Raw genomic sequence first — 70,000 nt, forward strand, 5'->3', positions numbered from 1 at the left:
CCGACTTATTTGAAATTTTAAGAGAGGGTAAAGGATGATCATGTGTAGAAATAGGGTAAATCATTTTTATATTTCCGGCCCGGGGTGGTGGGGGGTTACAACCGCCTTGCTCGATTTTTTTAGAATTGGACTTACGTTTTCAGATTTGCTTGAACTCGCAGACGGTTGAACCGAAGGTAAAATATGATCATTTGGTAGAAAAAGGTACTCCCTTTTGTTACATCCGGTCGTGGACAGGTACCTCCTCCTAGCCCAGCTTTTTGTTAATTCGACTTACGTTCTTCGATTTGCTTAAAATTTTCAGTGAAAGTTGGGGGTGACTATGGAACAAAGATCCGCAACTTCATTTTCTGAAATTGGATCAGGGAAGGGACCCTTTGCCGGAGGGGTACCTCCCCCTTGCCAATCCTTTTTCAAGTTTCGGATTTGCTTGAAGTCGGAAACGGTCAAACAGATTTACTTGAACTTTTCAAGAATGTAAAGGGTGACCATGTGGTGAAAATAGGGTACCTCATTTGTTGGTATCTGGTCGGGGAGGGGTACCTCCCCCTTGCCCTATTTTTTTGAAAATTGGACATAAGTTCTCCGATTAACTTAAAAATTTTCAGGATGGTAGTGGTGGCCCCTAGAAAAGGAACCGCTAATTTATTTTTCTAAATTTTGTCGTGGAGGGGTCTCTCCCCTTTACTCTACTTTTTTTTAAATACAGTACAGTAAAATACAGTGTACAGTACTACTCTTCTCGGGTTTTATTGAAATTTATGCAGTAGTCGTGCAAAATGTTTTTAGGAAACTGTTCTACCTGCTTTTTAAAAACGAAATAGTGCGGACACGCGTATCTTTTGATATTAAAAAAACTATTAAATTGTGGCTTTGTTATTTTACCTTTCATAACTATTACCGATAAAGTAGTCAGTGTGAAATCAGTGTGTAGCAATAATTACCTTCGATTATTACCATTTGCATTCACAACTCTGTAACTCTGTAACTCCTGTAATAAATTTTTAAATCATGCCAATGAAGAAACTTTCTATAAATCGCAGAAACTAAAACAAAGAAGGAATAAAGAGTCGCAAGAAGAGCGTGAGTTGCGTTTAGAAGAAAATAGAAATAGAGCAACAACTTCTAGACAAGCAGAGACAAACCAACAGCATGAAATTCGAATCCTGTCACAAAGATTTCGATCAAGCACATTAGTTGATACCTGATTTTGTGATATTTGGCCGGAAGAGAGGAGGTTATGAACGAAGAGGCAACCTTCCTTCCCCCACACTTGAAGGAAAGTTTCAAGAATTTTCAGGGAAGGTTAGGGGTGCTATTCACTACGGTGTTTGTCGATATTGTATCGGGGAAAGTGACGTCCCTTTAAAACAATAGAGGAAAATTTAAACATCTCCGATCTATTTGAAATTTACAGGGACGTGGCAGGAGGTGATTAAATTTATACATGATTTTTAAATTTGTATATGATTTTTCGATATCTGGTTGGGGAAGGGGAAAATTGAAATAAACTTTGTGGTGTTAGTATAAGGCCGCTAATATCCATGCCAAAATTGGTCCATATCGGTCTATAGTTATATATAGCCGATCCCCAATCACACAAAAATTGGTCCATATCGGTTCAATTCATGGTTGCTACTCGAGCCAAAAATAATCTACCAAAATTTTATTTTTATGGAAAACATTGTCAAAATGTTATTTCTATAGAACATTTTGTCAAAATTTTATTTGTATAGAAAATTTTGTAAAAATTTTATTTCTATAGAAAATTTTGTCAAAATTTTATTTCTATAGAAAATTTTGTAAAAATTTTATTTCTATAGAAAATTTTGTAAAAATTTTATTTCTATAAAAAATTTTGTCAAAATTTTATTTCTATAGAAAATGTTGTCAAAATTTTATTTTTTCAAAATTTTATTTCTATAGAAACTTTAATCTTAATTATATACGTATTAAATCGGCCTTTTTTAGTTTAATATATACTACGTATGGACTACATTGTAATTTAGAAGACGGTGTTAAGAAGTTTTAAGATACCTTGCCATCGGCAAGTGTTACCGCAGCCCAAGTAATTCGATTGTGGATGACAGTCTTCAGTAGAAGTTTCTACGCAATCCATGGTGGAGGGTACATAAGCTTCGGCCTGGCCGAACTTACGGCCGTATATACTTGTTTTATTTATGCAACATAAAATAGCGTGTGTCTAATGTGTTATTTACACAAAAAAAAAAATAATAACAAATTATAAAAATCAGGTAAAATTGGTGGGAAATAAAATAATGAACGGACAAAGACATAGGACGAGATTAAAATGCAAAGTCGTTATTTCGGACATTCAATATTTTATATATTCAAAGACCGATTTCATATGTTGAATGAAAAATGCCATTCTCATATGGTTTCATCAATTGTTTAACTATTTATGATAACTTTGGGTTTGTATTTAATTTAACACTTACCTTATCTCTTTTTAACACCTCCAACCGTTCCTCTAATTGGAGCCTTTTCTTAGGCCTTAACAGAATATAAATTCTTCCCACATTACAGGAACGCAGCAATTTTTCTATTAAAGCTTTGCCGACAATACCTGAAAGCCAACACGGAAGTGATAGTATCAAATATAGAATTATTTTATCACAATTTATATTTCAAATGTTTATTATACCCTTCACCACTACTGTGGTATAATAAGTTTGCGAATTTGAATGTAACGCCAAGAAGGAAAAGTCTGAGACCCATCGTTTAGTATACCGATCGCCTTAGAATTAAATGCTGAGTCGATTTAGCGATGTCCGTCTGTCTGTCTGTTTGTCTGTCTGTCCGTCTGTCTGTATATGTAATTTTGTGTGCAAAGTACAGCTCGCAGTTTAAGTCCGATCTTCCTCAAATTTGGCACAGAGCTTTATATTGGTTCAAAGGCAATCGCTATTGATTTTCGGTTCAGATTTAGATATAGCTGCCATATATATTTATCACCGATGTGGCCATAATTGACGTATTTATTAAAGTATTTTCTCAAAATTTCGGGCAGCCAAATATTTTGGGGCTTTCATAAGATATGTAAAATACCAGGCAAATCGGTTCAGATTTAGATATAGCTCCCATATATATCTTTCGTCCGATTTGAACTTATATGGCCAAAAAAACCAGAGTTTTGTCCTGATTTGCTTCAAATTTTGCACAAGAAGTTCTTTTAACAGTATTGTTAATTGTGCTAAATTTGGTTGAAATCGGTTCAGATTTAGATATAGCTCCCATATATATCTGTCGCCCGATATGGACTTATATGGCCCCAGAAGTCAGAGTTTTACACAAATTTGCTTCAAATTTTGCACCAGGAGAACAATAAGTACTATAGTCAGGTGTGCAAAATTTGATTGAAATCGACTCAGATTTAGATATAGCTCCCATATATATCTTTCGTCCGATATAGACTTATATGGCCCCAGAAACTAGAGTTGTAGCCCAATTTGGTTGAAATTTTGCACTAGGAGTACAATTAGTAGTGCTGTCAAGCTAAATTTTATTGAAATCGGTTGAGATTTTTATATATATATATAATATATATATATATATATATATATATATATATATATATATATATATATATATATATATATATATATATATATATATATAATATATATATATATATATATATATATATATATATATATATATATATATATATATATATATATATATATATATATATATATATATATATATATATATATATATATATATATATATATAATATATATATATATATATATATATATATATATATATATATATATATAAAATTCAAATTATGTTTGTTTATTTGTTTGTTTGTTTGTTTGTTTGTTTATTTGTATGTTCCGGGTTGGCGCGAAAACGGCTGAACCGATTTACTTGAAACTTTCAGAGATCGTGGGGGGCACTCATGTGCTGAAAATAGGGTACCTCATTTTTTGACATATGGTTGCGGAGAGGAACCTCCCCTTTGTCCGACTTTTTGAAAATTAGACCAAAGTTGACCGATTTGCATGAAGTTTTCAGGGATAGTAGGGGGTGATCCCTAGACAAAGATTCGCAATTTTTTTTTCGAAATTTGATCGGGAGGGGGACCTCCCCCTTAAGCGACTTTTTGAAAATAGAGCTTGCTTGAAATCGGAAACGGCTGAACCGACTTATTTGAAATTTTAAGAGAGGGTAAAGGATGATCATGTGGTAGAAATAGGGTAAATCATTTTTATATTTCCGGCCCGGGGTGGTGGGGGGTTACAACCGCCTTGCTCGATTTTTTTAGAATTGGACTTACGTTTTCAGATTTGCTTGAACTCGCAGACGGTTGAACCGAAGGTAAAATATGATCATTTGGTAGAAAAAGGTACTCCCTTTTGTTACATCCGGTCGTGGACAGGTACCTCCTCCTAGCCCAGCTTTTTGTTAATTCGACTTACGTTCTTCGATTTGCTTAAAATTTTCAGTGAAAGTTGGGGGTGACTATGGAACAAAGATCCGCAACTTCATTTTCTGAAATTGGATCAGGGAAGGGACCCTTTGCCGGAGGGGTACCTCCCCCTTGCCAATCCTTTTTCAAGTTTCGGATTTGCTTGAAGTCGGAAACGGTCAAACAGATTTACTTGAACTTTTCAAGAATGTAAAGGGTGACCATGTGGTGAAAATAGGGTACCTCATTTGTTGGTATCTGGTCGGGGAGGGGTACCTCCCCCTTGCCCTATTTTTTTGAAAATTGGACATAAGTTCTCCGATTAACTTAAAAATTTTCAGGATGGTAGTGGTGGCCCCTAGAAAAGGAACCGCTAATTTATTTTTCTAAATTTTGTCGTGGAGGGGTCTCTCCCCTTTACTCTACTTTTTTTTAAATACAGTACAGTAAAATACAGTGTACAGTACTACTCTTCTCGGGTTTTATTGAAATTTATGCAGTAGTCGTGCAAAATGTTTTTAGGAAACTGTTCTACCTGCTTTTTAAAAACGAAATAGTGCGGACACGCGTATCTTTTGATATTAAAAAAACTATTAAATTGTGGCTTTGTTATTTTACCTTTCATAACTATTACCGATAAAGTAGTCAGTGTGAAATCAGTGTGTAGCAATAATTACCTTCGATTATTACCATTTGCATTCACAACTCTGTAACTCTGTAACTCCTGTAATAAATTTTTAAATCATGCCAATGAAGAAACTTTCTATAAAATCGCAGAAACTAAAACAAAGAAGGAATAAAGAGTCGCAAGAAGAGCGTGAGTTGCGTTTAGAAGAAAATAGAAATAGAGCAACAACTTCTAGACAAGCAGAGACAAACCAACAGCATGAAATTCGAATCCTGTCACAAAGATTTCGATCAAGCACATTAGTTGATACCTGATTTTGTGATATTTGGCCGGAAGAGAGGAGGTTATGAACGAAGAGGCAACCTTCCTTCCCCCACACTTGAAGGAAAGTTTCAAGAATTTTCAGGGAAGGTTAGGGGTGCTATTCACTACGGTGTTTGTCGATATTGTATCGGGGAAAGTGACGTCCCTTTAAAACAATAGAGGAAAATTTAAACATCTCCGATCTATTTGAAATTTACAGGGACGTGGCAGGAGGTGATTAAATTTATACATGATTTTTAAATTTGTATATGATTTTTCGATATCTGGTTGGGGAAGGGGAAAATTGAAATAAACTTTGTCGATTTACTTCGATAGAATTTATATGGACCATTGAGTAGTTGCGAAATTAATATAGGGTACGTGATAGTCCGATATCTGGTCGGAGTGGAGCGAAGGTGGCGAGAGGGTTCCCTTTTGTCCGTTTTTTTTTTTTCTTAAGTTGAAAGTATAGGGCTGTCCGTAAATGGAAACTCGGTACATAATTTTATGATTTTTGCACAGACTTCTGCCAGACTTCTTTTTAGTAAAGAACTTAAATTTACATGAAATTGGCAGCCAACGTAGAGGGTGCATCATTTTCCAACATTTTAGCAAATGTTAATGTGGTAAAATTTTTTACTACTTTTGCTTTTTCCGATTTATTTTGGATGGGAAACAGTAATTCTTTGTATGTTAATATAATATAGTGCTTAATTTTCAGATATATTGAGGAGAAGGATACCTTTCCTTGACAAACCACACTTAAAATTCACAAGAAATATAGAAGATTGTCCAACTACTTGAATACAGAACATTATTAAAAAAATTTGGAGGAAAGGGTACACCCTCTCCCGCCGTATTTGTACCTATAAACGAAAAATCAAGTAGTCCGATTTGTTTAAAAGAATTGAAATCTTTTAGAATTTGTTTTCAGCACGAAGGATATAGTTGACTAAGTTAATGCAAAATGTTCCTCCAAATACGCTTCGGAAGGCGCAGCGAAGCGGGCCGGGTTACGCTAGTATATATATATATATATATATATATATATATATATATATATATATATATATATATATATATATATATATATATATATATATTTGAAAATTTGGTTGACATCGGTTCAGATTTCTATATAGCTTCCATATATATGATTTTCCGATTTGGGCAAAAATGACCAAAATACCCACATTTTCCTTATAAAATCGGCACTGCTAAGGCGAAAACTTATAAAAGTGACTAAAATTTTCCTTTTTTTTAATAAATATTTATCGACAGATAAACCATAAATACACTTTTGCGAAGTTGCTTCAAAATTGGTTCAGATTAAAATGTTTCCCATATTTTTATACCCTCCACCATAGGATGGGGGTATATTAACTTTGTCATTCCGTTTGTAACACATCGAAATATTGCTCTAAGACCCCATAAAGTATATATATTCTGGGTCGTGGTGAAATTCTGAGTCGATCTGAGCATGTCCGTCCGTCCGTCCGTCCGTCTGTTGAAATCACGCTAACTTCCGAACGAAACAAGCTATCGACTTGCAACTTGGCACAAGTAGTTGTTATTGATGTAGGTCAGATGGTATTGCAAATGGGCCATATCGGTCCACGTTTACGTATAGCCTCCATATAAACGGACCCCCAAATTTGGCTTGCGATTGCTCTAAGAGAAGCAAATTTCATCCGATCCGGCTGAAATTTGGTACATGGTGTTAGTATATGGTATCTAACTACCATGCAAACATTGGTCCATATCGGTCTACTTTTACGTATAGCCCCCATATAAACGAACCCCCAAATTTGGCTTGCGATTGCTCTAAGAGAAGCAAATTTCATCCGATCCGGCTGAAATTTGGTACATGTTGTAAGTATATAGTCTCTAATTACATATAGCTCCCATATAAACCGATCCTCCGATTTGGCTTACGAAGCCTCTAAGAGAAGCAAATTTCATCCGATCCGGATGAAAATTGTTACATTGTGTTAGTATTTTGGTCTCTAACAACCATGCAAAAATTGGTCCATATCGGTCCATAATTACTTATAGCCCCCATATAAACTGATCCTCCGATTTGGCTTACGAAGCCTCTAAGAAAAGCAAATTTCATCCGATCCGGATGAAATTTGGTACATGGTGTTCCTATATGGTTTCTAACAACCATGCAAAAATTGGTCCATATCGGTCCATAATTACATATAGCCCCCATATAAACCAATCCCCCGATTTGGCTTGCGGAGCCTCTAACAGAACCAAATTTCATCCGATCCGGCTGAAATTTGGTACATGGTGTTGGCATATGTTCTCTAATGACCATGCAAAAATTGGTCCACATCGGCCCATAATTATATAGAGCCCCCATATAAACCGATCCCCAGATTTGACCTCCGGAGCCTCTTAGAGGAGCAAAAGTCATCCGAACCGATTGAAATATGAGTATATGGTCTCTAACAAACATGCAAGAATTGGTCCATATCGGTCCATAATTATATATAGCCCCCATATAAATCGATCCCTAGATTTGTCCTGCGGAGCCTCTTGGAGGAGCTAAATTCATCCGATCCGGTTGAAATTTGGAACATAGTGTTAGAATGTGGTCTCTAACAAACACGCAAGAATTGGTCCATATCGGTCCATAATTATATATAGCCCCATATAAACCGTTTCCCAGATTTGATCTCCGGAGCCTCTTGGAAGAGCAAAATTCATCCGATCCGGTTGAAATTTGCAACGTGGTGTTAGTATAAGGCCGCTTATAACCATGCCATAATTGGTCCATATCGGTCTATAGTTATATATAGCCGATCCCCAATCACACGAAAATTGGTCTATATCGGTTCATAATCATGGTTGCCACTCGAGCCAAAAATAATCTACCAAAATTTTATTTTTATAGAAAACATTGTCAAAATGTTATTTCTATAGAAAATTTTGTCAAAATGTTATTTCTATAGAAAATTTTGTCAAAATTTTATTTCTATAGAAAATTTTCTCAACATTTTATTTCTATAGAAAATTTTTCCAAATTTTATTTCTATAGAGTTTTTTTCCAAATTTTGCTTCTATAGAAAATGTTGTCATAATTTTATTTTGTCAAAATTTTTTTTCTATAGAAACTTTAAACTTAATTATGTACGTATTTAATCGGCCTTTTTAGGAAGTTTTAAGATACCTTGCCATCGGTAAGTGTTACCGCAACCCAAGTAATTCGATTGTGGATGACAGTCTTCAGTAGAAGTTTCTACGCAGTCCATGGTGGAGGGTACATAATATAGTCGGCCCCGCCCGACTTAAGACTGTCCTTACTTGTTTTTTAATATTTTAATTATCTCATTGGCGTTCTTAAATTTGTATTTATATAGAATTGTCAAAATTGTATTTATATAGAAAATTTTCTCAACATTTTATTTCTATACAAAATTTAGTAAAAATTTTATTTATATAGAAAATTTTGTCAAAATATTATTTCCACAGAAAGTTTTGTCCAAATTTTATTTCTATAGCAAATTTTGTCAAAATGTTATTTCTATAGAAAATTTTGTCAAAATTTCATTTATATAGAAATTTTCCTCAAAATATTGTCAAAATTTTATTTCTATAGAAAATTGTGTCAACATTTTATTTATATACACAGAAAAAAATATCACCAAAATATTTCCAATTAAAAAGTTAATTGAAGTTGAAAATTTTTTCAATTAATAAATTAATTGATACAATTAACTTTTTAATCATAATAGAAACATTAAGTTATTTAAGTCAATGATTGAAAATTTTAAAATTTTTAATTAACAAATTAATTGATTCAGTTAAAAAAAGTGCTGATTTTTTTTTTTTAATTTTTAATTAAAAATTTATTTCAAACAATCATTTGTTAATCCAAATAAAAACTCTAAGCCAATTCAGAAAGTAGTTAAAAATAGTTACCTTCTTTTAATTAATAAATTAATTGAGTTTTGCAATCAACATCAATTAAATTTTTAATTGAATCAATTAAAAAACAAATTGAAAGTATGCTGAAAAAATCAATTAATTTTTTAATGAAGAATTTTTTCTATGCCCAATTAAAACTGTGATTGATACTATCATTTTCGTGATTGAAGACATTTCAATTAAAAAATTAATTGGATCAATTTTTTTGGTGATTGAATCAGAAAAAAAATTTTTGTGTGTAGAAAATTTTTTCAAAATGTTATTTCTATAAAAATTTTCTGAACACTTTATTTCTAATTTTGTCAAAATTTTATTTCTATAGAAAATTTTGTCAACATTTTATTTCTCTAGAAAATTTTATCAAAATTTTATTTCTATCGAAATTTTTGTTAAAATTTTATTCCTTTACAAAATTTTGTTCCTTTAGAAAATTTTGTAAAATTACTTTTTCTATAGAAAATTTTGTTGAAAATTTATTTATATAGAAATTTTTCTCAACCCTTTTTTATAGAAAATTTTGTCAATTTTTTTCTATAGAACATTTTGTCAAAATTTTATTTCTATAGAAAATTTTGTCAAAGTTTTATTTATATAGAAAATTTTGTCAAGATTTTATTTCTATAGAAAATTTTGCTAAAAATTTTATTTCTTTAGAAAATTTGAACAAAATTTTATTTCTATAGAAAATTTTTTCAAAATTTTATTTCTAGGAACATTTTTTCAAAATTGTATTTCTATTAAAAATTTTCTGAAAATTTTATTTCTCTAGAAAATTTTCTGAAAATTTTATTTCTATAGAAAATTTTTTCAAAATTTTTTTTCTATAGAAAATTTTTTCAAAATTTTATTTCTATAGAAAATTTTTTCAAAATTTTATTTCTATAGAAAATTTTGTCAAAATTTTACTTCTATAGAAAATTTTCTCAAAATTTTATTTCTATGGAACATTTTGTCAAAATTTTATTTATGTAGAAAATTTTGTCAAAATTTTATTTCTATTGAAAATTTTGTCAAAATTTTATTTCTATTGAAAATTTTGTCAAAATTTTATGTCTGTAGAAAATTATGTCAAAATGTTATTTATATAGAAATTCTCAAACCTTTTTTCTATAGAAAATTTTTTCAAAACTTTATTTCTATAACAAATTTTCTGAAAATTTTATTTCTATAGAAAATTTTGTCAAAATTTTACTTCTATAGAAAATTTTCTCAAAATTTTATTTCTATGGAACATTTTGTCAAAATTTTATTTATGTAGAAAATTTTGTCAAAATTTTATTTCTATTGAAAATTTTGTCAAAATTTTATTTATATAGAAATTCTCAAACCTTTTTTCTATAGAAAATTTTTTCAAAACTTTATTTCTATAACAAATTTTCTGAAAATTTTATTTCTATAGAAAATTTTGTCAAAATTTTAGTCTATAGAAAAATTATTTTATTTTATTATTTTATTTCTATAGAAAATTATTTTATTATTTTATTTCTATGGAAAAATTTTTCAAAATTTTATTTCTCTATAAAATTTTATCAAAATTTTATTTCTATCGAAATTTTTGTTGAAAGTTATTCCTTTAGAAAATTTTGTCACAATTTTATTCTTTTAGAAAATTATTTTTTCTATAGAAAATTTTGTCGAAATTTTTTTTATATTGAAAATTCTCTCAACCCTTTTTTTATAGAAAATTTTGTCAAAGTTTTATTTCTATAGAAAATCTTGTGAATAATTTATGTCTGTAGAAAGTTTTGTCAAAATTTTATTTCTATAGAAAATTTGGTCAAAATGTTATTTCTTTAGAGAATTTAGACAAAATTTTATTTCTATAGAAAATTTTTTCAAAGTTTTATTTCTATGGAACATTTTTTGAAAATTTTATTTCTATAACAAATTTTCTGAAAATTTTATTTCTATAGAAAATTTTCTCAAAATTTTATTTCTATAGAAAATTTTCTCAAAATTTTATTTCTTTAGAAAATTTTCTCAAAATTTTATTTCTATAGCAAAATTTGTCAAAATTTTATTCTATAGAAAATTTTGTCAATCTACAGTTAAAAATCTACCAATTTGGATTTTAAGAAGCTATTGCCTTCATTGACCTCCGACAATCTGTGAAAATGTTCACGTTTTGTAACCTCGAGCCATTTAACACATTTCTTTGTGGCACACACTCCTGCATGCAGGATTGTGCTGCACTTCCAAACCTGTTCTCCTAAACATGTTCTTTATTTGAACTACACAGGAAATTATTTTAATTCAATTTTTTATAACTCGCTTTTTCCATTTTTAATGGGTAATTTAAAATTTTATTGTTTCAAATAAGTTAAGAACAGAGTAAGAATTACTAAAATGGTACAAATTATTTAAATTATGTCAAAAAATGCTAAATCCATTCTGCAAAAATTGCAAGTTTTTTAAACTATTTGAAGTTAAACGGTTCAGATAATCGTACGTATGCATTAAAACTCATAAAAAATTATTATTTTGGAAAAAATCACCAAGTAGCTTAATTCACATCCAAAACACTGAATTTGGATCACACCTTAAGGATTGATGAATATTCAGTCCCACGGCTATGTCAAATTCACCAATTTTGCACCACTGCCGGATACATAAAGAACAAAGGTAGTGAAACTACCTTTTGGTAGACGTTTTTTTTTTTGCTGGGTGAGTAATGCTTGATTTAATTTTTCTCTCAATTTGATTTTCCTCTACATGTAGACTTTCATAAAATTAAGATACTCAAATCATTTTTATTTAATATTAAATATTCCTCATGCAATATTACCGGATCCTCCAGTTATAAAAATTTCACGATCTTTGAAGAATTCTGCAATCATTTTGAAGGTATTAAGTATCACTTTCAAGTAGGCCTTTTGCACAATACCTTTTTTGCGTACAATCTAAATTATCCAACTAAGAGAAGCTTATAATTTGCAAAGCTATTTATATGTTAATATAATTGTCAAATTCTGTTTAAATGTATAATTTACATTTTACAATATAATTTACATGGGAAACAACAAAAATGTTGGCGAATGAGAATAGGTCTAAAGAACACGGAAACATAAAAATGTTTTTTTGTTTTATATTCCAATACATAATGCGACCAGTATAGATAAATGAAAATAGAAAAAATATATACGACCGAAAGTTCGGTAAGGCAAAATCTTATGTACCCTTCATCATGAATTCCATATAAAATTCTACTAAAGAAAAATTAACAAAAACGACGAGTTTCCTCCGTCTGCTAGGGTTAGCTCGCGGGGGAAAGGGTCCGTCACATAAATTTATATTTATATACCCTTTCCCCCACGAGCTAACCCCAGCAGACAGAGGAAATTCGTCCTTACATAACTGAAAACAGCTTTCCTCAAACTTAGTAAAATGTCTTATGAAATAACAAATCTGTCTTTCTTTATTATAGGAAGCTTAACATATACATATATGAATAGGACATATCATAGAAAAATATTTTAATTTACTATTAAAAAAAGAGTTCAATTCTTTCAAAAATTAAGAAATTATACTTAGAAAATTTTCCTTTATCATGTTGTCTATCTGCAACTATGTGTTTTTTATACCCTGCACCACACTGTGGAACAGGGTATTATAAGTTAGTGCATATGTTTGCAACACCCAGAAGAAGACGAGATATACACATGGTGTCTTTGGCAAAAATGCTCAGGGTGGGCTCCTGAGTCGATATAGCCATGTCCGTCTGTCCGTGAACACATTTTTGTAATCAAAGTCTAGGTCTCAGTTTTAGTCCAATCGACTTCAAATTTGGCACAAGTATGTGTTTTGGCTCAGAATAGATCCCTATTGATTTTGGAAGAAATCAGTTCCGATTTAGATATAGCTCCCATATATATATTTCGCCCGTTATGGTTTTAAATGGCCCCAGAAGCCAGAGTTTTACCCTAATTTGCTTAAAATTTTGCTCAAGAAGAACAATTAGCACTATAGTGAAGTGTGCCAAATTTTATTGAAATCGGTTCAGATTTAGATATAGCTCCCATATATATCTTTCACCCGATATGGACTAATACGGTCCCAGAAACCAGAGTTTTACCCCAATTTGGTTGAAATTTTGCACAGGAAGTAGAATTAGCATTGTAGCTATACGTGCCAAATTTGTTTGAAATCGGTCCAGATTTAGATATAGCTCACATATATATCGTTCACCCGATTTACACTCATATGACCACAGTGGCCCCATTACTCCGACTTAATTGAAATTTTGCACAGGGAGTAGAATTAGCATTGTAGCTATACGTGCCAAATTTGGTTGAAATCCGTTCAGCTTTAGATATAGCTCCCATATATAGCATTCGCCCGATTTACACTCATATGACCACAGAGGCCAATTTGTAACTCCGATTTAGTTGAAATTTTGCACAGGGACTAGAATTAGCATTGTTGCTATGTGTGCCAAATTCGGTTGAAATCGGTTCAGATTTAGATATAGCTCCCATATATATTTTTTTCTGATTTCGACAAAAATGGTCAAAATACCATCATTTTCCTTGTGACCACTGCTTAGTCGAAAAGTTGTAAAAATGACTCTAATTTTCCTAAACTTCTAATACATATATATCGAGCGATAAATTAGATGTAAATGTAAACTTAAATTTTGAGTCTATAGATTTTGTAGAAGTCTATCAATTTCTGTCCAGATCGAGTGATATTTAAATGTATGTATTTGGGACAAACCTTCATATATAGCCCCCAACATATTTGACGGATGTAATATGGTATCGAAAATTTAGATCTACAAAGCGGTGCAGGGTATAATATAGTCGGCCCCGCCCGACTTTAGACTCTCCTTACCTGTTTTGCTGGGAAAAGTGTGGAACTACTTTTAGTTGCTTTATTATAAATTAATTGTTGACATGTCCGTCTGTCCGTCTGTCTGTTGTAATCAGGCTTCGACCTCCCGATTTGGGGTCTTGGGCTTATAGAAATCGTAGTTTTTATACAATTTGCCTGAAATTAGAAATCTAGAGGTATTTTAGCACCATCAAAAAGTGTACCGCAAATGGTGCCTATCGGTCCATTTTTTGGTATAGCCCCCATATGGACCGATTTCCGGAATTTGCTTCTTGGGCGTCTAGAAAGTGTATTTTCTATCCGATTTGCCTGAAATTGCAAATCTAGAGGTATTTTAACACCACCAATTGGTGTGTCGAAAATGGGGTGTATAGGTCCATGTTTTGGTATAGCTCCCATATAGACCGATCTCCCGATTTTACTTCTTGCGCTTCTAGAATCCGTAGTTTTTATCCAATTTGCCTGAAATCTAGAGGTATTCTAGGACCACAAAGAGGTGTGCCGAATATATTGTGTATCGGTGCAGTTTTTGATATAGGCCCCTTATAAACCGGCCCTCCGATTTGGAGTCTAGATTCTAGAACTACAATTAGATGTGCTGAATACTGTGTGTTTCCTTCCATGTTTTGGTATAGCCCCCATTAAACCGAACTCGCGGTATAACTCCTAGCGTTTCTAGAAATTTTAGTTTTTATACGATTTGCCACAAATTGAAAATATACTGGAATTTTAGACCCATAACAAAGTGTATATGATTTAGTTTTATCGGTCCATTTGGTAAGGCCTCTATATAAACCGATTTCACTTATTGAAACTGAATGCAAAATTTCCAGATTTTACTTCTCGTAGTCATATAAGTAATTGGCATGAAAATCTACAGATTTTAGATTTCAAATCAAGGCGTTATTTCATCATTTTCTTGCACACTTACAAGAGATGTTTATGATTCCTCTAAAACTCAAACAAAACAATTAGGGAAAGTCTAAAGTCGGGCGGGGCCGACTATATTATACCCTGCACCACTTTGTAGATCTAAATTTTCGATACCATATCACATCCGTCAAATGTGTTGGGGGCTATATATAAAGGTTTGTTCCAAATACATACATTTAAATATCACTCGATCTGGACAGAATTTGATAGACTTTTACAAAATCTATAGACTCAAAATTTAAGTCGGCTAATGCACTAGGGCGGAACACAATGTTAGTAAAAAATATGGGAAACATTTAAATCTGAAGCAATTTTAAGGAAACTTCGCAAAAAATTATTTATGATTTATCGCTCGATATATATGTATTATAAGTTTAGGAAAATTAAAGTCAGTTTTACAACTTTTCGACTAAGCAATGGCGATTTTACAAGGAAAATGTTGGTATTTTGACCATTTTTGTCGAAATCAGAAAAACATATATATGGGAGCTATATCTAAATCTGAACCGATTTCAATCAAATTTGGCACACATGACTATACTACCAGTTGTAATCCTTGTGCAAAATTTCAACCAAATTGGGCCAAAACTCTGGCTTCTGGGGCCATATAAGTCCATATCGGGCGAAAAATATATATGGAAGATATATCTAAATCTGAACCGATTTCAATCAAATTTTGCACGCATAACTATACTACCAATTGTACTCCATGTGCAAAATTTCAAGCTAATCGGGATAAAACTCTGGCTTCTGGGTCTATATAAGTCCATATCGGGCGAAAGATATATATGGGAGCTATATCTAAATCTGAATTGATTTCAACCAAATTTGGCGCGCATAGCTACAATGCTAAATGTACTCCCTGTGCAAAATTTCAACCAAATTGGGCCAAAACTCTGGCTTTTAGGACCATATTAGTCCATATCGGGCGAAAGATATATATGGGAGCTATATCTAAATCTGAACCGATTTCAATCAAATTTTTCACACTTGACTATACTGCTAATTGTACTCCTAGTGCAAAATTTCAACCAAATTCGGCCAAAAATCTGGCTTCTGGGGCCATATAACCCAATATCGGTCGAAAGATATATATGGGAGCTATATCTAAATCTCAACCGATTTCTTTCAAATTTTGCGCACTTGACTATATGACTAAGTGTTATGTTTGTACAGAATTTCAAGCAAATCGGTATAAAACTCTGGCTGCTGGGTTCATATTAGTGCATATCGGACAAAAGATATATATGGGAGCTATATCTAAATCTGAACCGACTTCTTCCAAAATCAATAGGGTTCTATTTTGACCCAAATTAGGAATATGTGCCAAATTTGAAGGCGATTGGACTTAAATTGCGACCTAGACTTTGATCACAAAAATGTGTTCACAGACAGACGGACGGACGGACAGACGGACATGGTTATATCGACTCAGGTACCCACCCTGAGCATTATTGACAAAGACACCATGTGTCTATCTCGTCTCCTTCTGGGTGTTACAAACATATGCACTAACTTACAATACCCTGTTCCACAGCGTGGCGCAGGGTATAAAAAATGGTTCTTATAAATTCAGAATCTGATCTTGTCTTCATAGGTCAAATTTTAACATTTATCTGTGGGAAGCGTACTGGTTGAACTGATCTGCTTGGGAAAATATCTGTCATCAAACCCCCCTGAAATTTTTAAAGGAAACTATTATAAAAATATTTTTGAGTGTTGTTGACCTATTTTATGTTTATTCTGATTATTAATTTTGTTCGGCTTGAGGTCATAGAAACAATCCATTATTGATTTGTTTTAATATTTATTTCCAATATTTCTGTTAGTGCCACTAACCATCTTCTGGGATTTTTATTCATGGTGTTGGGTATTTAAGATTCAGTCCGGCCGAACTTACTACTGTATATATTTGTTTAAATTAAATTGATTAAACTAAACCAAAAACACAGCTTTATTTCATAAATATCAGGCTTCAAACATTGCCATCGGCAACTGCTACCACAAGCCAAGTAATTCGATTGTGCACGAAAGTCTTTAGCGGAACATTGTGCGATTGTATATACTTGTTTTATTTTTGTATAAAAATGTAAGTAGGGTTTTAAATTCTGGTGGGGCTGACATTTTTGTAGGCGTGGGGGGGTGTATCTAAGCCCCTCCCCAGAGGCCTTCCTATGCTTATGCCTATTTCTGTATACAAACAAAAAATCAAGTAGTCCAATTTTTTTTGAAATGTGTATGCACAGAAAAAAATATCACCAAAATATTTCCAATTAAAATGTTAATTGAAGTTGAAAATTTTTTCAATTAATAAATTAATTGATACAATTAACTTTTTAATCATGATAAAAACATTAAGTTAATTAAGTCAGTGATTGAAAATTTTAAAATTTTTAATTAAAAAATTAATTGATACAATTATTTTTTTAATCAAATTCTGAAGACTAATTCAGTTAAAAAAAAGTACTGATTTTTTTTAAATTTTTAATTAAAAATGTATTTCAAACAATCATTTGTTAATCCAAATAAAAACTCTATGCCAATTCAGAGAGTAATTAAAAATATTTACCTTTTTTAATTAATAAATTAATTGAGTTTTGCAATCAACATCAATTAAATTTTTAATTGAATCAATTAAAAAATAATTGAAATTTGCTGAAAAAATCAATTAATTTTTTAATCAAGAAATTTTCTATGCCCAATTAAAACTATGATTGATACTATCATTTTCGTGATTGAAGACATTTCAATTAAAAAATTAATTGGATCAATTAATTTGGTGATTGAATCAGAAAAAAAATTGTTTGTGTGTGTGGAAACCATGGAGTGATTAATCAGTACTTTAGTTTTTGTGCCAGACTTCCCCTGACCCTACTCTTTAAAAGAGTTCAAATCTTTTCGGATTTGTTTTCAGATCGAAGGATGTGGTTGACTAAGTTAACGAAAATAAAGGGTGATACGGTCAAAATTTGGTCAAGGGAAAACGCGTGTAAATCGGTGAAATCGTTTATTTAAAAAATCAAATTAAATTTCTTTTTCAAGTTCAATTAGTATGAAATTCAGGAAAAATATTCAGTTAGGCTTTTGCTATTCCAAATCCGAATTTCCGGGCCTCACGCTTGACACCTGCCATCAGATTTTGTACAGCCACCTTGTCCACCTTCTTCGCCGCAGAAAGCCAGTTTGCCTTTAACTGCTGCTCGTCCTTAGCAGTTTTTTTTTGGTCTTCTTTAGTTTCCGCTTGACAATAGCCCAGTATTTCTCAATTGGGCGGAGCTCTGGCTCTGCCGCCTGCACGTTGTTGGCGGCGTACCACTCCATGGCCTTTTTACCGTAATGGCAAGATGCCAAATCCGGCCAAAACAGTACGGAACAACCGTGTTTCTTCAGGAAAGGCAGCAGACGTTTATTCAAACACTCTTTCACGTAAATTTCTTGGTTGATAGTCCCGGAAGCTATGAAAATGCTGCTTTTCAAGCCACAGGTACAGATGGCTTGCCAAACCAGATATTTCTTTGCGAACTTTGACAGTTTTATGTGCTTGAAAATATCTGCTACCTTTCCCCTTCCTTTTGCCGTATAAAACTCCTGTCCCGGAAGCTGCTTGTAGTCGGCTTTGACGTAGGTTTCGTCGTCCATTACCACGCAGTCAAACTTCGTCAGCATCGTCGTGTACAGCCTCCGGGATCGCGCTTTGGCCGTCGTATTTTGTTTATCATCGCGATTTGGAGTCACTACCTTCTTGTAAGTCGATAGTCCGGCTCGTTTTTTGGCTCGATGCACGGTTGTAGACGATACACCCAGCTTATTTGCGGCATCTCGTAGAGAGAGGTTAGGGTTTCGCTTGAAACTACTCTTTGTCGTCTCAGCGGCTTCCGGATTTCGATTTCTCCCCGATCCAGACTTCCTGGCTGTCGACAAACGTTCCCCAAACACTTTAATTACATTTGTAACGGTTGATTTGGCAACTTTTAGCGATTTTGCCAGCTTTGCTTGCGAGTAACTTGGATTTTCGCGATGCGCGAGCAAAATTTTGATACGCTGCTCTTCTTGCTTGGGCGGCATTTTGACAACTGAAGAGTGAATTCCAAAATCAAAATAGGAGCAACATTCTACACACACACACCTTCAAAATGAGAGGTGTTCAGGTTTTTTAAATACATATGTATATTGAATTATATTGGATTTTGACCGTATCACCCTTTATGCTTCGTGAGGCGCAGCGAAATGGGTCGGGTTATGCTAGTGAACAGATAAATAAATTTTTGTGAAATAACATTTTAGTTTTCCGTTTTGTTTTTATTATTTCTTATATTCTAGAATGAATAACTTTTTTATATAAAATAATTCCATAAAAGATTTTCTAATAACTTCGTACAATTTTATTAATAGATTTTAATTTTCATATATGCTATCAAGCGTAAAACAATATTGTCTCATTGTGTTAGAATTGAAATTAGAACACTATCATACATTTTGTAGGCCATAAAGAAGAGGAACAGATGATATGACAGCTTTTTTCTACAAAGCACAAAAAGGATGTTAGTATTTTTGTTTTTCTAAAAATTTCAAAGAAACTTACATTTTAAGAAGGATTTTAGCAAGGGGAAGTGTTGATGGATCTTCATCCATTAGAACATCGCGGGCTTTGATTGCAAAATCGCAGGTGAAGCGAATATTATGATTATAGTATTGCATATCTTTCCACACACTGATGTCAAAGTCGGTGCTGAAATAATTTTGAACATTCAAATATTTCGAAAGGTTTAAATACTCATTATTTTAAAAATGGTTTGTTTAACATTTTTTATTAAATGAAAAATATATATTTTTTTTAATGAGAATCTATAGAATTTTTCTCTCATGTTCACTTCTTACCCTTTCAGTTCATTCCACATCTCATTAACATATGATACGCCATGGCTTTTGTAGCTGTGAAACATGTAGGGTTTCATAACATCCAACGTAATGAAAACCTTACGTTGAATTTTCAAAAAAACGGGATCGGAACCCTTTAATTTTACTATAAGATCAGCAAACAATGCTGGTATCATCTGATAAATGAAAAACTATAAAAGTAAAAAAAAAATATATGAATTAGTATATGTCTAAACTAGACTAATTTAACTATAACCCATTTTTGAGTGAACTATGTATTGAAATTAATCATTCTGAATTTTGAATTGTAACGGAAAAATATTACGGTTTAAGAATCACTTGAAATGTATGAAATTGTACGAATTGCACTAAAGATAATAATATCGATATATGTCAAAAGATAATTTCAGTTCACCTAGTGCTAAAAAATTAACTAAAAAGAAAATCGATAGGTTTCCTGGCTGGCAGGAAAGACTTCTTATTTTCCGGCAGCCACGGATGGAATTACTTGGTGAGATCATCCTCGAATAAAGGCTTAACTTAAAATCTAACCAACTTGACTTTACGTCCCATTTCTCTTTATTTGAATTATTGTTGGATTGGGCTGATTTCTCATTGATCTAGGGACAATTCAAAACCCAAATAACAATATTATCTCGCCTATCAACTTCATCCATCGAACCTTCTGCTAGTGTGAAATTTTGGGATTTTGTCTTCTCTGCTTATCCAATATCCACATACAGTCCACAACAAATATACAACCTCTGGAGTCGTATATCCATTTAGCGCTATTGGTGTCACTTTTTATACCCTCCACCATAGGATGGGGGTATATTAACTTTGTCATTCCGTTTGTAACACATCGAAATATTGCTCTAAGACCCCATAAAGTATATATATTATGGGTCGTGGTGAAATTCTGAGTCGATCTGAGCATGTCCGTCCGTCCGTCTGTTGAAATCACGCTAACTTCCGAACGAAACATGCTATCGACTTGAAACTTGGCACAAATAGTTGTTATTGATGTAGGTCGGATGGTATTGCAAATGGGTCATATCGGTCCACTTTTACGTATAGCCCCCATATAAACGGACCCCCAAATTTGGCTTGCGATCGCTCTAAGAGAAGCAAATTTCATCCGATCCGGCTGAAATTTGGTACATGGTGTTAGTATATGGTCTCTAACAACCATTCAAAAATTGGTCCATATCGGTCCTCTTTTACGTATAGCCCCCATATAAACGGACCCCCAAATTTGGCTTGCGATCGCTCTAAGAGAAGCAAATTTCATCCGATCCGGCTGAAATTTGGTACATGGTGTTAGTATATAGTCTCTAACAACCATTCAAAAATTGGTCCATATCGGTCCACTTTTACGTATAGCCCCCATATAAACGGACCCCCAAATTTGGCTTGCGATTGCTCTAAGAGAAGCAAATTTCATCCGATCCGGATGAAATTTGGTACATGGTGTTGGTATATGGTATTTAACAACCATGCAAAAGTTGGTCCACATCGGTTCATAATTATATATAGCCCCATATAAACCGATCCCCGATTTGGCTTGCGGAGCCTCTAAGAGAAGCAAATTTCATCCGATCCGGCTGAAATTTAGTACATGGTGTTGGTATATGGTCTCTAACAACTATGCAAAAATTAGTCTATATCGGTCAATAATTATATACAGCCCCCATATAAACCCATCCCCCGATTTGGCTTGCGGAGCCTCTAAGAGAGCAAATTTCATCCGATCCGGCTAAAATTTGGTACATGGTGTTGGTATATGGTCTTTAACAACCATGCAAAAGTTGGTCCACATCGGTTCATAATTATATATAGCCCCATATAAACCGATCCCCCGATTTGGCTTGCGGAGCCTCTAAGAGAAGCAAGTTTCATCCGATCCGGCTGAAATTTGGTACATGGTGTTGGTATATGGTCTCTAACAACTATGCAAAAATTAGTCCATATCGGTCAATATTTATATATAGCCCCCATATAAACCGATCCCCCGATTTGGCTTGCGATCGCTCTAAGAGAAGCAAATTTCATCCGATCCGGCTGACATTTGGTACATGGTGTTAATATATGGCCTCAAACACCAATGCGAAAATTGGTCGAAATCGGTCCATAATTATATATAGCCCCCATATAAACCGATCCCCAGATTTGACCTCCGGAGCATCTTGGAAGAGCAAAATTTATCCGATTCGGTTGAAATTTGGTACGTGATGTTAGTATATGGTATCCAACAACCATGCAGGAATTGGTTCATATCGGTCCATAATTATATATAGCCCCCATATAAACCGATACCCAGATTTGGCCTTCGGAGCATCCTGGAAGAGCAAAATTTATCCGATTCGGTTGAAATTTGGTACGCGAAGTTAGTATATGGTATCCAACAACCATGCAGGAATTGGTTCATATCAGTCCATAATTATATATAGCCCCCATATAAACCGATACCCAGATTTGACCCCGGGTGCCTTTCGCAGAAACAAAATTCATCCGATCTGGTTGAAATTTGGTACGTGGTGGTAGTATATGATATTTAAGTGGTCCATATCAGTCCATAATCATATTTAATTGAATTTTTAATTGAATCAATTAAAAAATTAATTGAAAATTGCTAATAAAATCAATTAATTTTTTAATCAAGCATTTGTTTTAATTTCCAATTAAAACTGTGATTGATACTATCATTTTCGTGATTTTCATTTCAATGAAAAAATTAATTCGATCAATTAATTTCGTGATTGAATCAGAAGAAAATTTTTTTGTGTGTAGAAAATTTTCTGAAAATTTTATTTCTATAGAAAATTTTATTTCTACTGAAAATTTTCTAAAAATTTTATGTCTGTAGAAATTTTTCTGAAAATTTTATTTTATTCGATCAATTAATTTCGTGATTGAATCAGAAGAAAATTTTTTTTGTGTGTAGAAAATTTTCTGAAAATTTTATTTCTATAGAAAATTTTATTTCTACTGAAAATTTTCTAAAAATTTTATGTCTGTAGAAATTTTTCTGAAAATTGTATTCCTAATGAAAATTTTATTTCTATAAAATATTTTCTAAAAATTTTATTTCTGTAGAATATTTTCTGAAAATTTTATTTCTATAGAAAATGTTGACAAAATTTAATGTCTATAGAAAATATTAGCAAAATTGTATTTATATAGATAATTTTATCAAAATTTTATTTCTATAGAAAATTTTGCCAAAATATTATTTCTTAAAAAAAATTTGCCAAAATATTATTTCTTAAAAAAATTGTTTCAAAATTTTAGTTTTAGAAAATATTGTCAAAATTTTATTTATATAGATCATTTTATCAAAATTTTATTTCTATAGAAAACTTTGTCAAGATTTTATTTCTATAGAAAATATTGTCAAAATTTTATATCTATAGAATTTTTTTTTTAATTTTATTGCTATGAAAAATTTTGTTAAAATTTTATTTCTATTTCATTTCTCTGTGAGTCATGCAATTTTGATAAACAAGCTGATAAGTCCCCAGTCTAACATTTTGGATTTAAATAGCCCGCTAACTCTTTAATTCGCTGACATCTTGGTGAAATATTGCAGACAGTATATGTGGACGGGAATTACTCCCATTTTTTAGGTCTAAATAGAGGGGTACCTCAGGCGTCTGTCGTGGGACCCTTATTCTTCTGTTTATACATAAATGACGTAGTAAATGTTGTCCGGAATTATGATATCCATATCTACGCCAATGATATACAACTGATATTTTCTTATGTCTCACGATTGTGTGTGGACAGTGATGCCAATTTGATGCATTTAGCAGCAAATTTTTTGATTTCGATTTCAACCAAATTTGGCATGGGTAGTTACTATATTAATTTCTCTCCCTGTGCACGTAAATCGGACTACAACTTTGACCTCTGTGGTCATATGACAAGCCTGCTTCAAATGACACAACGGAAGAATTCATTGAAACATTTTTTCATGAGATACTATCCCAAAATCGGAACGTTCAAATCCGAAAGTATGTTTCTTTCAAATCTCGAATCTTATTGTCACCTTAAAAAAAATGATGAAAATATGTTCAACCGTTCAATTTTCTTACCATTAATCGAAACATCATTTCATTCTCAGTGAAATGTACACCTGGCAATAGGAGACTTTTAATCAACGGTGTTTCTTCCCATACTCTATGGTTCATTACCAGCTGCAAGCTTTCTCTTAATGTTATTGGATAATGTGTACAAGAGGAGCAGATATATACAGGACATTCACTAGATGGTCGTGTCGCGTTCGTATGCGTTTTATATGATCTCACAGTGTAGTATAATAAACTTTTAGTGTTGACATCTAAGGGACAAATATCCAATCTAACTTCTTGAGAACAATACAAGGATTTTAGAATTCCAGCACCCACCAAAGTGAACAAACCTAAAGCACCGGTTAATGCGGTTGGAAAACCTGGTTCAGGATCCTCAAGAGCTTGTACAACTGAAAATAGAAATATTCATAAATGACCTCGACGGCAATAATATTTAATTTTTTTTGGAGTTCTTTACCTATTGAAGGCTTAAATATCGATACAGGCAATTTATGACGATATTCATTGACCATAGACTCGGTAAGATTTTTGGTAAAACAATAAGTGTTGATAAAACCAACAACTAATCTGTAAACGAAAAACAGACAAGAGGAATAAATTAATGAATGAAAAATATCAATAAGCTAGACAAAATACAAAATTACAAAATATAGACAAAATTACGTTCCAAAATCGTGAACGGATGGTAACAAAATGAAACGGAAACGTTCACGAAAGATCAAAACGTAACCATTGCGTTTTCAGGTCATGAACGCTGGTTATTGTTTTGATATTCAGCCAAAAATCGATAATGGGCCACGAATCGGTCTTCGACGTGAAGTGGCCGATTAACCGAAGCCGAAGCTTTTTGAATAATTTATTTTATATAGAATTGCCCCAGTGTTGAGTTTGTCTCAGACAAAGCACAGTGTACAAATCAAATGTAACAAGTATATACGGCCTTAAGTTCAGCCAGGCCGAATCTTATGTACCACAATGGATTGCGTAGAAACTTCTACTAAAGACTGTCATCCACTATCGAATTAATTGGGTTATGGCAAGATATTTTAAAACTCCTTAACATCGTCTTCTAAGTTGGAAGTTACTCCAGTCTGGGTATACAGAAAAAATTTTCACAAAATTTTTTCGATATTAAAGTCTTAATTGAGTTTTAAAAAATATTCAATCAAAAATTTAATTGATTCAACAAATTTTTTAATTAAAACAAAAATTAATTTCTTTACGATTACCAGTTTGGGTTCCGAAGAGGATGCGGTACGGAAGAAGCCGTACTAAATGTTCAGAATTTTATATGTAAAAGTTTGGATGAGGGAAATTGTGGGGTAGGTGGCGTATTTTATGACCTTAGTAAGGCATTTGATCTTATTGATCATGATATATTGTTAGCTAAACTGGAGTGTTATGGTGTTCGAGGTAGGGAACTTCTATTGTTAAAAAGTTATTTGGAAAATAGGACGCAGTTTGTGCAAATTGGTAATGAAAAGAGTGATACTACATTATTGAGGTATGGTGTTCCCCAGGGCAGTGTATTAGGTCCACTACTGTTTCTCTTATACATAAACGATTTAGGAAATTTGGAGTTAACCGGTAGATTGTTTATATATGCCGACGATATTTGTCTTTTATATCCCTATAAATTTGAAGGTGCGGTTAAGCCCTATACCGAACGTGACTCGTCATTGATCTTGGAATATGCTCGTATTAATAAATTATTTGCAAAACCCGCTTAAGACTAAGTTGATACGCTTTAAACCACGCACGCGATTTCTCAACGAGTTTAGCATATATGTCGATGGGAAGGAAATAATGGAAGTAGATTCCTTAAGGTATTTAGGACTACATTTGCAGAGTAATCTTGGTTGGGATCAGCATATTAGATATGTGAAATCTAGAATAGCACCTGCAGTTGGTGTTTTATACAAATTTAGAAAAAAGTTTGATCAAAGGACAAAACTTCTTTTATACCAGGCGTTGATTCAAAGTCACTGCAATTATTTGAGCATAGTATATGCATGTTGCAAAAGTTCAGATCTTAAAGGGCTTCAAATATTGCAGAATAAAGCGCTGAAAGCGGTAGGTAACTTACCAATGAGATATCCGACATTGAAACTATATCGGGATATTTTCCCAAATATGCTTCCCATATATGGAAGTTATTGTCTTCAATTGTATCTTTATGTGTATAAAAGCTTACACTCCATTGGTCACCATACTATTACATTTGTTAGGAACCATAATCCATTCAATACTCGTGGTGCTAATGAGCTCAGAATTCCGTTCTGTAGAACAGAAACGACAAAGCAACGAATTGAATACGCGGGCTCAATAAATTTTAACAATTTGTCCAATGAGATAAAATCATTAACATGTTTCTCTCTTTTTTTAATAGCATTGTATTTATTCTTATAATGTTGTATTAAATTTATTATTTTTTTCTCTTGTTTCGTTATTATATTTTGTTGCCAACGAGCCTCTAAATAGCCGATAGGCGCTGAGGCCAAATTAAAATATGAATACACGAATTTTATAACGTTTTACGTTCAAATAAATAAATAAAAAAAAAAAATAAAAAAAAATTATAAACATTTATAGAATCAATTAATTTTTTAATTGGATCAATTCATTTTCTAATTAACTTTCAATTAATTTTCTAATTGATACTACTACATTTCTACGATTGAAGGCATTTCAAGTAAAAAATTAATTAGATCTATTAATTTCGTGATTGAATCAGAAAAAAAAAATTGTAGGCAAATTTAGGCAGATTTAAAACCTGTATAATTAAGTTTCAATCAGAAGCGAAATATGGGTAGCCACCGTTGTGCAATAGTTAACATGCCCGCCTTGCATTCACAAGGTCGGGGGTTCGATTCCTGTTTCGACCGAACACCAAAAAGTTTTTCAGCGGTGGATTATCTCACCTCAGTAATGCTGGTGATATTTCTGAGCTTCTCTAAGTGATTTCACTGCAATGTGGAACGCCGTTCGGACTCGGCTATAAAAAGGAGGTCCCTTGTCATTGAGCTTAACATGGAACCATGCAGCACTTAGTGATAAGAGAGAAGTTCACCAATCTGGTATCACAATGGACTGAATAGTCAAAATGAGCCTGACACATCGGGCTGCCACCTAACCTAACCCCGCAAAAAAAGCGTCGCCACAAAAGTAATGAAAATGTTCTTTTTGAATTCGGAAATGGTGCAAAATTGACGCAGAAGCGATGAATTTAACATGGGCTTGTCATAGGACGGAAGTCCTCCATTTCAACAGCCGTTGCACTGAATTTGCAACACTTCTCTGGTGTGATCCGAATTAAATGTTTTGGGTGTAAATTAAAAAATTCTGTGATATTTTGGCTATGTTAATAAATAATTTTTATAATTTTTTATAATTATGGATTCTAACACTTATCGGAAACGTTTGACCACAAATATTTTCAAAAATTCACCATTTTTATACCCTCCACCATAGGATGGGGGAATATTAAATTTGTCATTCCGTTTGTAACACATCGAAATATTATTCTAAGACCCCATAAAGTATATATTATGGGTCGTGGTGAAATTCTGAGTCGATCTGAGCTTGTCCGTCCGTCTGTTGAAATCACGCTAACTTCCGAACGAAACAAGCTATCGATTTGAAACTTGTCACAAGTAGTTTTTATTGATGTAGGTCGGATGGTATTGCAAATGGACCATATCGGTCCACTTTTACGTATAGCCCCCATATAAACGGACCCCCAAATTTGGCTTGCAGACCCTCTAAGAGAAACAAATTTCATCCGATACGGCTGAAATTTGGTACATGGTGTTAGTATATAAAGGGTGATACGGTCAAAATTTAGTCAATATAAACTTGACGTATTTCTTTCAATTTTGCATTTAAAAAACCTGAACACCCCTCATTTTGAAGGTGTGTGTGTGTAGAATGTTGCTCCTATTTTGATTTTGGAATTCATTCTTCAGTTGTCAAAATGCCGTCCAAGTAAGAAGAGCAGCGTATCAAAATTTTGCTCGCGCATCGTGAAAATCCGAGCTACACAGAAAAAAACTGTCTCGTAAATTTAAGAAGATTTTTACAATAATTTATTACAAGAATTTTCCAGAATTTTAGTTCATTTTTCGTATCTTTAACGAAAATTAACTACTCGAAAGGAAATTTTACAAATTTTAAGTAGCAATCGTTTAGTTCATAGCCTAGAAAATACGATGGAAATTTCCTTAAAAATTTTCTTAACTGGTAGTTAAAAATTCTTTCGTCATACTTTAAAACTACTTATGAAATGTAAAATACTTTCTAAATAATAAGTGTAATTTACTATAAAGAGTTTTTGTATGAGAAAATATTTTTTTTACGAAAATTGAACTTGAAAGCGGATAGCAATTTCTTACTGGCAATTCCTATAGTTAATAATAGTTGGTACAACATTTCTCAATGAAATATTTTTAGTTCACATGTAATTAAATTTATAGACATTTTCGTCAAAAATGGGTAGATATCATTTCATGAAGTTTTTGCTAATTTTAAGTTAAACGTTTCATCGTTCTTATACTGATATGCATTTAAGAGTATTGTTTTTAGATTAAATTGTGGACAGATGCAATGAACTAATGCATAGTACAGAGATCTTTCTCGTCAAAGTGGAATATGTTTAATGTAAAGATGATGTTACTTGACATTTTTTTGAGAGTGAGAGCATGCAATGCAATAATGAGCGAGTGATGGGGATGTTGTGTATATCTGAGCGTGGGGTTGTTTTTATTTTTGTTCTTTCAGTGGTTTGTGTGTGTGTGCGTTTATTATTCGCGAATGGTTTATTTGTCTGGATGAGGTGTTGTTTTCAATGAAGGCACATGTGTTTTTGTTGTTGTAGAAATGTTTTGGTTTTGCTTGGTTTTGTTTGGCATGCTTCAGTTGTATAGTTGGCGTTGGCGTGGGCTGTTGCATTTTAGCAAGTATGTAACAAGGGAATATAAAGGTATGGAATATTTTGATTTTTTGAGACATATACTGGTGTTTGTTTATTAAAACTTTTAACTGAAAGTTATTAATATTTTAGCGATGAGGTGTACAATGGCGAAGTGATGATCGGTAGCGTAGAAAAAAGTTATTAAGAATGTTCAATATTTAGGAAAAAATTATGAAATGGAAAGTATATTGAAATTGTTTTATCTAATTTAATTTTTGTTATTCAATGTAAAAAATAAATATTCGATTTCAGAGTAACTCCAGATGAATTTGGAAAATTGTTTGTTACACCTCAGCATATAGTTTAATCAAAAATAGGTAAGTGTTCTTTTTTCAATGTGGTTTTCTTTTAAAAAATAATATTCTTTATGTATATTATTATTTTGTAATTATTATTATTATTTTTTTTAACCAGTTTCATGTTTTTCTTTGTTGTAAAAAATATTTAATTTAAGAGCAACCCCAGATGGATTCCGGCAAATTTTTATATTTCTCCACAGCGTATAGTTTAATAGAGAAGTGGTAAGTTTTCTTTTAAAAATTGGCTTTCTTTTCACTAGAATATTTACGTTTTTATGACCTTTTTATTATCAAAATTACAGGTTTTTAGTATTACTTTAATCAAATATTTGTGGAAACCAATTTAATATTTTTAATGTTAAAAACATTATTTAATTTCAGAATAACAATTTGGAAACATTTTTATGAATTGGTAAGCTTTCTTTAACATTCTTTTAACCAGAATATTTACTTTTTTATACATATTATTTCTTTAATTAGATTTTTTGGAAACCAATTTAATGTTTTTATTTAATGTAAAAAATAAATATTTAATTTCAGAGTAACCCCAAATGAATTTCGATAATTTACAATTTAATAGAGAATTGGTAAGTTTTATACTAAAACTTTGGCTTTCTTTTAACAAGAATATTTATTGTATTATGTCCTTCACATCAATAACAACACAATTTTATGAGTTAATATATTACTTAATTCATTATTTCTCTAATTGTTTCAGGTACAAACTTTATGAGGTACGTTTATCTAAGAAAAGTTGAATTCCTTACACCATTTAATAAAATGCCCCCAAATAGGGTAAGTTAAAAGCTAATTTAAAGAGCTAAAAAATTATATTTTATTACATGTTCATTTTTAACAATTTTCATTATTCCTTCAATTTTTTTCAGCAAGATATGTGAGAAATATACTTACGATGAATAAAAAACTAAGGAAAAGTCAAAATGTCCAAAAAGCGAGTTAAAATAAACTACTTTCTTGTTCCACGTGGTCATAATTTTTATTCACAAAAACATTGTATTAAGACCTTTCATCATAAGTTTTTATAATAAAGTACTTTTGCTTAAAGAAAGTTTAATTTTATTGTATGAAAATTTTCATAATAGTAAAACGGTTTGTTGTTCCTTTAATTATTTAATTTCTCTGTACTGTGGAATGATTGATTTAAAAATAGTTTAGTCGTCGACATTTTAAGGAGACTGTTAACCACTTTTTATTATCGGGTTTCCCACAAAATAAGCAGGTAAACCAAAATAATACTGACTTTTTAACTTGGTAGGGGTATATAAATCTTATGGTATTGTAAAAATGAACTAAAATACAATGTTATGGACTAACTAAAATTTAAGAGAATTATAAACTAGACAAGTTGAAAAAAAATCTTAAGGGCTAAATCATGGTCAATATTACTACAGTTTAGTTCATTTTGCAATGGAAAAGGGTTCACTGTTTTTTCAGTGTACTCGCACGCAAAGCTGGCAAAATCGCTAAAAGTTGCCAATCAACCGTTACAAATGTAATTAAAGTGTTTAAACGTTTGTCGACAGCCAGGAAGTCTGGATCGGGGGGAAATAGAAAACCGATAGCCACTGAGACGACAAAGAGAGTTGCCGGTAGTTTCAAGCGAAACCCTAACCTCTCTCTCCAAGATGCCGCAAATAAGCTGGGTGTATCGTCTACAACCTTGCATCGAGCCAAACAACGAGCCGGACTATCGACTTACAAGAAGGTAGTGACTCCAAATCGCGATGATAAACAAAATACGACGGCCAAAGCGCGATCCCGGAGGCTGTACACGACGATGCTGACGAAGTTTGACTGCGTGGTAATGGACGACGAAACCTACGTCAAAGCCGACTACAAGCAGCTTCCGGGACAGGAGTTTTATACGGCAAAAGGAAGGGGAAAGGTAGCAGATATTTTCAAGCACATAAAACTGTCAAGGTTAGGTTAGGTTAGGTTAAAGTGGCAGCCCGATTGAGATTCAGGCTCACTTAGACTATTCAGTCCATTATGATACCACATTAACTAAAAGTACCTATTACATATGGGCACTTCTAGTTTTAACCGTTGAACCTTCTCGAATATTTTTTTTTTTTTTGTTGAACCAACCAGATTGTTCCAAAAACATTAGCAGACTGCTTAAGTTAACGTTTTCCAGGTCCGCCAGTAATCTGAAGCTATATGCCCCTAAAATTTGCTTACGCCTTACACAAAATGCAGGACACTCACACAAGAGGTGTTTTATAGATTCCTTTTCCTCCGCATCATGGCAGCAACCAATAGTTTTTGCAAAATCGCCTATCAGGCAGCGACCCGTTATAGCAGATATCAGGAGTGATATCTGACGTCTCGAGAACACTAGCATATCTAGTGTGCGGTTTAAGTTTATATTTGCTTGGTGTCGTTACAACCCTTACAATTCTCCCATCAAACATTTGCCATCATGACAGCATTCTCACGCAGTAAGAGCTTGCAGGTAGCCAGAGGCATACCAACAGATTCTAGTTCCCCTGGAATATGTAAGGTAGTTCCTAGCCTTGCTAGCTCATCTGCTTCGCAGTTCCCCGGTATGTTCCTATGGCCAGGCACCCATATTAGGTGAATATTGTGCTGCTCAGCCATCTCATTGAGAGATTTGCGGTAGTCGATGGCCGTTTTCGAGTTGAGGAACACAGAGTCCAAGGATTTTATTGCAGGTTGACTGAGTATATATTAATGCCAATATTGCTTGGAGCATTACTTCTCAGCCAATTCACCACTTCTCTTATTGCTAATATTGCAGCTGACTGTTTGGCCGAAATGTCTAAAGGCAATAGATGCAGTATGACATTAAGGGAATTTGATGGCAGGTGTCAAGCGTTAGGCCCGGCAATTCGGATTTGGAAAAGCGAAAGCCTAACTGAATATTTTTCCTGAATTTTATACTAATTGAACTTGAAAAAGAAATTTAATTTGATTTTTTAAATAAACGATTTCACCGATTTACACGCGTTTTCCCTTGACCAAATTTTGACCATATCACCGTTTAATAACAACTACTTGTGCCAAGTCGATAGCTTGTTTCGTTCGGAAGTTAGCGTGATTTCCACAGACGGACGACAGCCGGATATACGGGATGATCGACTCAGAATTTCATCATGACCCTGAATATATACTTTATAAATGAAATAAATAAATCTCACCAGCGCGCGGTGAAGTTGTTTTTATCAAATATTTTTCTAAAATATTTTTTTAAGTTCTCTAAAGAACTTCCTTGTATGTGAAAAAGTCAGGTGACCCATGCTCAAATCACTGTAGAAATGAAATATTTAATTTTATTTTCATTGTTTTGTGTATATTTTTTTTTTAAATTTAATTTAAATTTTGACTTTCGGAAATGGAAAAACTTTGTGGTGGTTGTGGAGGGTCCCGGTATGCCGTTTAAAAGAAATGTTTGTCGAACAACTTCCAATTTTTTCTTTTTTTTGTTGGGTGTTTGATTGTAATTCAACACGTCAATTTGTGATTCCAAATAAAAATTCTAAATTAAAATGTTTTTGTTAAAGTTCGTTAAAATAAACATTTTCGGCGAAAAGTCGTTTTATGAAAATTTTATTTCTTCAGAGCATGCTGCAATGCAGATCTTGCCGAAATTACTTGTACATCATCTTCCTAAATAGTATACTCACTTGCTTGTTAAAATGTCCATTGTTTCATAGGATATATCCTTGCGTTTAATGAGATTTAGACAAAACTTCCAATCCATAGGTGGATCATAGACTTTGGTATCAACAAATTCCAAATACGGATTACTGAAGAACGTCGAGATGTAAACGAATGAATCCAATTTTTTGAGAGTTTCTGCAAATTGTATAGCCTCATAAGTACCACCAAGATTAAGTTGTATGGCATTTAGAATGGGCTCATTAAAACGTACGGTAGCCGCACTATGATATACAACTGATACATTTTCCATTAGTTTTACATCTGCGGGGCTTATGCCTAGCATTGGCATCGCTATATCACCTGCTATGGGAACAACTTTATTATCGAATTCATTCGGTTTTTGAGTCTTCAAACGACGAAATATCTATGGGAAATATTAATTCAATTAAATGTGATACATTATCTCGTTTTCCTGCTTAGCGTATATATTACTTTGTCGTTTTTCATTTGTTGTAAACGTATGTCAACGGATGCATTACGTTTAGTTCTCAATAGAACATAGATTTTGCCAACATTACAGGATCGTAGAAGTTTATCAATTAATGCTTTTCCAATAATTCCTGAAATTAAAAATTTTTTAGTTATTTTTAATAAAGTAAAGAAATAAATCTTTTCAATGCTTTGTCATCTCAACATGAATGCCTGTGAACATTACGGTTTAATTTTTCGTGGACGTTTCCGTTTCGTTTTGTTACCATCCGTTCACGATTTTGGAACGTATTTGTTTTCTATTGGTGTAGGAAAAATAAAATACACATAAGAAAAAATAGTAATTCTACTTTCTGTGTAAAATTTGGAAATAGTCAGAGTCCAATTTCGGAAAGATATGGAGTAAAACATATGTGTTTTTTTCAACACGCAGATTTGAACTCAGTAAAAAAAATTACAGACTCAGATTTGTAACTTCCTTTTTTATTAAAATTTCTTTATTTTAAAGAAATTTATCCTTACTATTGTGTAAATTTTGTGTTTTTCATATCGATGCCCTCATTCCAGAGTACGCTAAGTCGAGTTAGCATGTTTTGATGGAGTTCGCTGTTTTTTATTCTGATTGATGTCAATTGCATCCTGTCAAAAATTTCGCTCCACAAATTTTTATGTGACACTTTTAAAGTGACTTCAGGACACTTTTTTGTGTACCTTACCATATGCTTTGGGTCATTATCCTGCTGGAAGTCCCATTTATGTGGGCAAATTTTTTTCGGCATACGGTAGCATTGTGTTTTCTATAGAAACTCCACACCATAATATTTTACGAGATAGACTCCCATATCACCGTGTTTGACCGTCTTCAAAGTATATTTGGGATTGAATTCTTGATGGATAGTCCTTGGATAGCAAACAAGTTGACTTTTGTTTCATCGGACCACAAAATTGTACGCCATTTTTGCTTAGGCCAATCGACTTGATTTTTAGCTAACTTTAAATCTTGTCTAATATTCTGTTTGGATAACAATGACACTTTTTTTGCACCCCAGCCACGGTTCTCACTCGATACAAAAATACTCTACCAAAATTTGAAGAAAATTTTACTAAAAAAACTACCAAACAAAAAAATATAATTTTGCCAAAATTTTATTTCTATAGAAAGTCTTATGAAAATTTTAGTGCTACAGAAAGTTTTGTAAACATTTCATTGCTACAGAAAACTTTGTGAAAATTTTATTTCTATCGAGTATTTTGTAAAAATTTTATTCCTTTAGAATAATTTGTCAAAATTTTATTTTTATAGACAATTTTGTCAAAATTTTATTTGTATAGAAAAATTTGTCATAAATTTATTTCTGTAGAAAATTTTGTAAAAATTTTATTTTTTAGAGATTTTTTTCAAGATTTTATTGCTACAGAAAATTTTGTGAACATTTTATTTCTATCGAGTATTTTGTAAAAATTTTATTTCTTTAGAAAAATTTGTCAAAATTTTATTTTTATAGACAATTTTGTCAAAATTTTATTTTTATAGAAAATTTTGTAAAATTTTTTTCCTATAGAATATTTTGCCAAAACTTTATTTCTTTAGAGAATTTTGTCAAAATTTTATTTCTTTAGAAAATTTATGAAAATTTTATTGCCTTACACAGAAAAAAAAGTGTCTTGTAAATTTAAGGACCATTTTGACGTCCACATAGTTCAACAAATTTACTGTAATATAGTTCATTTTTCGTAACCACAACGAAAATTAACTTAGCTAAAGCAAAACTTATAAAAATTCAGTAAATGTTTTTTAGTTCACTAACTACGAAATGGGAAGGATTTTTCCTTAAATAAATTTCCAACACAGTAGTTAATGCATCGTTGATTCTATTATAAAAATACATGGGCAATATAAAAATCTTACTACGAAATGTGGACAATTTACTAAGAAAAAATTTAGTATGGAAAAAAATTTTTGTAGTAAAAATTAACTTAACGACATTACCGATTCGTACGATGACTACCTACAGATTATTTCCCTTTTTATTATATGTTGGAGTGGTTTTACTCACATTGAACATTTTAGTTAAAATAGAATAAAAATTAGTTAATATAATCCTTGACAGGTGTATATAATTTTTATAGATTCCTCATAGATTTGGTATATATTTTGCCTTAACTTATAGATAGAATTCCAACTAATCAATAAACGTGCTACTGGAAAATGTGAGTGCATCATGTGAGGGAGTTTTTAGAGACAATTTGTGTATATCTCGTATGATTGTTTGTGTTTGTTATTGCGTCATTTATGCTGTTGTTGGTTGTTTTGATTCTAGAGACCTTCCTTGTGTGTTGTTGGTATCTTTTGTGGTGAGAGTTGTTTTTTTGCAATAGCGAGATCAGAAAGGGATCGTGTGTGTGTGTGGAGTTGTTTTTCTTTACGGCAGGTATGTATCCCTTATGACTATTTGTGTCTTTGAGTTTTATTGTTGCATTCAGTTATGTTGATGCATTTATGAAGTGCACACGTGGATTTAATTTTGCAAAATTGTACGTGCGGTATTGGTGTTTATTAATGAAAATACATTTATTTCGAAACATTTTAGAAACTGAGAAGTGAATGATGTGATGTTAGAGGAATCAAAAACGCTTTTTATTGATAAAAAACAAATAACAGATTAAGGGACTGTATATTTCTGTTAATATGTTAGTTTAAAATTAGTGCAGATTTTAAATTGATTTACATAAAAAATATACAACATGAGTGGTAATAGGATGATTTATATTTATTCTACATCTGGATCACAGGTTGAGAATCAACCATTTTTTTGAATCTATATTTTTTATGTTACAGCAATTCCTACAGGTGAGTACTAAGTTCGAGTTTAGCCGCTAAAATTAAAAATAAATCACTAAGTATAAAATTATACGTCTTCGATACAAATTTAAATATAACTTGATGGAGAATAGCCCAAATCAAGTTTTTTATAAAGATTATTTTTTATAATGGATTATTAAAGAAAACTTATCATGGAAATTGCAATTTTAGCCGCTAAACTCGAACTTAATATCCACCTTAAATACTAAATGCTATACTGACAAGTGGAAATTATGTCTAATTTTATAATATTTTTTATTTCAAATATATTCTGAGAATAATTTCAATAACGTCCCATTTGTCCATGGATATGATTCCAAAAATGTACCTACTGGATGGATTTTTCAATGTGGTAAGTTTTTCTATAAACGGTATTTTTCCGTTTTTAATAAAACCAAAATTTCAATTTATTAAAAATTATTTTTTTCACTTGCAGGTAGACAGGTCTCGTAATGGTAATTTTTTGAATATTCTTACTGTTTAATACTAATTAAGCTGATATCCTTATTGGCTCTAGGAAATACTCTTGAAAACCGTAAGTTAAAGATCAATATGAACGATAGAATTAATTAATTAATAATATTTTTCTTATATTTTGTATAACTTTGCAATTTCAGATGCTTATAAGCCAAATCCGCCCAACAAAAGTTAGCCAAAATCGATGAAATTGGACAATTCAATTGAATATAGCAACTTATGCCACATATATCTTTCATATGGATAGAAAACATGGAAATTTAAATTAATTAGTTTAGTCCTAATAACATAGAATATTACTCTTTTGAAGAAGCAATTACTAACTACCGACAAGTAACTGCATCCAACGTACTAATAAAAATATTTCCTTTATCATATATCATAACCCATAATTTTGTGTAATATAATAATAATTTTTTGAAATAAAAAACTGGTGGTTATAGAAAATTGACTTGTTTTGTACGAAAAATTTCTTAGATTTATACAGGCTTGTTGTACCTTTGATTCCTCAATTTCTCTACTTTTTTGAAAATTATACTGACAAACAGTTTATTTCAAACCAATTTCTTAATACAGGTTTCCCAAAAAATTTTCCATTTTTCCGGATAGCAGGAATATTTTGAATGAGTTTAAGTATATTCTTCCCACAGCATAGTAATAATGAACTAAAATACGATGTAATACATGAACTAATTTATAAGAAAATCATGAACTTATATAGATGAAAAAAATCTTTGGCGCCAAATCATGGTCATTCTTACTACGGGTTAGTTCATTTTTCATAAAAAATAGTAAAATTTTTTTTCGGTGTAGAAAATTTTGTGAAAATTTTATTTCTTTGGAAGTATTGGTCAAAATTTTATTTTTATAGAAAATTTTATAAAAATTGTATGTCTATAGAAAATTTTGTCAATGTTTTATTTCTATAGACTATTTTGCCAAAATTTAATTGCTATAGTAAATTTTGTCAAAAATTTTATTTCTCTAGAAAATTTTGTTAAATTTTTTCCTATAGAAAATTTTGCCAAAATTTTATCTCTTAAGAGAATTTTGTCAAAATTTTATTTCTATAAAAAATTTATAAAAATTTTATTGCCTTAGAAAATTTTGTGAACATTTCATTTCTCTAGAAATATTGGCCAAAATTTTATTTCTATAGAAATCTTTTTCAAAATTCTACTGCTTTAGTCACTTTTGCCAAATTTTATTTCTACAGAAAATTGTGTCAAAATTTTATTTCTATAGAAAATGTTGTAATTTTTTTTTTCATTAAAAAATTTTTCAAAATTTTAGTTCTTTAGCAAATTTTGTCAAAATTTTATTTCCATAGAAAATTTTGTCAATTAGCCAAAATTTTATTTCTTTAGAAAATTTTGTCAACATGTTATATCTATGGAAAATTTATGACCATTTTGTTGCTATAGAACAATTTTTAAAAATTCTATTTCTTTAGAAAATCTTGCCAAAATTTTATTTCTTTAGAATATTTTGTCAACATTTTATTGCTAAAGAAAATTTTTTTCAAAATGTTATTGCTGTAGATATTTTTGTCAAAATTTTATCTCTATAGAAAACTTTGTCAAAATTTTATTTCTATAGAAAATTTTATTTCTATAGAAAAAATTTAGTTCTATAGCAAATTTTGTCAAAAATTTAGTTCTATAGCAAATTTTGTAAAAATTTAGTTCTATAGCAAATTTTGTAAAAATATTATTTCTATAGAAAATTTTGTGTCAATTTTGTTTTACACAATATTTGTCAAAACTTTATTTGTATAGAAAAAAATTTAAAAACTTTGTTTTTCTATAGAACATGCAAAATTTAAATTCTATTTCTTTAAAAAATGTTATTAATTTTATTTCTTTTTTTCTATACAGTTTGTGAAAATTTTATTTCTCTAGGAATATTGGTCAACATTTTATTTCTATAGAAAATTTTGTCAATGTTTTATTTCTATAGAATATGTGGTCAAAATGTTATTGCTGTAGTCAATTTTGTCAAAATTTTATCTCTATAGAAAAGCTTGTCAAAATTTTATTTCTATGGAAAAAATTTAGTTCTATAGCAAATTTTGTCAAAATTTTATTTCTTTAAAAAATGTTATTAATTTTATTTCTTTTTTTCTATACATTTTGTGAAAATTTTATTTCTCTAGGAATATTGGTCAACATTTTATTTCTATAGAAAATTTTGTCAATGTTTTATTTCTATAGAATATTTGGTCAAAATTTTATTGCTTTAGTCAATTTTGTCAAAAATTTTTTTCTACAGAAAATTGTGTCAAAATTTTATTTCTATAGAAAACGTTGTAATTTTTTTTTCATAAAAAATTTTTTCAAAATTTTAGTTCTTTAGCAAATTTTGTCAAAATTTTATTTCCATAGAAAATTTTGTCAATTTGCCAAAATTTTATTTCTTTAGAAAATTTTGTCAAAATTGTATTTCTATCGAAAATTTATGACCATTTTGTTGCTATGGAACAATTTTTGAAATTTCTATTTCTTTAGAAAATTTTGTCAAAATTTTATTTCTTTAGAATATTTTGTCAACATTTTATTGCTATAGAAATTTTTTTCAACATTTTATTGCTGTAGAAATTTTTGTCAGAATTTTATCTCTATAGAAAAGTTTGTCAAAATTTTATTTCTATAGAAAATTGTATTTCTATAGAAAAAAATTAGTTCTATAGCAAATTTTGTCAAAAATTTAGTTCTATAGCAAATTTTGTAAAAATTTTATTTCTGTAGAAAATTTTGTGTAAATTTTATTTTACACAATATTTGTCAAAACTTTATTTCTATAAATAAAAATTTTAAAAATTTTGTTTCTATAGAACATTTTGTCACAATTTTATTTCTATTGAAAATTTTGTAACAATTTTATTTCTATAGAAAATTTTGTCAAAAGTTTATTTCTATAGAAGTTTGTCACAATTTTATTTCTATAGAAAATTTTGTCCAAATTTTATTTCTACAGAAAATTTTGTCAAAATTTTATTACTATACAAAATTTTCTCAAATTTTTTATCAAAATTTTATTTCTATAGACAGTTTTTGCCATATTTGATTTCTATAGAAAATTTTGTCAAAATTTTATTTCTATAGAAAATTTTCTCAAATTTTTTGTCAAAATTGTATTTCTATAGAAAATTTTGGCCTAATTTTATTTCTATAGAAAATTTTGTAAACATTTTATTCCTATAGAAAATTTTGTCAAAATTTTATTTCTATAGAAATACAATGTTGTCAAAATTTTAATACCTATGGAAAATTTTCTCAAATTTTTATTTCTATAGAAAATTTTGTCAAAATTTTATTCCTATAGAAAATTTATGAACATTTTGTTGCTATAGAACATTTTTTAGAAATTTTATTTCTTTAGAAAATTTTGTCAAAATTTTATTTCTATAGAATATTTTGCCAATATTTTATTGATATAGAAATTTTTTTCAAAATTTTTTTGCCATAGAAATTTTTTTTACATTTTATTTCTATAGAAAATTTTGTTATTTCTATAGAAAATTTTATTTCTATAGCAAATTTTGTAAAAATGTTATTTCTATAGAAAAATTTGTGAAAATTTTATTTCTATAGAAAATTTTATTTCTATAGCAAAGTTTGTCAAAAATTTAGTTCTGCAAATTTTTTCAAAATTTAATTCAATAGAAAATTTTTTCAAAATTTTATTGCTATAGAAAATTTTGTCAAAATTTTATTACTATAGAAAATTTTGTCAAAATTTTATTTCTATAGAAAAGTTTGTCAACATATTAGTTCTATAGCATTCTTGGTTTCACTGCAATGTGGAACGCCGTTCGGACTCGTCTATAAAAAGAAGGTCCCCTGTCATTGAGCTTAACATGGAATCGGGCAGCACTCATTGATAAGAGAGAAGTTCACCACAGTGGTATCACAATGAGCTGAATAGTCTAAGTGAGCCTGATACATCGGGCTGCCATCTAACCTAACCTAACCAAATTTTGTAAAAATTTTCTTTCTATAGGAAAGTTTGTCAAAATTTAGTCCTATAGCAAATTTTGTTAAAATTTTCTTTCTATAGTAAATTTTGTCACATTTTTAGTTCTATAGCAAATTTTATCAATATTTTATTTCTTTAGAGAATTTTGTTAAAATTTTAATTCTATAAAAAATTTTGCCAAAATTTCTTTCTATGGAAAATTTTTTTGTAATTTTATTTGTTTAGAAAATGTTGTCGTAATTTTTTTTTCTATAGAAAATTTTATTTCTATAGAAAATTTTGTTAAAATTTTATTTTTTTAGAAAATTTTGTCAAAATTTTAGTACTATAGAAAATTTTGTAGTAATTTTATTTGTGTAGAAAATTTTGTTTTAATTTTTTTTTTTATAGAAAATTTTATTTCTATCGAAAATTTTGTTAAAATTTTATTTCTTTAGAAAATTTTGTCAAAATTTTAGTTCAATAGCAAACAAAACATCAAGATTCTACCAACCTGCAAAAGTTGATCAAGTTAATCAAGTTTGACATTTAGATAATTTCTTCTCTATTTAGATCCGATGAATGGATCTTTTTTTACGCATAAATATACCAACCATTTTTATAATAACCGCTTTTGCTTAAAATTTGTTATATATTTTTGGTAAGCGTGGTCGTAGTGCCTTTTTCTACCGATATTTCACAAAAAGTTTACAAAAGACCTATTTATTTAGCAATTAATGTAAAGCTATGAATATATTTTATGCACTTATTTACAATTACATAAAGTTTTTAAATTTAATATCTTTGTTTTTTTTTTTTTTTTGTACCAAAACGAAAAACGGTCTTATTATTTTTCACAGCAGAATTCACTCATTTTGTTAAGAAAATGTTTTGTTATGTCAAGGAAAGGAAGAGAAACGGAAATTCTAACAGTGTTTCTTAGTTTCGTTTACATACATTGCACACCAAATTTCTTTTATCAAAAATTATTTTATTTTATATGAATTTGTAAACACATACAACTGTTGTTATTATTTTTCATATCGCTATATATTATATATATATTCCAAACTCGTTAGTGAAATTATATAAAAAAAATTTTATCACTAATACACACCCGATCCACCAGTTAAAAAGATTTCACGATTTTCAAAAAATTCCGGTATCATTTTACAAAGTGTTGAGGTTTGTCTTCGTTTGGAACTAACAAACTATTTGACCACTACTAGTCGAATATATAGCAAAATTGTGGAATTGCATTTGCTTTGGACGCGTGCTTGAAATATTAAAATACTTTCCATTAGTTTGCATATGTCTAATATCTTTCATAAATTAAACAATTATATACATTTCGACGTAAATAATTGTTATAATTCTGTTTGGCATGGAAGAATCTTAAATACCCACCACAATGATTCCTATACAAGAATTTTCTTTGAAAAGACATTAAAAAAGTCTTTCTCTTATATGAAAGAATTTACAACCAAAATTTTGGACATTAATTTTACACAAATTTATTGAAAATATAAATATTTTCATTAAAATAAAGTCCATAGACTAGGCTTTGAAAATTTTATTACTTAAATTTAAGACAAAAAACTTTAAAATTTGCGTTGTTTGTGGTAAAGTCGTCTATCTTTAAAGTAAAAGAAATTTTACTTAAAATAAAGGAAAATATGTAGATTTTACAAAATAAATAAAAATATAAAATAAATGAAATCTTTCGATTAAATAACAAAAAGATTCCAATACAAGCTAAAACTTATTTTGGGGATGGCAAATTGTTGGCCTATTTTTCTTTTATGTGCACTGAAAAAAAAACAAAATATTAACCTAATATGGAACCTAGATTTTATGTAATTAACACAATATTAAGGACAAATTTATTTAAACTAAAGAAATTTTAATTAGAAGATAGTTTACAATCTTTAATTTAAAAAAAGTTTACTTTTCTTTGAAATTTGCGTCCCTCAATTAAAATGTCCTTGAATTAAGGCAAATTTCCCTTAAAATAAAGATAAGAATTTATGACGTAAAGGTGTAATCTTTAAATTAACCGAGATATGGCACCTTTTAAATAAAGATAAAAAATCTTCTTAAGACTTATTAAAAATCAGCATCTTTGGCATGGAGTTATTAGGGGGAAGACAAAATAGTTGAATTCAAGTAAACTTTTTTTATTTTTTTGAGTGTGAATAATTTTTTCAAAATTTTATTTCTATAGAAAATTTTGTCAAAATTTTGTTTTATCAAATACAACAATAATGATTGAAGAATAAACTAACAATAACAAAATTTTATTTCCTTAAAAATTTTTGTCCAAATTGTATTTCTCTACAAAATTTTGTGAAAATTGTATTTCAATAAAAAATTTTGTCAAAATTTTATTTCTGTAGAAAATTTTGTCAAAATTTTATTTCTGTAGAAAATTTTGTCAAAATTTTATTTCTATAAAAAATTTTGTGAAAGTTTTATTGCTACAGAAAATTTTATCAAAATTTTATTTCTATAGAAAATTTTTAAAAAAGGTTATTTCTATAGATAATTTTTAAAAAATTTTATTTCTATAGATAATTTTTAAAAAATTTTATTTCTATAGAGAATTTTATCAAAATTTTATTTCTATAGAAAATGTTGTCAAAATTTTTGTAAAAATTTTATTTCTATAAAAAATTTTGTCAAAATTGTATTTCTATAAAAAATTTTGTGAAAATAGTATTTCTATAAAAAATTTGTCAAAATTGTATTTCTTTAAAAATTTTTGTCAAAATTGTATCTCTATAAAAAAATTTGTGAAAATTTGATTTCTCAATTGATAATTGTTGATTTCTATAAAAAATGTTGTCAAAATTTTATTTCTATAGAAAATCTTATCAAAATTGTATTTCTTTAAAAAATTTTGTAAAAATTTTATTTCTATAAAAAATGTTGTCAAAATTTTATTTCTATAGAAAATTTTATCGAAATTGTATTTCTATAAAAAATGTTGTCAAAATTGTATTTCTATAGAAAATTTTGTCAAAATTTTATTTTATCAAATACAACAATAATGATTGAAGAATAAACCAACAATAACAAAATTTTATTTCCTTGAGAATTTTTGTCCAAATTGTATTTCTCTAAAAAATTTTGTGAAAATTGTATTTCAATAAAACAATTTGTCAAAATTTTATTTCTGTAGAAAATTTTGTCAAAATTTTATTTCTATAAAAAATTTTGTGAATGTTTTATTTCTATAGAAAATTTTATCAAAATTTTATTTCTATAGAACATTTTTAAAAATGGTTATTTCTATAGATAATTTTTAAAAAATTTTATTTCTATAGATAATTTTTAAAAAATTTTATTTCTATAGAGAATTTTATCAAAATTTTATTTCTATAGAAAATGTTGTCAAAATTTTTGTAAAAATTTTATTTCTATAAAAAATGTTGTCAACATTGTATTTCTATAAAAAATTTTGTGAAAATAGTATTTCTATAAAAAATTTGTCAAAATTGTATTTCTTTAAAAATTTTTGTCAAAATTGTATTTCTATAAAAAAATTTGTGAAAATTTGATTTCTCAATTGATAATTGTTGATTTCTATAAAAAATTTTGTCAAAATTTTATTTCTATAGAAAATTTTATCAAAATTGTATTTCTTTAAAAAATTTTGTAAAAATTTTATTTCTATAAAAAATGTTGTCAAAATTGTATTTCTCTAAAAAAATTTGTGAAAATTTGATTTCTATAAAAAATTTTGTCAAAATTTTATTTCTATAGAAAATTTTATCAAAATTGTATTTCTATAAAAAATGTTGTAAAAATTGTATTTCTATAGAAAATTTTGTCAAAATTTTATTTTATCAAATACAACAATAATGATTGAAGAATAAATCAACAATAACAAAATTTTATTTCCTTAAACATTTTTGTCCCAATTGTATTTCTCTAAAAAATTTTGTGAAAATTGTATTTCAATAAAACATTTTGTCAAAATTTTATTTCTGTAGAAAATTGAGTCGAAATTTTATTTCTATCAAAAATGTTATTTCTATAGAAAATTTTATCAAAATTTTATTTTTATAGAAAATTTTTAAAATAAGTTATTTCTATAGATAATTTTTAAAAAATTTTATTTTTATACAGAATTTTATCAAAATTTTATTTCTATAGAAAATTTTGTCAAAATTTTATTTCTATAGAAAATTTTGTCAAAATTTTATTTCTATAGAAAATTTTGTCAAAATTTTATTTCTATAAAAATTTTTGTAAAAATTTTATTTCTATCAAAAATGTTGTCACAATTTTATTACTATAAAAAATTTTGTGAAAATTGTATTTCTATAAAAAATTTTGTCAAAATTGTATTTCTTTAAAAATTTTTTTCAAAATTGTATTTCTCTAAAAAAAATTTGTGAAAATTTGATTTCTATAAAAAATTTTGTCAAAATTTTATTTCTATAGAAAATTTTATCAAAATTTTATTTCTATAGAAAATTTTATCAAAATTTTATTTTTATAAAAAATTTTGTCAAATTTTTATTTCTTAGAAAATTTTATCAAAATTTTATTTGTATAGAAAATTTCTAAAAAATTTTATTTTTATAGAAAATTTTTAAAAAATCCAGATAGCTTCCTAAACATTTCTTTATGTTTGGCCCCACTAACAAAATATTTTGGCTACCATTACTAAAATATTTATAACAAAAAAATATTGAGATAAAAATAAATATTTAAAGAGATAATTTTGAATAAAATCCATAAAATTAATATAAATGATACACCCAAAAAAAGTGAAACCTCTATTTAACTAAAGCCAATTTAACTTTATTTTAGCTCATGCAGTTATTTGGAGAAAGTTTCCTTTACTCTAATAATTTTTTGCGTACGTTAGTTAAATGATCTTAAAAACGGGAAAAAGTTAAACACCAATGAAGCATAAAGATTTAGTAAATTCGTACTTATCACAAAATGTTCTTTAAATTTGTACGTTTTACTACAAATGAGCCCATCTTGAACTTCGTATGTCCCTAAACTACAAACTTTCAAACTACAAAATTTTCCTTAAGAAGTAAAAAAAAATAATTATGTCTAATAAATTTTCTTCAATTTGTCGAAAAATATTTACTTATTTTTATGATATCGGCGTGATGTCAGCGTTTGTAATACTGTTTAGCTAAAATAATCTAAATTTTCTAAAATTAAACAAAAATTTCCTCCTGTTTTTTTTTTCAGTGTATAGTTCCCTTAGCTAAATTTGAAATTTTTTTGTTAAATTCTACACTCAAAAAATCCTAAGATTTTGACCTTCCCTTAAGGAATTTGGTATTAGTTTCGAGCAACAGATGCTGCCCCTTTAAAATAAGGAAATTTTTTAGGAAGCTATCTAGCTACAATTCTGTGTGGACAAATTTGGACAAAAAATCATCCAATCAATTTTTTATTTAATTTTTGTTTTTCATGCATAAATAAAAGTCAGTTAAAAAATCCACATTAAAGCCTGAAGTCCTGGCTTTAATGTGGATTTTTTAACTGACTTTTATTTATGCATGAAGAAAAAATTAAATAAAAAATTTAAATAATAAAATAATAATAAAATAATAATAATATATTCCTAATTAAAAAAAAGAAACTTTAACCAAAAATGCAAAATCCCCCAAATTAGGTATTAGATATTATTATTTGAAGATTAATTTTAATTTTTAACAAAAAATTTTACTCCACATTCCAACAAAAAAAAAGCGTCGCCAAAAAAGTAATGGAAATATTCTTTTTGGATCCGGAAGTGGTGCAATATTGAGGGAATATTTAAATTCTGGTCATTTCGAAAGTTAAAAAATATATTGCATATTTTACACTTTTCCCCTATAAATCGAAACTTTGTGTTCAAATGTGAAAAATCTAGTATAGCCTACCCAAATGTGTAAACAATTTAAGAGATCATTGGTGTCCACTTTAAAGAGTTATTTTCTATACTTTATATGGTTTGGAAATCGATATTTCGTTGTATTACAAACGGAATGACGAACTAATTGTGCAACTACCTTATGGTAATGGGTACAATAATCATAACAATAGGTTAGGTTAGGTATAGTGGCAGCCCGATATTTCAGGCTCACTTAGACTATTCAGTCTATTGTGATACCACAGTGGAGAACTAATCATAATAATGCACTATAGGTAATTTGACACATTTTTGTGACAAAATTTAAAAAAAAAAATACACTGAGAAGATGTTTAAAGTTTTTTTTTTTTTTGGTTTATGTAAGGATAAGAGAAAAAGTTTAAATTAAAAATATTTTGCAATTAATAAATTTTTAACCCACTTTGCAATTTATATACCCTCCACCATAGGTTGAGGGGACTATTAATTTTGTCATTCCGTTTGTAACACATCGAAATATTGCTCTAAGACCCCGTAAAGTATATATATTCTGGGTCGTGGCGAAATTCTGAGTCGATCTGAATTTGGCTTGCGGAGCCTCTACGAGAAGCAAATTTCATCCGATCCGGCTGAAATTATGGTACATGGTGATAGTATAGGGTCTCTAACAACCATGCAAAAATTGGTCCACATCGGTCCTTATTTATATGTAGCCGCCATATAAACCGATCACCAGATTTGGAAGACCAACATTCATCTGATTCAGTTCAAATTTGGTACGTGGTGTTAATATATGGCCTCAAACACCCATGCAAAAATTGGTCGAAATCGGTCCACAATTATATATAGGCCCCATATAAACTGATCCCCAGATTTGATCTCCGGAGCCCCTTGGAAGACCAAAATTCATCCGATTCGGTTGAAATTTGGTACGTGATGTTAGTATATTGTATCCAACAACCATGCAAGAATTGGTTCATATCAGTCCATAAATAAAGGGTGATACGGTCAAAATTTGGTCAAGGGAAAACGCGTGTAAATCGGTGAAATCGTTTATTTAAAAAATCAAATTAAATTTCTTTTTCAAGTTCAATTAGTATAAAATTCAGGAAAAACATTCAGTTAGGCTTTCGCTTTTCCAAATCCGAATTTCCGGCCCTCACGCTTGACACCTGCCATCAGATTTTGTACAGCCACCTTGTCCACCTTCTTCGCCGCAGAAAGCCAGTTTGCCTTGAACTGCTGCTCGTCCTTAGCAGTTTTTTTTGTCATCTTTAGGTTCCGCTTGACAATAGCCCAGTATTTCTCAATTGGGCGGAGCTCTGGCGTGTTGGGAGGGTTCTTATCCTTGGGAACCACCTGAATGTTGTTGGCGGCGTACCACTCCATGGCCTTTTTACCGTAATGGCAAGATGCCAAATCCGGCCAAAACAATACGGAACAACCGTGTTTCTTCAGGAAAGGCAGCAGACGTTTATTCAAACACTCTTTCACGTAAATTTCTTGGTTGACAGTCCCGGAAGCTATGAAAATGCTGTTTGAAAATATCTGCTACCTTTCCCCTTCCTGTTGCCGTATAAAACTCCTGTCCCGGAAGCTGCTTGTAGTCGGCTTTGACGTAGGTTTCGTCGTCCATTACCACGCAGTCAAACTTCGTCAGCATCGTCGTATGCAGCCTCAGGGATCGCGCTTTGGCCGTCGTATTTTGTTTATCATCGCGATTTGGAGTCACTACCTTCTTGTAAGTCGATAGTCCGGCTCGTTTTTTGGCTCGATGCACGGTTGTAGACGATACTCCCAGCTTATTTGCGGCATCTCGGAGAGAGAGGTTAGGGTTTCGCTTGAAACTACCGGCAACTCTCTTTGTCGTCTCAGCGGCTTCCGGTTATCGATTTCCCCCCGATTCAGACTTCCTGGCTGTCGACAAACGTTCCCCAAACACTTTAATTACATTTGTAACGGTTGATTTGGCAACTTTTAGCGATTTTGCCAGCTTTGCGTGCGAGTAGCTCGGTTTATCGCGAGCAAAATTTTGATACGCTGCTCTTCTTGCTTGGACGGCATTTTAACAACTGAAGAGTGAATTCCAAAATCAAAATAGGAGCAACATTCACAACACACACACCTTCAAAATGAGGGGTGTACGTCAAGTTTATATTGACCAAATTTTGACCGTATCACCCTTTACATATAGCTCCCTTATAAACCGATCACCAGATTTGACCTCCGGAGCCTCTTGGAAGACCAAAAAGAAGACGTGGTGTTAATATATGGCCTCAAACACCCATGTGGAACACAATATTAGTAAAAAAAATATGTGAAACATTTAAATCTGAAGCAATTTTAAGGAAACTTCGCAAAAGTTTACTTATGATTTATCGCTCGATATATATGTATTAGAAGTTTAGGAAAATTAGAGTCATTTTTACAACTTTTCGACTAAGCAGTGGCGATTTTACAAGGAAAATGTTGGTATTTTGACCCTTTTTGTCGAAATCAGAAAAACATATATATGGGAGCTATATCTAAATCTGAACCGATTTCAACCAAATTTGGCACGCATAGCAACAATGCTAATTCTACTCTCTGTGCAAAATTTCAACTAAATCGGAGTTAAAAATTGGCCTCTGTGGCCATATGAGTGTAAATCGGCCGAAAGCTATATATGGGAGATATATCTAAATCTGAACGGATTTCAACCAAATTTGGCACGCATAGTTAAAATGCTAATTCTACTCCGTGTGCAAAATTTCAACTAAATCGGAGTTAAAAATTGGCCTCTGTGATCATATGAGTGTAAATCGGCCGAAAGCTATATATGGGAGATATATCTAAATCTGAACGGATTTCAACCAAATTTGGCACGCATAGTTAAAATGCTAATTCTACTCCGTGTGCAAAATTTCAACTAAATCGGAGTTAAAAATTGGCCTCTGTGGTCATATGGGTGTAAATCGGGCGAAAGCTATATATGGGAGATATATCCAAATCTGAACCGATTTCAACCAAATTTGGCACGCATAGTTACAATGCTAATTCTACTCCCTGTACAAAATTTCAACTAAATCGGAGTTAAAAATTGGCCTCTGTGGGCAAATGAGTGTAACTCGGGCGAAGGCTATATATGGGAGATATATCCAAATCTGAACCGATTTCAACCAAATTTGGCACGCATAGTTACAATGCTAATTTTACTCCCTGTACAAAATTTCAACTAAATCGGAGTTAAAAATTGGCCTCTGTGGGCAAATGAGTGTAAATCGGGCGAAAGCTATATATGGGAGCTATATCTAACTCTGAACCGATTTGGCTGATATTTTGAAAGTTTTTCGAGACCCATAAAATATTCGGATGTACGGAATATGAGGAAGATCGGTTGATACACACGCCAATTATGACCAGATCGGTGAAAAATATATATGGTAGCTATATCTAAATCTGAACCGTTTTTTTCCAAAATCAATGGGGATCGCCTTTGAGCCAAAACAGGACCCTATACCAAATTTTAGGACAATCGGACTAAAACTGCGAGCTGTACTTTGCACACAAAAATACATCAACAGACAGACGGACAAACGGACAGACAGACGGACAGACAGACGGACATCGCTAAATCGACTCAGAATTTAATTCTAAGCCGATCCGTATACTAAAAGGTTGGTCTATGATTACTCCTTCTTGGCGTTACATACAAATGCACAAACTTATTATAACCTGTACCACAGTAGTGGTAAAAATATATATACAAAAACGCACATACTCGTAAGTATTGGCACACCAAACAATTTTGTTTAAAAACCACATGTTAGAAGTGATTAAAAAATATTTTAATTTGGATTGTAACTGCATTAAGAATCTAAAATATTTTTTATTTTAGAAAAATGTTTGTTCTAATAATATCAAAATTATAAAAAATTAAAAAAGACAAATTTTTTTAGGAACAAAAGTATTGATACAGGTACACGGACGAAAAATACTGTTTGGGTGTAAAAATTATATGTTTGGAACTCAAATTTTTTAACACACTAAACAATAACATTGACCGAGTATTAATCACGTATTACGCGAATGTTACAAAAAAGTAGTATTCAGTTTAAATCAGTTTATCAAATTGTTACAAAATAATATTTTTACTTAATAGCGTAAAAAATGATTTTTCGTCACAAAAATGGATCACATTACCCATAGTGCAATGTTAAATTCAAATTGAAAAATATTCGTTTTGAATTATTTCGTATTCAATGATTATATTATATTTGATTATATTATTATTGTGTCTTATATTATTATAGTGCCTGCAACAGTTTTTTGTTTTTCTTTAATGAACTTGAAATTGAATATCTAACAAATTACTCAGTAGAATTAATAATGAACTTTATGTATATTAAGTAAAATATTATATATATGAATTACCAATTTAAATTTTTCTTTGTTCTTTGTCTGGAAACTAAAAAAAATTGGATATACTTTTGGGAGTTTGCAAACATATTTACAGTCCACTCTCGTACATCTCCCAAAAATTTTACAATTATATTTAAATTTGTTCCCAATATATAGGAGGTATTAAAGACAATGTTTTAAAAAAATTTAAGAATGTTTGCAAACAAATAAATTAGATTTTATTAATCTACTAATCAAAGGTTTACGAAATTATACGGATTGGTAGTTGGATATTTATGGCTTTAGGTTCACACCTGTTCGACTTTTGTAAATTGCATATAATTTAATGACAAAAATTTATTTGCAAAGTTCAATGACCAGGCCAAATATTTTATTTGGTATAATAGTTTTCTTTGAGGGTTCACGCTTCCCGATCCCCTGCAAATAATTACAAAGTCAAATTTAATGTTCCAGAATCTCATATAGCCTCTCTGAGCCTGACTTTTGAAGGAGGGGTGTGTCATTAAAGCTACCTGAAATGGACTCTGATGAGGCTAACTAAACCAACCATATTCATAAAGGTGCAGCTGTTCATGTTATGTCAAACATTTTGTATGCGATCCATGGTGGTGACTGTAAAAGATTCATACAAATATGCTGGCCCATACAAATATGTTGACGATTGCTTTTATTTGTCCATATTGCAGAGGGGCTCTATATAAAATTGTGGGTCAATGCGATTCCAAAACAAGAAGACAGTATTAAGTCGGGGCTAAAGTTTTCGTCTAGTGGCCAAGATCCACAGTGGGCTACCTCGATTCCCAATCATATTCGTACTCAGCATTTAATTTGTATCCCGCTATGTTATCATAGAATGGTGATGGGGGTATCATATGTTTGTCATTCCGCTTGTAACACATCGAAATATCGATTTCCGATATCAAGTATATATATTCGGGATCAAGGAGAAATTCTAAGACGATATAACCATGTCCGACTGTCTGTCTGTCTGTCTCGATGTATGTCTATCTGTTTGTCTGTCCGTTGTAATTACGCTACAGTATTCAATAATTAAGGTTAGGTTAGGTGGCAGCCCGATGTATCAGGCTCACTTAGACTATTCAGTCCATTGTGATACCACATAGGTGAACTTCTCTCTTATCACTGAGTGCTGCCCGATTCCATGTTAAGCTCAATGACAAGAGACCTCCTTTTTATAGCCGAGTCCGAACGGCGTTCTACAATGCAGTGAAACCACTTAGAGAAGCTTTGAAGCCCTCAGAAATGTTACCAGCATTACTGAGGTGGGATAATCCACCGCTGAAAAACTTTTTGGTGTTCGGTCGAATCAGGAATCCAACCCACGACCTTGTGTATGCAAGGCGGGCATGCTAACCATTGCACCACGGTGGCTCCCGAAATAGGTCTACCAAATGGACCGATAAAAAACTATGGTTTCCAGAAACCCAAGGGGTTAAATCGGATGATCGGTCTTATGGGGGTTATACTAAAATTTGGACCAACACTCACCGTTTTCGGCACACCTCTTAATGGCCCTAAAATACTCCTAGATTTAAAATTACAAACAAATTGGATAAAAAACTACGCCTTCTACAATCTCAAACAATAAAATAATTTCTTGTCCTAAAAACCTCCCGATTTTCAATTTCAGGCAAATTGAACAACAACTACGGTTTCTACAAGCCCAAAAAGTAAAATCGGGAGATCGATCGATATGGGGGCTATACTAAAAAATTGACCGATACTCCCCATTTTCAGCACACCTCTTTATGGTCCTAAAATACCTCCAGATTCCTAATTTCAGGCAAATTGGATAAAAACTACGGTTTCTATAAGCCCAAGAAGTAAAATCGGGAGATCGGTCTATATGGGGGCTATACCAAAACATGGACCGATACTCACCATTTGTGACACACCTCTTTGGGGTCCTAAAATACCTCTAGATTTCAAATACCAGGCAAATTGGATAAAAACTACGGTTTCTATAAGCCAAAGACCTGAAATCGGGAGGTCGGTTTATGTATATGGGTACAATAACAAAACTTGGACCGATATAACCTATCTTCGAACTTGACCTGCTTGCAACCAAAAAACGAATCTGTGCCAAATTTCAGGACGATAGCGCCATTATTGAAGGCTGTAGCGCCATTATTGAAGGCAGACAGACAGACAGACAGACAAATGGAATGACGGACATGCTTATATCGTCTTAGAACTTCTCCCTGATCAAGAATATATATATTCTTTATATAGCCGGAAATCGATATTTCGATGTGTTACAAACGGAATGACAAACTTATTATACCCCCGTCACCATTCTATGTTGGTGGATATAAAAGAGAAACAAGTAAGGAAAGTCTAAAGTCGGGCGGGCCGACTATATTATACCCTGCACCACTTTGTAGATCTAAATTTTCGATACCATATCACATCCGTCAAATGTGTTGGGGGCTATATATAAAGGTTTGTCCCAAATACATACATTTAAATATCACTCGATCTGGACAGAATTTGATAGACTTCTACAAAATCTATAGACTCAAAATTTAAGTCGGCTAATGCACTAGGGTGGAACACAATGTTAGTAAAAAATATGGAAAACATTTAAATCTGAAGCAATTTTATGGAAACTTCGCAAAAGTTTATTTATGATTTATCGCTCGATATATACGAGTATGTAGTAGAAGTTTAGGAAAATTGGAGTCATTTTACAATTTTTCGACTAAGCAGTGGCGATTTTACAAGGAAAATGTTGATATTTTGACCATTTTTGTCGAAATCAGAAAAACATATATATGGGAGATATATCTAAATCTGAACCGATTTCAACCAAATTTGGCACGCATAGCTACAATGCTAATTCTACTCCCTGTGCAAAATTTCAACTAAATCGGAGCAAAAAATTGGCCTCTGTTGTCACATGTGTCCAAATCGGGCGAAAGCTATATATGGGAGCTATATCTAAATCTGAACCGATTTCAACCAAATCTGGCACGCATAGCTACAATGCTAATTCTACTCCCTGTGCAAAATTTCAACTAAATCGGAGCAAAAAATTGGCCACTGTGGTCATATGAGTGTAAATCGGGCGAACGATATATATGGGAGCTATATCTAAATATGAACCGATTTCAACCAAATTTGGGACGCATAGCTAAAATACTAATTCTACTCCCTGTGCAAAATTTCAACTAAATTGGTGTAAAAAATTGGCCTCTGTGATCCTATCAGTTTTAAATCGGGCGAAAGCTATATATGGGAGATATATCAAACTATAAACCGATTTCAACCAAATTTGGCACACTTGACTATATTACTAATTGTTCTTCTTGTGCATTTTAAGCAAATTAGGGTAAAACTCTGGCTTTGGGGGCCATATAAGTCCACATCGGGCGAAATATATATATATATATATATATATATATATATATATATATATATATATATATATATATATATATATATATATATATATATATATATATATATATATATATATATATATATATATATATATATATATATATATATATATATATATATATATATATATATATATATATATATATATATATATATATATATATATATATATATGGGAGCTATATCTAAATCTGAACCGATTTTTTCCAAAATAGGGTTCTATTCTGAGCCAAAACACATACTTGTGCCAAAGTTGAAGTCGACTAAAACTGCGACTAAAACTGCGACCTAGACTTTGATTACAAAAATGTATTCACGGATAGACGGACATGGCTATACCGACTCAGGAGCCCACCCTAAGCATTTTTGCCAAAGACACCATGTGTCTATCTCGTCTCCTTCTGGGTGTTGTAAACATATGCACTAACTTATAATACCCTGTTCCACAGTGTGGCGCAGGGTATAAAAACAAACAACAAATAAAAACTGAAAATTTTCACCCCGTCGGAGATTTGAAACTATACCTTTTGACTTTTTCACTTCCAAGGAAGATTTAAACATTACGAGAACAGCTTTTTATTGAATTTAATGGAAATGAATGGAAAAAATGTATTTATACAAAAATATACGACGAAAGTAATAAAATAAAAACGATGTTACAACGTAAAAAACAATTTAAAAAAATATTTGTTTAAAAAATTTTGCCGCTTGTGAAATTTGAACCTGTCTTTTTTAGTGATTCCTTCATTAATCGGGAGAAATTTTTATAATTCCCGGTATTCGGGATTTCAAAATATTGAACTCTGGGATTCTTTAAATTCTGATATTACGTTCTGACTAGGCATGAAATCTCGCTATTTAGAATCAATAAAATAGTAACATTTAAATACAAATAAATATGTTTTTTTTACAATAAAAATAAGTTAAATTTAGCTTTAGTTTAGCAACGGATTTTTTCCTGTGTGTGAGCAATGAACAAAAACTAATTGATTTAAAGTGAAAATGTAAATGTCAATATTTGCATTTAATGGAAATTTGAATGAATATAAAACGTATAGAAATATGATTGCTTTTCATAAGGCCTTTTAAAAGGAATTTATTTGCAGGCACAAGGCATAGACTTTCCATTACATATTCATTGATTTTTTACACAGGGTGTCATAGCCGACCAAGGGCTCCGACTTCGACTTACAGCATAAGGGCTAATAAAGGGTGATTTGTTAAGAGCTTGATAACTTTTTTTAAAAAAAAAAACGCATAAAATTTGCAAAATCTCATCGGTTCTTTATTTGAAACGTTAGATTGGTCCATGACATTTACTTTTTGAAGATAATTTCATTTAAATGTTGACCGCGGCTGCGTCTTAGGTGGTCCATTCGGAAAGTCCAATTTTGGGCAACTTTTTCGAGCATTTCGGCCGGAATAGCCCGAATTTCTTCGGAAATGTTGTCTTCCAAAGCTGGAATAGTTGCTGGCTTATTTCTGTAGACTTTAGACTTGACGTAGCCCCACAAAAAATAGTCTAAAGGCGTCAAATCGCATGATCTTGGTGGCCAACTTACCGGTCCATTTCTTGAGATGAATTGTTCTCCGAAGTTTTCCCTCAAAATGGCCATAGAATCGCGAGCTGTGTGGCATGTAGCGCCATCTTGTTGAAACCACATGTCAACCAAGTTCAGTTCTTCCATTTTTGGCAACAAAAAGTTTGTTAGCATCGAACGATAGCGATCGCCATTCACCGTAACGTTGCGTCCAACAGCATCTTTGAAAAAATACGGTCCAATGATTCCACCAGCGTACAAACCACACCAAACAGTGCATTTTTCGGGATGCATGGGCAGTTCTTGAACGGCTTCTGGTTGCTCTTCACTCCAAATGCGGCAATTTTGCTTATTTACGTAGCCATTCAACCAGAAATGAGCCTCATCGCTGAACAAAATTTGTCGATAAAAAAGCGGATTTTCTGCCAACTTTTCTAGGGCCCATTCACTGAAAATTCGACGTTGTGGCAGATCGTTCGTCTATTCATGATGAAATGTCAAAGCATACTGAGCATCTTTCTCTTTGACACCATGTCTGAAATCCCACGTGATCTATCAAATACTAATGCATGAAAATCCTAACCTCAAAAGAATCACCCTTTATATGGTCATTATTTTAAGGCCTTGTAGGAGTTGCCTCAAATAAGTTCTTTATATTCTGTGATAAAATAAGGCCTTTTATAATGTATACATCAGAAGGCTTTATGAAGCATATATAAATACAGGCCTCTTAATAGGAGTTTAAAATAATGCCAATTTAATGCCTTTTTATGAAGACTATTTAAAAGGCCTTGTTTACATACCTTATATAGGACCTACTCCAAATTTCATATATAAATAAGAAACCCAAAATTTGTGCAGAATTCTTTTTATTTTATTTTGTACTATATAAAATTGTACTATAAAAAATAAATCACCTTTTTCATAGGAACTGATTTCGTATTGGACGTCTGATTTCCACATATTGTACAGAACATTTGGATTTCATGGTAGAAATTGTCGCTAAATAAATAAGTAAAATTATTATAAAATTATTATTATACGATAATTTAATCCAATATAGTATAATTTTCGTGAAAAAAATATATACTTATCGCATATTTGACACTTCACATTCGCATTCCGGGGAGATTTTGAAAATGTTCATTTTTGATCCGGAAGTGGTGCAAAATTGGCGCAGAAGCGATGATCCAGCAAAAAAAAAGCGTCACCAAAAAAGTAGTGAAAATCTTCTTTTTGGATGTGGAAGTGGTGCAAATTTGGCGCAGAAGCGATTAATTTAACATGGGCTTGTCATTCACCCAGAGAAGGAATATGATCACCTCAACCATGTTTCGAGAGCAAAATATTATTTTTGGACGGAGAACATGTAACATGTTTGCGGCAACATGTTATTTTCTCAAAATACATATGTCGGATTTCGGTAACCATGTATATGTTTGCCGAAAAAACAACATTTTTGCGACAAAAATGTTCCATGGTCACCGTCCAAAAATAACATTTTGCTCTTTAAACATCTTTGGGGTGATCATATTCCATCTCTACGTGTAGGACGGATGTTCACCATCTCAACAGCCGTTGCACTGAATTTGCATTACTTCTTAAGGTGTGATCCGAATTCAGTATTTTGGATGTGAATTAAAAAATTTTGTGATATTTTGCCGAATAAATAATTGTTATAGTTTTTATGATTTTTAGTATATTTTAACACTTTTCTGAAACGTTTGACCTAAAATATTTTCAAAAATTCGTAATTTTTCTAGAATAGATTTAGCCATTTTTTTAGTAGCTACACAGAAAAAAAAATATCACCAAAATATTTCCAAATAAAAAGTTGATTGAAGTTAAAAATGTGTCCATTAATAAATTAATTGATATGATTAACTTTTTAAGCTAGATAGAAACGTTAAGTTAATTAAGTCTATGATTGAAAATTTTAAAATGTTTTATTAAAAAATTAATTGATACAATTAACTTTTGAATTAAAGTCGGAAGACTTAAAAAGAAATGATGGCCAGTTTATTTTTAATTTTTAAATAAAAATTTATTTCAAACAATCAGTTTTTTAATCAAACTAAAAACACAAAGTTAGTTAATAAAATAATTAAAAATAGTTTCATTTTCAATGAAAAAATTAAATGGAATCAACATCTATTACAATTGTAATTTGATCAATTAAAAAATTATTTGAAATTTGCTAATGAAATCAATAAATTTTTTAATCAAATATTTTTTTAAATGCCCAATTAAAACTGTGAGTGATACTATCATTTTCGTAAATGAAGACTTTTCAACTAAAAAAATTAATTCGATCAATTAATTTCGTGATTGAAAAAAAATTTTTATATTTTAGAAAAATTTATTTTTATATTATTTTTTGATTTGCATAACATAACATTGCATGAAAAATGATTTTTGTTTTAATATTATTTTTATAAAGAACTAAAGATGGAATGTATAGTTGTACATGTTAATTTTCGGTTTTTTATAGGAAATGAATACTTTTGTTTTTTTTTTTTTAACCATAGCATATTTTTTGTTTCAATATTATTTAAACTCCCGATTGATTGACGTTTTTTAAAATTAATGTGCCCAGTATGACGATTTTTTCGGACAACACTGACGACACTTATATTGACAGTAGGGTTTTCTTTTTCCCGGACTTTTTGCATTCCCGGGATAGCGGGATTTTTTTCGGATTTCCCGGATCCCAGTCAAAGGGATACCTTCTTTGAGTTTCTTAGGGAAATTGTTCTCTTCCAGTATACTTTGTAGTTTCTTTTTGTTCTTTTGATGGAAGCTTTGGTCACTGATGGACAGTACTCTATGAATTAGATTTTGGGCTGTATTCAAGATTATTCTTTTGGGATGCTTGGAGAAGAAATTCATAATTCTGCCCGACGCCGTGTTTATTTGATACCAATACATATATAGATTTTCTCCATTTTTTAGTATCAATATATCCAGATACGGTAAATTGTTGAGTTCTGCCAACGTTCGTTCGATTTCTTTTTCCTCAATGATTGCAAATAAGTCGTCGACGTATTTAGTTATTACCTTTGGTTTATTTACAAGTTTTTCAAGCTTTCGTCCAGAAGTTTTTCCATCAGAATGTCTGTTACAATGGGGGAGGCTGGTGATCCCTTCGTTAATCCTTTTTCCTTTTTATAGATTTTGTTGTCATATTGGAAATATCTATTATCTACTATACAAAATGTTAATACTTTAAAAAATAAATTCTTTGTCATGCCTGTGTGCACCTTAATTTCATCCCATCTTTATTTTATTATTTTGATAGCGAGATCTACTGGTACGCTGGGGAAGAGCGATACCACGTCAAAAGAGATTAGTTTTTCGTAATTTTTGATGGTCAAGTTTTTTATCTTATCTCTAAATTGTCTCGAGTTTCTCACGTTATATTTGGAATCTTTGATCAAGTTTTTTAAAATATTCACCAAATATTTTTTCAATCCCGCTGCAGGTGCGTTTATCGAAGAGCATATGGGCTTAATGGGTAGTCTTCCTTATGAATTTTAGGTAAACCATACAACCTAGGTGCTGATGCAATTTCAGTCTTTGTATGGTTTACCTAAAATTCATAAGGAAGACTACCCATTAAGGCCCATATGCTCTTCGATAAACTACTACGACTTGGTACCATAGTTATTCACATTACACTTCAAAAAATCCACTGTAACTAAATTTCAACTGTCTTTTGCCATATAAAACCCTTTATTATACATAAAATATTGTAAAAAATTTCCCGGGAATTCGCGCACTTCATTCCCGGGAAAGCGGGAGCGGAACAATAGCAATTTCCCGGGAATTCCCGGGAAAAACCCCTAATTGACAGGCATATCTATTACAGGCATGGAAAATACAATTTTTAAGAAAGTACATAAAAGGTATTTTTTTGAGCGAAAAAATACTTTTCCTTAAATTTCAACAAAAATTCCATTGTAAGATTATTGTCAAGGGCTCCTTCAGACTGAATTTTAAAGAAAATAAAATTTTCTTTGTCAACTCCTCAATTTTAAATACTTCTTCCATGTTTAGTTTCATATCCGCTTACAAATTTTCTGTAGATAAATGAAAATACATTTTTGACAACATTTTCTATAGATATAAAATTTTTGACAAAATTTTTATAGATATAAAATATTGACAAAATTGTCTAGAGAAATAAAATATCGACAAAATTTTTTGTAGAAATACAATTTTGACAAAATTTTCTATAGAAATAAAATTTTCAAAAATTTTCTACAGAAATGTTGACAAAATTTTCTATAGAAATTAAATTGTAGCAATTTTTTTTTATAGAAATAAAAAATACAAAATTTTTTTTATAGAAAACAAAAAATAAAATAAAATTTTGGCAAAATTTTCCAAAAGAAAACATTTTGACAAAATTTTCTGTTGAAATAAAATTTTGAGAAAACTTTCTGAAGAAACAAATTTTTGTAAAATATTAAAATATTTTGTCAAAACTATTAGACCATAAATCTGATATCGGCTGCAAAATGTGCACAAAAGGTATCACAATGGACTGAATAGTCTAAGTGAGCCTGATACATCGGGCTGCCACATAACCTAACCCAACCTAAAGGTACTAAATCATTCGCGGGGGTACTACGCTACTGACCAGGGTGAAAAAGTATTGAAAAAGTACTATAGTACTGCATTTACAATTCCTGATCCATTATCGAGAAAAATACTCATATATTTGTCAGTAGAAATAAATAAAATTGTTCCTGTTGTTGCAAAAACAGTGTTGTTGTTTTCTACAGAACATAGAAACCACAAAATTGCAAACTTGTAGGAAAACACCTCAATTTTTATACAAAATTTTGATATCTTTATCCATTCAAAAGTTAAAGAATTATTTTAAAGGAAAAAAAAGTGGTTTGGAACCACTATGCGGGGAAGCGTTGCCTCGGGTATACTTACGGTTTATTTATTTTATTTTGTTCACATACTTTATAATTTTTATAAAATTCATACAATGTTTTATAATAATTTAATTTCATAACATTTTATTTACAAATTTAAATTATCAAATTTTCACTGCGTTAGAATTGGATTTAAAAAAACTATTATAAATGTTGTAGACCATAAAGAAGACAAACAGGCCATATAACAGTTTTTTTCTAAAATAAAAAAAAAACAAAATGTTACCAGTTGATAAAAATGTTATGTAATAAATAAACTTACATTTTAATAAGGACTTTAGCAAGGGGAATTGTTGATGGATCCTCATTGAATAGAACATCGCGCGATTTAATTGCCAAATCGCAGCATAAGCGAACGTTGTTATTATAGTCGTCAACATATTTAAATGCACTTATATCAAATTCGGTGCTGAAATAATTTTAAACATAAAAATATTTGAATAATAAATATAAAATAAAATAAATATTTAAATCTATATATTAAAATTCAATCTATGTTTGTTTATTTGTTTGTTTGTTTGTTTGTTTGTATGTACCGAGTTGGCTCCGAAACGGCTGAACCGATTTAATTGAAACTTTCAGAGATCGTAGGGGGCGTTCATGTGGTGAAAATAGGGTACCTCATTTTTGGACACCTGGTCGCGGAGGGGGACCTCCCCTTTGTCCGACTTTTTGAAAATTGAACCAAAGTTGACCGATTTGCTTGAAATTTTCATTGAAGGTTGGGGTTGGCATCTAGATAAAGATCCGCTACTTTATATTTCGATATTTGTTGGCGGAGGGGGATCTCCCCTTTGTTCGATTTTTTTTAATGTACAGTGAAAAAACTAAAATTCTCTAAATTATTTGAGATTTACAGAGAACATGCGGTGAGGTTATGGAATTAATATGGGGTACCTGATGATTTCATATGTGGTCCTTGCCCTACTTTTTGAAACTTGGAACAAAATTATGCGATTTGCTTGAATGTTGCCATCTAGACAAAAATCCACTACATTATTTTTCGATATTTGGTCGGGGAGGGGGACCACCTTTGCCCGACTTTTTTTTTTTTAAGTACAGTGAAAACAAAACTAAACTCCCCCGACTGAAATTTTACGGAAAAAATGGGTGAGGTTATGAAATTTATATAAGGTTCCTGATTTTTTAATAAAAATAAAAGGGCATAGGGAGACATCCGCTTCTCTTAAGTACATACAGAGAAACAATTTAACTTTACCGAGTTACTTGAAATTTACACAGGACTGGGGAGAGGTTACGATATTAATAGTTGATACCTGATTTTGTGATATTTGGACGAAAGAGAGGCCGCCCCTTTAGGCTTATAATTTGCTTGACATTTTCTGAGACGTTTACAAAAGGTACGCTACATCACTTTTCGACATTTGGTCGAGGGGGAAATTATTAAGTTTTCTTGAAATTTACAAAGGCGGTGGAAGGTTATGAACGAAGGGGCAACCTTCCTTGCCCCACACTTGAAGGAAAGTTTCAAGAATTTTCAGGGAAGGTTAGGGGTGCTATTCACTACGGTGTTTGTCGATATTGTATCGGGGAAAGTGACGTCCCTTTAAAACAATAGACCAATAGAATAGAGGTGATTAAATTTATACATAATTTTTAAATTAGTATATGATTTTTCGATATCTGGTTGGGGAAGGGGAAAATTTGAATAAACTTTGTCGATTTACTTCGATAGAATTTATAGGGACCATTGAGTAGTTGTGAAATTAATATAGGGGTACGTCATAGTCCGATATCAGGTCGGAGTGGAGCGAAGGTGGGGAGAGGGTTCCCTTTTGTCCGTTTTTTTTTTTCTTAAATTGAAAGTAGAGGGTTGTCCGTAAATGGGAACTCGGTACATAATTTTATGATTTCTGCACAGACTTCTTTTTAGTAAAGAACTTAAATTTACATGAAATTGGCAGCCAACGTAGAGGGTGCATCATTTTCCCACATTTTATCAAATGTTAATGTGGTAAAATTTTTTACTACTTTTGCTTTTTCCGATTTATTGAATTGGAAACAGTAATTCTTTGTATGTTATTATAATATAGTGCTTAATTTTCAGATATGTTGAGGAGAAGGATACATTTCCACACTTAAAATTCACAAGAAATATAGAAGATTGAATACAGAACATTATTTGAATACAGAACATTATTTAAAAAATTTTGAGGAAAGGGTACACCCTCTCCTCGACATTTTTTAAGACGAACCGTTTTACATATGCATATCCGCCGTATTTGTATCTATAAATGAAAAAGCAAGTAGTCCGATTTGTTTGAAAGAATTCAAATCTTTTCGAATTTGTTTTCAGCACGAAGGATATGGTTGACTAAGTTAACGCAAAATGTTCCTACAAAAACACTTCGGAAGGCGCAGCGAAGCGGGCCGGGTTACACTAGTATATAATAAATATTTGATAATATATAATAATAAATATTTGAATAATAGATATGTATATACTAATTTATTTTTTTATTAGCTATATTACTACGATTTTAATTAGCGAAAGTAAAGAATTCAAAAAAAGTGTCAATAACACTAGTTTATAAAATATTTTTTTAAATGGACATTTGATTCCATGTGACTTTTCTTATGTACTTTGATCAGCTGAATTCGAAAACATTTTTTATTTTTTTTATGAAACAGTTTTTGAGATATTCCGATACTTTTAGGTTTTCGCTCTTTTTCACTAAACAAATTATATTTCGAGTTAGAAATGTCCGATTATATCATTGTTGATACTTAAATGAAAAGTATTGAAATGACGAAGAAAAACCGGAAGTTTTTTTAAATGGTTTGTACTTTTCCGGCGGAAAAGGGTCACTGTAAAACATGATTTTTTTGAAAATTTGCCCTCGATAGTTTTTGAACCACTTAACTTATCACAGATCCAATTATACACAATTATTCGTCACCAAAGATATAATCGGACATTTCTAACTCGAAATATAATTTGTTTAGTAAAAAAAGAGCGAACAAGTATATACGGCCGTAAGTTCGGCCAGGACGAATCTTATGTTCCCTCCACCATGGATTGCGTAGAAACTTCTACTAAAGACTTTCATCCACAATCAAATTACTTGGGCCGATGACAGCGTATTTTAAAACTTCTTAACATCGTCTTCTAAATTGTAAGTCAGTCCATGCGGAGTATATATTAAATAAAACAAGTATATACAGCACTAAATTCGGCCGGGCCGAATCTTAAATACCCACCACCATGAACCAAATATTAGGGTTTCCTTTGAAATTTCAGGAGGCCTTGAGGACTTGAGGACACTTCCCGAAGATAAATTTAAAGATTTTACCTATGAGGACTATATCAGATTCTGGATTTATAAGAACCATTTTTGTTTGAGTTCTAGAGGAGTCATAAACATCTCTTGTAAGTGTGCAAGAAAATTATAAAATAACGTCTTGATTTGAAATCTTAAATCTGTAGATTTTCACCCGAGAAGTAAAATCAGGAAATTTTACATTGAGTTTCAAGCAATTTTCATGATCAGTGCGCCCTCAAAAAGTGAAGTCGGTCTATATGGAGACATTACCAAATGGACCGATAAAAACTTATTCCGATACACGTTTTTGTGAGCCTAAAATACCAGAATATTTACAATTTCAGGCAAATCGGATAAAAACTACGGTTTCTAGAAACCCAAGGAGTTAAATCGGGAGATCGTTCTTAGGGGGCTATACTAAAATATGGACCGATACTCACCGTTTTCAGCTCACCTCTTTATGGCCTGAAAATACCTCTAGATTTCCAATTTCAGGTAAATTGAATAAAAACTACGGTTTCTGTAAGCCCAAGAAATAAAATCGGGAGATCGATCTATATGGGGGCTATACCAAAACATGGACCAATACTCACCATTTTTGGCACACCTCTTTATGGTCATAAAATACCTCTAGATTTCAAATTTCAGGCAAATTGGATAAAAACTAGGATTTCTATAAGCCCAAGACTCCAAATCGGGAGGTCGGTTTATATGGGGACTATATCAAAACCTGGACCGATATAGCCCATCTTCGAACTTGACCTGCCTGCAAACAAAAGACGAGTTTGTGCAAACTTTCAGCACGATTGCTTCATTATTGAAGACTGTAGAGTGATTACAACAGACAGACAGCCAGACGGACAGACAGACGGACAGACGGACATCGTTATATCGTCTTAGAATTTCTCCCTGATCAAGAATATATATACTTTATATAGTCGGAAATTGACATTTCGATGTGTTACAAACGGAATGACAAACTTATTATACCCCCTTCACCATTCTATGGTGGTGGGTATAAAAAGGCCGATTAAATACGTATATAATTCAGTTTGACAAAATTTTCTATAGAAATAGAATTTTGACAAAACTTTCTACAGTAATAAAATTTTGAAAAAGTTTTGTATAGACATAAAATTTTGGTGGATTAGTTTTGGCGATTTGGATCAATCTTTGTGTGATTGGCCAGCGGCTATATATAACTATAGAACGATATGGACCAATTTTTGGCCATATACTAGCACAATGTACCAAATTGCAACCAAATCGGATGAATTTTGCATCTCCAAAAGGCACCGATGGTCAAATCTGGGTATCGATTTATATGGGGGCTATATATAAATATGGACCGATACGGACCAATTTTTGCATGGTTATTAGAGACAATATACCAACACCATGTACCAAATTTCAGCCGGACCAGATGAATTTTGCTCCTTCAACAGGCTCCGGAGGTCAAATCTGGGGATCGGTTTATATGGGGGCTATATATAATTATAGACCGATATGAACCAATTTTTGCATGGTTATTAGAGACCATATACTAACACCACGTACCAGATTTCAGCCGGATCGAATGAATTTTGCTCCTTCAAGAGGCTCCGGAGGTCAAATCTTGGGATCGGTTTATATGGGGGCTATATATAATTATGAACCGATATATACCACTTTTTTGTATGATTATTAAAGACCATATACTAACAGCACGTATCAAATTTCAATAGGATCGGATGAATTTTGCTCCTTCAAGAGGCTCTGGAGATCAAATCTGGGGCTATATAATTATGGACCGATATGGACCAATTTTTGCATGGTTATTAGAGACCATATACTAACACCAAGTACCAAATTTCAACTGGATCGGATGAATTTTGCTCCCCACAGAGGCTCCGGAGGCCAAATGTAGGGATCGGTTTATATACGTAAAAGTGGTCCGATATGGCCCATTGCAATACCATCTGACCTACATCAATAACAACTATTTGTGCCAAGTTTCAAGTCGATGGCTTGTTTCGTTCGGAAGTTAGCGTGATTTAAACAGTCGGACGGACGAACAGGCTTATATCGACTCGGAATTTCCCCACTTTATGGGGTTGGCTGATAAGTCCCCGGTCTGACACATAGATGGCGTCGCTAGTATTAAATGCATATTATTTTTATATAGTACCAATCTTCAAATGATTCGTGTCAAAATTTGACGTCTGTAAGTCAATTAGTTTGTGAGATAGAGCGTCTTTTGTGAAGCAACTTTTGTTATTGTGAAAAAAAATGGAAAAAAAAAGAATTTCGTGTTTTGATAAAATACTGTTTTCTGAAGGGAAAAAATACGGTGGAAGCAAAACTTGGCTTGATAATGAGTTTCCGGACTCTGCCCCAGGGAAATCAACAATAATTGATTGGTATGCAAAATTCAAGCGTGGTGACATGAGCACGGGAGGACGCCCGAAAGAGGTGGTTACCGACGAAAACATCAAAAAAATCCACAATCTGATTTTGAATGACCGTAAAATGAAGTTGATCGAGATAGCAGAGGCCTTAAAGATATCAAAGGAACGTGTTGGTCATATCATTCATCAATATTTGGATATGCGGAAGCTCTGTGCAAAATGTGTGCCGCGCGAGCTCACATTTGACCAAAAACGACAACGTGTTGATGATTCTGAGCGGTGTTTTCAGCAGTTAACTCGTAATACACCCGAGTTTTTCCGTCGATATATGACAATGGATGAATCATGGCTCCATCACTACACTCTTGAGTCCAATCGACAGTCGGCTGATTGGACAGCGACCGGTGAACCGTCTCCGAAGCGTGGAAAGACTCAAAAGTCCGCTGGCAAAGTAATGGCCTCTGTTTTTTGGGATGCGCATGGAATAATTTTTATCGATTATCTTGAGAAGGGAAAAACCATCAACAGTGACTATTATATGGCGTTATTGGAGCGTTTAAAGGTCGAAATCGCGGCAAAACGGCCCCATATTAAGAAGAAAAAAATGTTGTTCCACCAAGACAACTGAGGCCTATTTTGAGGCAAAACCGAAGGAGTACTACCAAAATGGTATCAAAAAATTGGAAGGTGATCGCCGAAACTGAGGCCTATTTTGAGGCAAAACTGAAGGAGTACTACCAAAATGGAAAAATTGGAAGGTCGTTATAATCGTTGTATCGCTCTTGAAGGGAACTATAAAAACGAATTTTGACAACAAAAATATGTTTTTCTTTGTTATACCGGAGACTTATCAGCCAACCTTAGAGCAATATTTCGATGTGTTACAAACGGAATGACAAAGTTAATATACCCCCATCCTTTGGTGGTGGGTTAAAAACTAAAAATAACGGCATATCTCAAAAACTCTTCCATAATTTTTGTAACATTTTTTCGAATTCAGCAGATCAAAATACATAAGAAAAGACACCTCTTATCAAATGTACATTTTCAGTGTAAACTAGTGTTATTTGCAAAAAAAATTAAAAGCTAAAAAGAAAAAAATTAATTAAATTTGAAACAATGTTTTCACTGAACATTTTATAATTGTTTTTAATCATAGATTTAAAAGTTTATTATTTTGTCAATGTATTTGTTGTTAATTTGTTTAAATTAGTAAATTTTAAGAAATTAGTATAATCTAAAAATAATAAATAAAAAAAATTTTAAAAATGTTTTTACTGAAAATTTTATAATTGTTTTTAATCAAAATACACAAAAAAATATGAATATGAAATTTGTTTTTGTTTAATTTATGGACGTTTACATAGAATAGAAAAACTTTTACATACTACAGTGAAACCTCTCAGAAATGGACACTCAAGGTCGCTTAAATTTGATATATGGAATTTCGTCACTGGCACGAAAAAATTACCAAATCTTTGTAATATCAAACTATATCGGAGTACACCACTTTAAGTAAAATTTTTAACTAATTTTAAAGAGTCGCGTGAACTGCAACAGAGTTAACAAGTAAGGAAAGTCTAAAGTCGGGCGGTGCCGACTATATTATACCCTGCACCACTTTGTCGATCTAAATTTTCGATACCATATCACATCCGTCAAATGTGTTGGGGGCTATATATAAAGGTTTATCCCAAATACATACATTTAAATATCACTCGATCTGGAAGAATTTGATAGACTTCTACAAAATCTATAGACTCAAAATTTAAGTCGGCTAATGCACTAGGGTGGAACACAATGTTAGTAAACAAATATGGGAAACGTTTAAATCTGAAACAATTTTAAGGAAACTTCGAAAAAGTTTATTTATGATTTATCGCTCGATATATATGTATTAAAAGTTAAGGAAAATTAGAGTCATTTTTACAACTTTTCGACTAAGCAGTGGCGATTTTGCAAGGAAAATGTTGGTATTTTGACCATTTTTGCCAAAATCAGAAAAACATATATATGGGAGCTATATCTAAATCTGAACCGATTTCAACCAAATTTGGCACGCATAGCAACAATGCTAATTCTACTCCCTGTGCGAAATTTCAACTAAATCGGAGTTAAAAATTGGTCTCTGTGGTCATATGAATGTAAATCGGGCGAAAGCTATATATGGGAGCTATATCTAAATCTGAACCGATTTCAACCAAATTTGGCACGCATAGCAACAATGCTAATTCTACTTCCTGTGCAAAATTTTAACTAAATCGGAGTTAAAAATTGGCCTCTGTGGTCATATGAGTGTGAATCGGGCGAAAGCTATATATGGGAGCTATATCTAAATCTGAACCGATTTCAACCAAATTTGGCGCGCATAGCTACAATGCTAATTCTAATCCTTGTGCAAAATTTCAAGCAAATTGGGGTAAAACTCTGGCTTCTGGGACCGTATTAGTCCATATCGGGCGAAAGATATATATGGGAGCTATATCTAAATCTGAACCGATTTCAATAAAATTTGCCACACTTGACTATAGTACTAAAGGGTGATTCTTTTGAGGTTAGGATTTTCATGCATTAGTATTTGACAGATCACGTGGGATTTCAGACATGGTGTCAAAGAGAAAGATGCTCAGTATGCTTTGACATTTCATAATGAATAGACTTACTAACGAGCAACGCTTGCAAATCATTGAATTTTATTTCCAAAATCAGTGTTCGGTTCGAAATGTGTTTCGCGCTTTACGATGAGGCTCATTTCTGGTTGAATGGCTACGTAAATAAGCAAAATTGCCGCATTTGGAGTGAAGAGCAACCAGAAGCCGTTCAAGAACTGCCCATGCATCCCGAAAAATGCACTGTTTGGTGTGGTTTGTACGCTGGTGGAATCATTGGACCGTATTTTTTCAAAGATGCTGTTGGACGCAACGTTACGGTGAATGGCGATCGCTATCGTTCGATGCTAACAAACTTTTTGTTGCCAAAAATGGAAGAACTGAACTTGGTTGACATGTGGTTTCAACAAGATGGCGCTACATGCCACACAGCTCGCGATTCTATGGCCATTTTGAGGGAAAACTTCGGAGAACAATTCATCTCAAGAAATGGACCGGTAAGTTGGCCACCAAGATCATGCGATTTGACGCCTTTAGACTATTTTTTGTGGGGCTACGTCAAGTCTAAAGTCTACAGAAATAAGCCAGCAACTATTCCAGCTTTGGAAGACAACATTTCCGAAGAAATTCGGGCTATTCCGGCCGAAATGCTCGAAAAAGTTGCCCAAAATTGGACTTTCCGAATGGACCACCTAAGACGCAGCCGCGGTCAACATTTAAATGAAATTATCTTCAAAAAGTAAATGTCATGGACCAATCTAACGTTTCAAATAAAGAACCGATGAGATTTTGCAAATTTTA

The 70,000-nt window shown here is 31.3% G+C and overlaps 2 protein-coding genes across 2 annotated transcripts in view; both read right to left on the reverse strand.

The window, feature by feature from the left end:
* Positions 1-19,346: 19,346 nt before the first annotated feature.
* On the reverse strand, positions 19,347-41,998 carry LOC142242517 (putative fatty acyl-CoA reductase CG8306). The gene is made up of 8 exons (XM_075314105.1): positions 41,854-41,998; positions 33,443-33,570; positions 32,974-33,374; positions 24,495-24,604; positions 24,041-24,426; positions 19,947-20,137; positions 19,651-19,797; positions 19,347-19,589 (listed from the first exon to the last, which is right to left on the reverse strand). The coding sequence occupies exons 1-8, from the start codon at positions 41,903-41,905 to the stop codon at positions 19,505-19,507; spliced, it is 1,500 nt and encodes a 499-aa protein (XP_075170220.1). The 5' UTR covers positions 41,906-41,998; the 3' UTR covers positions 19,347-19,504.
* Positions 41,999-60,975: 18,977 nt separating this feature from the next.
* Positions 60,976-70,000, reverse strand: part of LOC142242516 (uncharacterized) — a 12,547-nt gene continuing 3,522 nt past the window's right edge. Inside the window, exons 2-3 of the mRNA XM_075314104.1 lie at positions 61,182-61,328; positions 60,976-61,117 (exon numbers count right to left, since the gene is read on the reverse strand). Coding sequence (XP_075170219.1) covers positions 61,024-61,117; positions 61,182-61,328 — 241 coding nt within the window. The 3' untranslated portion in view covers positions 60,976-61,023. The remainder of the gene's footprint in view (positions 61,118-61,181; positions 61,329-70,000) is intronic.

This window comes from Haematobia irritans, unplaced genomic scaffold (genome assembly GCF_050003625.1).
Source record: "Haematobia irritans isolate KBUSLIRL unplaced genomic scaffold, ASM5000362v1 scaffold_28, whole genome shotgun sequence".
NCBI lineage: Eukaryota > Metazoa > Arthropoda > Insecta > Diptera > Muscidae > Haematobia > Haematobia irritans.

Coding starts and splice junctions, on each gene's coding strand:
- LOC142242517 (XM_075314105.1), bottom strand. CDS start 41,905: ATGATACCGGAATTTTTTGAAAATCGTGAAATCTTTTTAACTGGTGGA. Junction 24,605..32,973: donor ATGGACATTTTAACAAGCAA/GTGAGTATACTA, acceptor TTTCGTTTACAG/ATTAGTTGTTGGTTTTATCA. Junction 24,427..24,494: donor GATATTTAAGCCTTCAATAG/GTAAAGAACTCC, acceptor TTCTATTTTCAG/TTGTACAAGCTCTTGAGGAT.